Source organism: Narcine bancroftii, unplaced genomic scaffold, assembly GCF_036971445.1.
Source record: "Narcine bancroftii isolate sNarBan1 unplaced genomic scaffold, sNarBan1.hap1 Scaffold_104, whole genome shotgun sequence".
NCBI classification, from domain to species: domain Eukaryota; kingdom Metazoa; phylum Chordata; class Chondrichthyes; order Torpediniformes; family Narcinidae; genus Narcine; species Narcine bancroftii.
The window spans coordinates 566,808-627,755 of record NW_027211818.1 but is presented as its reverse complement, the minus strand read 5'-3'; the positions used below and the strand labels follow the sequence as shown (position 1 = coordinate 627,755).

The 60,948-nt window shown below is 43.8% G+C and overlaps 1 protein-coding gene across 2 annotated transcripts; it reads left to right on the top strand.

The window, feature by feature from the left end:
* The first annotated feature begins 1,364 nt into the window (after positions 1-1,364).
* On the top strand, positions 1,365-28,096 carry LOC138750186 (uncharacterized). 2 transcript variants are annotated; one of them, XR_011349139.1, is made up of 5 exons: positions 1,365-1,610; positions 6,762-6,903; positions 14,264-14,404; positions 24,673-24,734; positions 26,875-28,096. XR_011349139.1 is itself a non-coding variant. In XM_069912331.1 (2 exons), the coding sequence occupies exon 1, from the start codon at positions 23,319-23,321 to the stop codon at positions 24,264-24,266; it is 948 nt and encodes a 315-aa protein (XP_069768432.1). In that variant the 5' UTR covers positions 23,074-23,318; the 3' UTR covers positions 24,267-24,734; positions 26,875-28,096. The 2 variants fall into 2 exon arrangements, 1 of the variants encoding a protein (XP_069768432.1); XM_069912331.1 differs by lacking the exons at positions 1,365-1,610; positions 6,762-6,903; positions 14,264-14,404 and having other exon boundaries at positions 23,074-24,734.
* Positions 28,097-60,948: the final 32,852 nt, after the last annotated feature.

Sequence of the window (60,948 nt, the reverse complement as noted above, 5' to 3'; positions counted from 1 at the left end):
GTTAAAATCTTTAATCTCTTCCTCTGTCCAGACAACAGCTTCGCCCCCTAGAATCGTGAGTTTATCATAGAGAAATCTGACCAGGCTAGAATAATTTTCAATCCAGATTCTACAGTATCCCACTAAACCAAGGAATTTCCTAAGTTCTTGGGCATTCTTGGGAGGGGGGATCTGTAGAATACCACGTATCCTCTCTGGACTTATTTTCCTAGTCCCCTGACTTACCAGATGACCTAAGTATTTAACTTCTGATTGAACAAATTGTAATTTGGATTCGCTCACTCTGAGACCCTTATTCTCCAGAAAATTCAAAAGTTCAACAGTATACTGTTTAACTAATTCGTAAGTTTTTCCCATAATTAACAAATCATCAACATATTGTATCAACTGACAATTCTCTCTCCGAGGAGCCTCATCTAGTATTTGTTCTAAGACCTGACCGAATAAATTTGGTGATTCTGTAAAGCCCTGGGGAAGGACTGTCCACCGGTATTGATTCTTGCGTCCAGTAAAAGATTTTCCCATTCAAAGGCAAACATGTCTCTGCTCTCTGTTGCTAACAGGCAGGTCCAGAAAGCATCTTTGAGGTCAATCACACTAAACCATTTACTATGGGGATTGATTTTACCCATTATTGTATAGGGATTAGGTACAACTGGGTGACGGGTGAGAATAATTTTGTTCAGCTCCCTCAAGTCCTGCACTAATCGATAGGTACCATCTGGTTTTTGGACAGGTAAAATTGGGGTATTAAAAGGTGACATACAAGGTTCGAGTATACCATCTTTCACCAACTGGTCAATTACTGGCTGCAGCCCCTTTCGGCCAGTTATAGGAATTGGATACTGTTTTCGTCTAATTACTTGTTCAGAATCTTTTAAAGTAACTTGCAGGGGAGGAATATCTAACACTCCTCTATTGCCTCTTTCTGCTCATACGCCAGGATTTATTACTTCTCAATCTTCCTCGCTTAATACATACAATTGAACCCCGATACCCTATTCCTGTGGTCTGGTGCCGATAGCCAATTGGTCCTGTAAATCTCGTCCTAATAAACAAACTCCAGCTTGGGGAACTAGTAAAATATCCTCTGTTATTACCTTTTCTCCCATTTGTATTCTTACATCTCTTAATACAGGGACTGTAAAGTCCCTTCCTCCAAATCCCGAAATCATCACGGTCCCCTCTATCTTAACACCCTCGGGTGGTTATAAAATACTAGACTGGGCTGCCCCAGAATCTACTAAAAAGGTCATCGTGTCACTGTGGGGTTCTATGCTTAAATTTACCAGTGGTTCTCTGTGCAGCCCCACGGTGTGTATTGACTGAGAACCGTGACCCCCCCCCCGCCCCCCCATTCATAATCTGCTTCCATCTGTCGGACTCTGGCTTTACCCTACCCTTAATTTAGTCTATGTGTCGTCTGAGTCCAGCATGCTCGTTAAATGAAGTGATAGGAGAATCAGTTTATTACACAGCATAAGAATAAAGCTTAACCGAGCTCTGGTTCAGTCGTTAGTTCATAGTAGGGAGAGGAGAGGAGAGGAGAGAAGAGAAAAGGAGAGAAAAGGAGAGAGGAGAAGGACAGAAAAGAAAAGAGTCTGCGGCAGGTAAGAAAACTTTTTTAAAAGTCTCTTACCAGGGTCTGCGGGGAGGAGTCGGCGTCGGAGGCGGCCATTGGTTGAGCGAGCGTACAGGAGAGTGTGACGGGAAGATAAGGTCTTTTTAAAGACTCGTACTGGGGACAGAGCCTAGCAGTAGGGAGGGGAGAGGAGAGGAGAGAAGAGAAAAGGAGAGAAAAGGAGAGAGGAGAAGGACAGAAAAGAAAAGAGTCCGGGGCAGGTAAGAAAACTTTTTTAAAAGTCTCTTACCAGGGTCTGCGGGGAGGAGTCGGCGTCGGAGGCGGCCATTGGTCGAGCGAGCGTACAGGAGAGTGTGTAGGGGTTAATTGGTAAAAGGCCAATAAATAAGAGGGACAGCGAGCGGCCCAGCGAGTGAGTGGCACAGTGAAGGAGTGGGACTTCCAGGCTTTGGCTCCTCAGGCTTCGGCGAAAGCAGGCGGAGAGAAAGCTAAGATAGTCTTTATTACTACTTCATTGGGGTAAGGGATGAGTGTTAAGGCTGTGTGTTGTCGGGAGTGCCGGATGTGGGAGGTCCTGGAGTCTTCCAGACTCCCGGATGTCCATATCTGCACTAGGTGTGTCGAGCTGCAGATTCTCAGGGACCGTGTTAGGGAACTAGAGCTACAGCTCGATGACCTCAGGCTGGTTAGGGAAACAGAGGAAGTCATAGACAGGAGTTACAGCCAGGTGGTCACGCCAGGGCCACGGGAGGATGAAAGGTGGGTAACTGTTAGGAGAGGGACAAAAGAACGTAAGGTGCCAGAGAGGAGCCCTGTGAATGTAACCCTCAGCAATAAGTATGCCTCTTTGAGCACTGTTGAGGGGGACATCAAGGTTGGGGGGAGTGACAGTGGCTGTGCCTCCGGCACGAGGTCAGCCCCTGTAGCTCAGAAAGGGAGGGAAAGGAAGAGGAGGGCAATTGTGGTAGGAGACTCCATAGTTAAGAGGACGGATAGGGGATTCTGCGGACGCAGCAAGGAGAACCAGATGGTGGTTTGCCTCCCTGGTGCCAGGGTCCGAGATGTTGCTGCTCGTGTCCCAGATATCCTAAAGTGGGAGGGACAGGAGCCAGAGGTCGTGGTACATGTAGGTACCAATGACATAGGGAGAATTAGAGAAGAGGTCCTAAAAAGTGAGTACAGGCAGTTAGGTAAGGAGTTAAAAAGAAGGACCGCAAAGGGGGTAATCTCTGGATTACTCCCTGTGCCACGTGACAGTGTGAATAGAAATAGAATGAGGTGGAGGATTAACACGTGGCTGAAGGGGTGGAGTAAGGGGCAGGGTTTTAAGTTTCTGGATAACTGGGACCTTTTTTGGGGGAGATGTGACCTGTACAGTAAGGACGGGTTACACTTAAATCCCAGGGGGACCAGAATCCTGGCAGAGGTATTTGCTAGGGCTACTCAGGATCCTTTAAACTAGAATGATTGGGGGGAGGGAGCAAAATAGTACAGAGCAGTAAGGAGAAGGTTAGAATGCAAACAAAGAAAGTTTGTAGTAAGTATTTGAATATGGATGGGCAGGTGATAGAGAAGGGAAATGCTCTGGAAGAAGATGAAGGGCAATTGGCAGGAAAAGTAAATAATGTTGTTCTTAAAGATGAGGGAAAACAGGGATTAAAAATTGGGAAATCCCTGAAATTCATATATTTTAATGCCAGGAGTATTGTAAAAAAGGTGGATGAGCTGAAGGTGTGGATTGATACTTGAAAGTATGATGTGGTAGCGATTAGTGAGACATGGTTGCAGGAGGGATGTGATTGGCAACTGAATATCCCTGGGTTTCGTTTTTTTAGGTGTGATAGAGTCGGAGGGGCAAGAGGAGGTGGGGTTGCATTGCTTGTCAGGGAAAATATTACAGCGGTGCCTAGGAAGGATAGATTAGAGGGCACATCCACGGAGGCTATTTGGGTGGAACTGAGGAGTAGGAAAGGAGAGGTTACACTTGTAGGGGTGTATTATAGACCACCCGGAGGGGACCGAGACCTAGAGGAGCAAATTTGTAGGGAGATAGTAGATATTTGTGATAAGCACAGGGTTGTAATTATGGGAGATTTTAATTTTCCACATATAGATTGGGAAACACATTCTGTGAAAGGAATGGATGGGTTAGAGTTTGTGAAATGTGTGCAAGATAGTTTTTTACAACAATATGTAGAGGTGCCGACCAGAGAAGGAGCAGTGTTAGATCTACTGTTGGCAAATGGGATGGGTCAAGTGACGGAGGTTAGTGTTGGCGAGCACTTCGGGTCCAGTGATCATAATGCCATCAGCTTCAATGTCATTATGGAAAGAGAGAAATCAGGGTCAAGGATTGAGGTTTTTGATTGGGGAAAAGCTAGATTTGAGGAGATGCGAAAGGACTTGCAGGGTGTGCATTGGGACAATTTGTTTTATGGGCAGGATGTAGTAGAGAGATGGAAGTCTTTTAAAGATCAGATTTTGAGAGTGCAAAAGCTTTATGTTCCTGTTAGGTTAAAAGGAGGGGCAAAAGGTTTGAGAGAGCCGTGGTTTTCAAGGAATATTGGAAACTTGGTTCGAAGAAAAAGGGAGGCGTACATTAGATATAAGAAGCATGGAGTTAAGGAGATGTTTGAAAGATACATTGAATGTAAGAGGAATCTTAAGAGAGGAATTAGGAAAGCTAAAAGAAGGTACGAGAAAACTATGGCAAGCAGGGTGAAAACTAATCCAAAAGAGTTCTACAAATATGTTAATGGTAAGAGGAAAGCTAGAGACAAAATTGGTCCCTTAGAAAATCAGAGTGGAAAACTGTGTGTGGAGCCTAGAGAAATGGGGGAGATATTGAACAGTTTCTTTTCTTCGGTATTCACTAAGGAGAAGGATATTGGGAGATGTGGGATAAAAAAAGCAAATTGGGTAAATATGGGGAATATAGAGATTACAAAAGGTGTAGTTTTAAGGCTTTTGAAGAATATAAAGGTGGATAAGTCTCCGGGACCAGACGGGATCTTCCCCAGGACATTGAGAGAAGTGAAGGAGGAAATAGCAGAGGCTCTGGCGGTAATTTTCCAAATGTCATTAGATATGGGGATAGTGCCGGAGGATTGGCGCATTGCGCATGTGGTTCCGTTATTTAAAAAGGGTTCAAGGAGGAAGCCTGGCAACTATCGGCCTGTAAGTTTGATGTCTGTGGTAGGTAAATTAATGGAGAAAATTCTTAGAGATAGTACTTATAAACATCTGGATAGACAGGGTCTGATCAGGAGCACTCAACATGGATTTGTGGGAGGAAGGTCATGTTTGACCAATCTGATTGAATTTTTTGAAGAGGTGACTAGGAATGTGGATGAGCGTAGCGTAGTGGATGTTGTCTATATGGACTTCAGTAAGGCCTTCGATAAGGTACCACATGGAAGGTTAGTTAGGAAGGTGCAGTCTTTAGGTATAAATTTTAAGATAGTCAAATGGATTGAACATTGGCTGAAAGGGAGAGGCCAGAGAGTGGTAGTGGATAATTGTCTGTCAGGTTGGAGGCCGGTGACCAGTGGTGTGCCTCAAGGATCTGTATTGGGCCCATTGTTGTTCGTTATATACATTAATGATCTAAATGATGGGGTGGTGAATTGGATTAGTAAATATGCAGACGATACTAAGATAGGTGGAATAGTGGATAATGAAGAAGGTTTTCAAGGATTGCAGAGGGATTTGGGCTGCTTAGAAAAGTGGGCTGAAAAATGGCAGATGGAATTTAATGCTGATAAGTGTGAGGTGCTTCATTTTGGTAAGAAGAATCAGAATAGGACATATGTGGTAAATGGGAGAGCATTGAGGAATACAGAAGAGCAGAAAGATTTAGGAGTAACGGTACATCGTTCCCTGAAGGTAGAAACTCACGTGAATAGGGTGGTGAAGAAGGCTTTTAGTATGCTGGCCTTTATCAATCATTGCATTGAATATAGGAGTTGGGAGGTGATGTTGAGATTGTATAAGACGTTGGTGCGGCCTAATTTGGAGTTCACTGTGCAGTTCTGGTCGCCTAATTATAGGAAGGATATAAACAGAGTGGAGAGAGTGCAGAGAAGTTTTACCAGAATGTTGCCTGGGTTTAAGCATCTGGAGTATGGGGAGAGATTGGACAGATTGGGTCTTTATTCTTTGGAGCATAGAAGGTTGAGAGGGGATTTGATAGAAGTATTTAAGATTATGAAAGGGATAGACAGAATGGATGTGGATAGACTATTTCCGTTAAGAGGAGGAAAGATTAAAACAAGAGGACATGAGTTAAGAATTAAGGGGCAGAGGTTTAGAGGTAACATGAGGGGGAACTTCTTTACTCAGAGAGTGGTAGCTGTGTGGAATGATCTTCCGGGAGAAATAGTGGCGACGGAGTCAATTGTATTATTTAAGAAAAGGTTGGACAGGTATATGGATGAGAAGAAGATGGAGGGTTATGGGCATTGTGCAGGGAGGTGGGACTAGAAAGGGGTGTTTGGTTCGGTGCGGACTAGAAGGGCCTAATGGCCTGTTTCCGTGCTGTAATTGTTATGTTATGTTATGTTAACTGATAATTAACTAATAGTTTAATGAATAATTCTGAACATGAGGCCATTGTCATCTCAAAGCATATTTCCCTGTCAATGTTTGCAATAATACTCTAGTCAATATACTTTTCTATAAAAATATTCTGATTGCTGCATAACTCTTTAAAAAAATATGTTTGGAAGTGAATATGGAATTGATTGAAAAAGATATTGAATACAAGGAAAAATATTCATTTTAACACACTTCACATGTGTCATTTATGTCAAAGGAAGACCTTTCCTTTTAATTAAATCAGCTTTAATTTTTGTCTTTAGTAAAACATAATTCAACGTACACAAATATTGATAAGCTGCATCAACCAATACCCATAAATATTTAATTTTCTTAGTCCATCTAAGCTGTGTAATCTGTTTACCAGCAGTATAATCTTCCTCTGTAATTGATAATATGTACCTCTTATCCCAATTAACCTTATAAGCAGACATTTCTCCATATTGTACCAAACAGGTTTGCAGATGTCATAATGATTGCTGAGGATTTGTTAAATATATTAGTACGTCATCTGCAAACAAATGAATCTTACATTCCTCTTCATTTATTTTAATCCCACTAATTTTATCATTTTATCTTTTAGCCTGGGCTACCGGTTCTATCACCAATGGCGACAAAGGACAGCATTGCCTTGTGGAGCGTGTTAAATTAAACGTATCTGAAATTTGTCCATTCGTCACCATACTCGCCAAAGGATTTTTATACAAGGCTTTAGCCCAAAAAAGGTAAAAAAGGTCCAAACTTAAACCTTTCAAGTATTTTAAATAAAAAATACCTTTCAACTCGATCAAAGGCTTTTTCCGCATCTAATGCCACTATCACTGATTGATACAAACAATGTCTTGACACATTAATCAACGTCAAAAGTCAAACAATATTTTCAGAAGAAAATCTATTCTTAATGAAACCTGCTTGATCAACGTATTAAACGTGTCAAATACTTTGCAAGTCTATTAGCTACTATCTTATAATCTACATTTAAAAAAGAAATTGGTCGATATGAGACAACTTTCAATGGGGCTCTTTCTTTTTCCCGAACCAACACCAGCCTATTCCTGTTGGGCATCTCAGCTACTTCATTGCACATTTGCTCTTCTAGTTCCCTCTTCCCATTTGGCGGCCTATAATATACCCTTATAATAATAACCTCACCCTTCTTATTTTTTAGTTTTACCCACACTGCCTCCCTCGAAAAGCATTTCTGTCAAAGAAGGATGAACACGCTGTCGGGCGGCAAGAATGGTGTTTTTACCATCGCCATTGGGGAGAAAATGCCCATAAATGTGTCCTGCCATGTACCTATTACAGAAGAAAGGCAGGAAATGAAAAACCAGCTTCTATTATTGGCTTCGGCAGCTGGTACAAGAATGGGCCTATTTTATCTTCAAGATGACATTTTTCTTGTAGACACAAGTGCTGAGGTCCGTTTGCTCCCACCCAACCTATTTTGAAATATAAACCACATCAATAACAACACCTGGCTCTTCAAACAGCAAATGGGACGATAAGTCCCTGCTTTGGCACATGACGGGTCATGTTTGGGATAGGAGGTGTGACATTCCATTGGAAGTGCGTATTGGCTTCCATTGCACAACCCATTATGGGTGCAGATTTTTTAAGGTCCCATGACTTGCTAGTAGACGTGAAGTGGAGGAAATTAGTTCACGCTACCACTTTTCAAACATACCCACTGGTCTGCAGCAAAGGGAGAGTTTCCATCTCGGGGTCCAGACCCTGCACAAAGATGCCTACGCTGCCCTGCACAATGAATTTCCCGGTATTATCTCTCCGAATTTCAATACCTCCAAAACAGTACATCGAGGGCCATTGCCAACATCTCACATTCTTTAGCCGTCCTTTATGGCCATTGGAGATGAAATATCGTGCATTGTATCGAGCCACACGGCACTTCCAATTTGTTTTGGAGGGTCGGCATTTCACTGTGTTCACAGACCACCAGCCACTCATTTTTGCCTTCAGCAAAATAACGGATCCATGGTCAGCAAGACAGCGGGTGTTTTAGTTTCTGGTGACGGTTCTGTGGGGGGGATGTAGCAGTTGTCTTGTGGGCCGAGTGGGCAAGGTTCTTTGGCATGCGCGTGAAGTCATAAGACAGATAGCTTGGAACTAATTCATTTAATTCACTACCCTAACTGCCCACGCGTGGTGCTGTGTGCTGAGGAATGGCACATTGATCTGTGGATTCTCCTGCCGAAAGGCGTGGGACACTCTCAGGGCTTAATTTAAACCTGTGGTCCTGTGGATTGGCAGCAAACTCATAATGCCTTGAGCCCTATTTGAACAACACTCCCAGTAAATGTCATCTACAGAAGGAAGGGACACCCCAGTGATCCTCACAACTCTTTGCATCATTCCTGACTGATGCTTTACAGCTACTAGACCATCCAAAGGTTTAGCCAGACAGGAGACTCAACTGCGCTCCTGTAAAATCTCAGGATGAGAGGCGTTGGCCTTGACCTCCTCAGCCTCCTTGGGAAGTGTAGGCCCTTCCTGACCAATAAGGAGGAGTGATTGTTTGGTGTAGTAATACGTGTGCTGTGTGGATAAGAATTTTATGTGATTGTATTGACTATTCTTGCTCTTTAACAATCTTTAGTGGATAGAAGTAGTCATTGTACTTTAGGATGTACAATCATGTACAGATTGTCCTAAAACAGCCATTTGGCCCAGATGTCTATTCAGTCCAAGAATACTTTCGACCACAGGCAGATTTTGAACAATAACACCATTCATTCTGCAACAACTGCCACTTAATTTTGCCAGTTGTTCAATGGTAAACTATATGGGGAAAACACCACTTTCAACTCTTCTACCTTAAAGGAGTAAATATATTCAAATGGGTAGTAGATCAAGAGGTGGAAACAGTGAAATCAGACAGACGTGAGTGGCTGCTTAAAATTAGAAACATTCGTGTTCATGCTATAGAGTTTAAGGCTGCCCAGGAGGAATATAATGTGTTTTCTTTAAGATTGTTTGCCCTCACCCTGGTGAGGGATGGGGCTAACGGACATGTTGCTGGAAGGGTTCGAGAATTGATATGGTAGGTCACAGGAAGCTCAAGTTTAGATCCACAGAGCCCAGGTGTTTAGCAGAATGGCCACCCAGTCTGTATTTGGTCTTGCTGATATCGAGGTCAACTGAGTCATCCAAATGTAGGAGATTAGGATGGATGGGGTTCATGTGAAACTCTGCCTCAACTGGAAGGTCTGATTGTGGCCTTGGATGGAGGTGAGAGGAGATGTAGGGACAAGTTTGGCAATTTCTACAGTTCCAATGGGGAGTGCATGAGATGGTGGTGGTTGGAGAGGGTAGTGCCGTCGAGGGAGTCACAGAAAGATGTGCCCCTGTGAAAAGTTGATATGAGTGGAGCGGGTTAGATGTTGCAGGTTAGAGGATGGTGCTGAAGTTGGAAGTTTCCAAGGATAACGTGTCAGATGTGGCAGCTGATGGGTGGTAAGTGAGAAACCTGTGTGATTCTGTCCTTGTTGTGCCGGAGAGGAGGTGGGGTAAGGGCAGAAAGAGAATTGGAGATATAGGTGCAGGCTTTTTCAATGACAGTATGGGGGAATTTGCATTTATTGAAGAAATAAGACATTTTGTGTGTTCTGGAGTAGAAGACTTCATCTTGGGACTGTTACAGGCCCAGGGGACCCCAAAACCTAGCAGCAATAGAAAATCACCAAGACAAATGGATACTTAAGCAAACGTAATTTTTAATTTTCTTTAAACAAAAAAAACAATCAACCTTTAACTTATCACTATTAATGTAACTGCCTAACATTAACCCCTCCTAATTCTGAACGCAGGTGTATTTAAAGTGTATAAAGTTCTTTGACACTCCTACAAGTTCACCGGTATCTATTAATTCTTATACTGTGCACAGAATTCAACATTTATGACTTTTCACCAAGATCTGGTGCTTAAAAGTAAATGGTTACCCTCCAGGAAGGCTCTTGTTGGTTTCAGAAAGGGATTTCTTGCTCATTGGACACACAAAACTGATTCCCTCTGATCAGCCACTTTGGTGTCTTGCCAAAGAAACTTGCCCCATCAGGGTTTTCCAAATGATAACCTCTTCTGCAGGTCACCATTGAGTTCTTTTTGTTTCCCTTATTTCAAGTGAAACACTATTTCTAGCCAGCCATTTCCTCTTGTATGTAAAACAAGGTTTTTCAACAGGCTGAACTGAGAACTCACAACCCATCTTCAAAATGGGGTTTCAACAAGATGCCAGCTTGCCATCTCACTCTCTCTCTCTTTTAGAAAAAAAGCCTATTTGGTGTCTCCTCTCTGCTTGCAAAAGCACATGACCTTCTTAGAACAGAAAACTTCTGAGTCCATGTATTTGTTGCTTTAAAAACAATAATCCATTTACACCTACTTTTGAAATTATTTAGCAAAACACACAGTCATGCTCTCCTGCCCCCCCCCCCCACTACCCCAAACCCTGGGCCAAGTCACTGAGGGTCTGTGGATTCTCTTTCAATGCTCACAGACCAATCCAAGTCATTGGCAATGTTAGCTCCAATTTTGATATTCTGACACGATTAGGAACCCATTAGGACCCACTCTTATCCCAGGTCTGATACCTGACACCCATTTAGCCAATTTCCAACCAGTATTTAGCAATCCACAGTGTAGTGTAGGTTCTTTGTCCAGAAGCCCACAGCCTCAAGTTACCAACAGCCTGTCACCTATGTTGGTCCTTCAGTTGCAGAACCCCTCACTGGTCTGCTTCCATGGTCACTGACCCGTGTATTGAATCCTCTGCTTCTCAAATGTTGATGGGGTGTGGTCTTCATGTTTTCTTGTGCCCTGTGCTAGTCCTCTACTTCCCCAAAGTTCGCGGTGGCAAGGAAATCTAACACACCTAATTAAAAAATTTACATCTTAGAGGAGAATCTCACATGTGTGGAGGGATGGAAAGGGCATTATTACAAATTGAAGCCTAATATTTGAATATTCATGTGCCAAATTTTCAAAAGCATAGAGTATATATTTCTTAAGCTCTATGTAATTTTTTCTAAAGGAAGACAATTTTGAAATTTTGCATGTCATCTTGGCATCCCTAAAAATTTATCTGATTTCCGAGTAAGTTCAATACATTTCCACATCCCTGCTAATGCTAATTTAACAAATTTCAATTGATATATTACTAGTTTTAATTTGGGCCTTATTCCCTCAATATTACTAATAAAAATAATGTTGGATTTTGCAGATAAACAACTGTAACTTGTTCCAAAAAATTTGTAATTCTCACCAAAAAGATCTTGCATTAGGACAAAGCTAAGTTGAATGCAAGAAAGTTGCTACATCTTCACCACACTTCAAACATCGATCTGATAATTCTGATTTTATTCTATTCAATTTCTCTGGTGTAAGAAGTAACTGTAGAAGAAAAACGAGTTGTGAATTCCTTCCTCACTGCTGCAGTGTGGAACTCTGGTCAATAGTTCCAGACTGCTGAGTTGAAGTGAATTAATACAACTCCCCTGGATCAAGTGATCTCTGTTGCCAAATCAGCTTCCTGTCGAGCTTTTCAAATCCAACTGCCTGAGTCAACTGACTCCAGATGCAGCTTTCAGATAAATCCTTGCTGACATTTGCTACATTACTAATGTAAAAACAATTATGCTGAACTAATTTGTGTCAAACATTGAGAAACTTATATGGATCTGCCCATATTTGCCAATCAACTACAATATTCAGATCCATTTCCCACATTTGTCTATACTTATGAACTCCTCATTTAAAAGTTCCTACTTGTAATCAAGAGGACATCATAGAAGTAAACTTTTTAACAATTCCTCTTTATAAGGAATTTCTATTTCAATACAACATGGTTGGTCCCAACTTATCCTTCAAATATGCTCTAAGTTGGAAATAGCAAAAATGATTGCAATGAGTTATACGATATTTATTTCTCAGTTGCTCAAATAACATTAATTGACTCCTTTCATAACAATCTTCAACATTTATAATCCTCTTACGAAACCAGCTGTCCAGAAATTGATGATCCTTTGAAAAAGATACGAGGATTTTGAATCAAAGCCATTCTGGGTGATGTACATCCACTTACACCAATTTCATCATTTATTTTAATCCATATATTAATCAAATGTTTCAACAATGGTGTATCTTTTTCAATTCCCACTTGTATATAAATTCTTCTGCCTTTCTCTCTCCTATTTTATACATTTTAAAGGCAATTTTTCCCTTTCACAAAAAGAAGCAAGAAATCTCATTTGAGCTGCTCGATAACAATGTTTAAAATGAGGAAGCTGCAATCCTCTGAATGCAGAATTTGGTTTGGGTCACATGTAACATGGGATTCAATCAGAAATGGGTTCACGTGATGTAAACTCATGATGCAGACTTTTTTCTGAAAATGGAATACAAGAGGAGGGTTGTCTAGGTCTTTCACAGGATATAGATCACAAGATAAAGGGGAAAAGTAGGCATATTGAGTCTGCTCCACCATTCTTCCACTCACCCCCACTCCCCAGCTCTCTCCCCATTACCTTTGGTTCCTTGACTAATCAACTACCTGTCAATCTCTGCTTTAAATACACCCAATGACCTCAGTTCCACAGATTCACAACCAAATGACAAAATCAATTTTGCCACATCTGTTTTAAATTGACACCCTTTTATCCTGAAATTATTCTCTCCTGTCCTAGAATCTCCTACCATGGGAAACATCTTTGCCATATGTACTCTGTCCAGGCCTTCCAGCATTTGAAATGCCTCTGAGGTCCCCCTTATCCTTCTGTATTCCAACTAGTACAGTCGAAGAGTCGACAATTTTTCCTCATGCACTAACCCTTTCATTCCTGATATCGTTCCAGTAAATCATCTCTGACCTTCTCCAACACCAGCACATCTTTTCTCAAATACGGCACCCAAAACTCTAAACCTGATTGAATGGGAAGGCAATTCTCTAACGACACAAACACAACAGTGAAATGATATTATGTCTTGCTGATATTTACAAAAATTATTGAAGAGTCAATTCACAGTGATGTACAATAAATTCTGGCCTATAATTCTAGCCCATTAATGGACTATTATCATAACCTAAAGAATGAGGGTTGTTCTGAAGCTTGGTTCTGTGTTACGAGACCAGAGGATCCCAAAACCCAGCAGCAATAGATATTCACCAAGACAAATGGTTACTTAAACAAAAGCTGATTTTAATTATCTTTAAACATGAAAACAGATAACACTTTAACTTATCACTATTTTACTATTTTAACTTACTTTATCTAACTTACCCCCCTTCTAATTCTAAGTGGACGTGTGTGTAATGTGTGTGTAAGTTCAGAAAAGTTCTTTGGTTCACAGTCCAATCTCACTTCTCATTCCTCCAAGTCCACTGTTTGCAGGCCATTCTTATACTGTGCACAGAATTTAACATTTATCAAGTTCACCAGATTTTGGTGCTCAAAATGTGAATGATTACCACTGGGAAGTTTTTTGTTGGTTTTCAGAGAGAGGTGTGTTGTTCAGGGAAGCATTAGTGTTTTTGTGACTCAATGTACCAGCATCTGAAGTCCGCTATCTCTTCAGAAAAGCTCTGATAGCTTTAGCATGGAACAGAGCTGAACCAGGACTTTGCAGGTATTTAAGGGAGTGTGTGTGCAGGGTTTGTTCTAGACCAAAAATCTCACCAAATGACTCTGCTTGAAATCAAGATTCAAAGCATTTTGAGGAATACAACAGGAATTGTTCAACAAGAGCCTGGTTTTCCCTGAGGAGTTTTCTTTCAATAGTGGAAATGATTTTTTTTTTTAAAGCCCATTAATCTTCCTGATACAAATCTTTGCATTTAACTTTCAGGTTGCTATCTGTTGTTAACTTGGAGGCCTTTAATGGGGTGTCTGGGTGGATTCTTTGCTTTAACCAAGCAGTTCGCTTGCAATTTTCCAGCTGTAGGATGCGGTGCAGTTGCTTGCAAGTTTAGCAAGTGGGATTATGATGTGAAACTGCAAATCACAGCGTCATTTTTGTTTTTGAAAATGCAAATGTGAAAATGTTAACTTTGGTCTCCTTGGTTTCCTTAAGTTTACAGAGGAGACGTTGGGTCAAGCTGAGAAGACAGAGTTGGATGCCCATTTGGCGTATCGGCTGGGCAAAGCAGAAAGCACAAAACAAGGGACTGAAAAAATAATGAAGCAGACTGAAGTGCCGTTGAACCAAACCCAGGTAAAGAATTTAATTTTGTGCAGTGTACTTAAGAGACCAAACGATTTGGGCTTTTAGTGGTGACCTATTTAAATGAACAAAATCTGATTAGAATAGAAGTTTATGGAATGTTTGGGAGTTGCCACAACAAAATGGAGCATATAAATTAGATGTTGTAATTAAGATAAATGAACAATGCAATGAGCCTGGTGTCACAGTATCTGCCTCCCTCTACCGTATATCACCATTAATCCTTCTCCCCAATATGAACCTGATATCACAGTATAGACGAGAATTTATTGTACATCACTGTTAAACCTTCTCACGACAGTGAATCCGGTGTCAGAAGTATCTGTCAAAGTTAACTGTACACCACCTTCAGCATTCTTCCCACTCTGAACCCCGTTTCACAGTATCTGCCACAGTTTATCGTACATCACTTTTAAACCTTCTCAGTACTGTAAACCTGGTGTCACAGTACCTGCCACAGTTCATTGAACCTGACTGTTAAACCTTCTCATGAATCTAAATCCTGTCTCATAGATTCTGTCTCTGTCTATCGGACATCAACGTTAAACTTTCTCCCCCCTGTGAACCTGGTGTAATAGTATTTGTCTCAGTCTACCGTCCATCACCGTTTAACATTCTGCCCACTGTAAACCTGGTGTCACTGCATCTACCTCAGTCTCCCATACATCACCCTTAAATCTCCTCCCTACTGTGAACCTGGTGTAAATGTATCTGCAATAGTGTTATATGCATCACTTTTAAACCTTCTTCCCACTGTGAGCCTGGTTTCACAATATCTGCCACAGTTTATCGTATATCACTTTAAAACCTTCTCAGTACTGTAAACCGGGTGTCACAGTACCTGCCACAGTTCATTGAACCTGACTGTTAAACCTTCTCACTAATGTAAAATGGTGTCACATTATCCTTGTCACACCTCCATACATCACCGTTAAAGCTTCAACCCACTGTGAACCCGGTGTCCACAGTATCTACCACAGTTTATCGTACATCACTGACACAACTCCCTACTGTGAACACAGTGTCACAGTATATGCCTCAGTCTACCGAACATCACCATAAAACCTTCTCTCAACTGAGAAACCGGTGTCACCCGATCTGCCACAATTTATCCTCCATCAATGTTAAACATTCTCTCCACTTTGAACGCAGTGTCACAGTATCTGCCTCAGTCTCCCATACAGGACACTTAAACCTTCTCCCCACTGTGAACCTGGAGTCACAATATCCGCCTGAATATACCTTACATCACCCATAGACTTTCTCTCCACTGTGAACCTGATGTAACAGTATCTGCCTCAGTCTCCCATCTATCACCATTAAACATTCTCCCCACTGTGATCCTGTATATGCCAGAGTTTATTTATACATCACTGTTAAACCTTTTCACTGCTCTGAAACCGGTGTCACAGTTTCTGTCCCAGTCTACTGGACATCAGCATTAAACGTTCTCCACACTGTGAACTCAGTGTCACATTATATGCCACAGTTTATTGTACATCTCGTTAAACATTCTCCTCACTGTGAACCTGGTGTCACAGTATCTGACACAGTTTATCGTACATTAATGTTAAACATTTTCACTCCCGTGAACCCATTGTCTCAGTATCTATCTCAGTCCACCGTACATCACCGATAAAATTCTCCCCCCAGTGAAGCTGGTGTCAGAGTATCTGCGTACGTCTATCGTACATCACCATTAAACATTCTCCCAACAGTGAAAACAGTGTCACTTTCTCTGCCACAGTTTATCATACATAACTGTTAAACGTTCTCCCCAACGTCAACCCCGTCAGTGTCATAGCATCTGCCTCAGTTTCTCGTACATCACCAGTAAACCTTTTCCCCACTGTGAGGCTGGTTTTACTGTCCCTACCACAGTTTATCGTACATCACCATTAAACCTTCTCCGCACTGTGCACCTAGAGTCATGGTATCTACCTCAATTCACCATATATCATCATTAAATCTTCTCCCCACTGTGAACACAGTGTCACAGTATCTGTCTCAGTCTACCGTACATCACTGTTAAACCTTATTCCCCACTGTGCACCTGGTGTCACAGTATCTATCTCAATTTACCATACATCACCATTAAACCTTATCCCCAATGTGAACCATTTGTCAAAGTTTCTGCCAGTGTTTATCGTACATCACCGTTAAACCTTCTCCTCACTGTGAACACGGCGTCACAGTATCTGCCTCAGTCTACCATATATCTCCCGTATATCTCAATTAACCCTTTTCCCATTGTGAACCTGGTTTCACAGTATCTGACACAATTTATCGTACACTGTTAAACATTCTCAAAACTGTTAACCTGGCATCAAAGAATCTGCCTTACTCTATCGAACATCACTGACAAAACTTCTGCCCACTACAAACCCAGTGTCACCGTATCTGCATCAGTCTACAGTATATCACCATTAGAACTTCTTTCCACTGTTAACCTAGTGCCACAGCATCTGCTATATTGTTCATCAATGTTAAACTTTCTCACTACTGCTGGAAACCAGGTGTCACAGTATCTGCCTCAGTCTGCTGTACCTCACCGTTAAACCATCTCATTACTGTGATCTCGGTGTCTGATTACCTGCCTCAATCTACTGTACATCACTGTTAAACATTCTCCCCACTGTGAACCTGGTGTCACATTATCCACCACAGTTTATTGTACATCATTGATAAACTTTCTCATTGCTGTGAACCTGGTGTTACAGTATCTGCCACAGTTTATCGTACATCTCTGATGAACCTCCTCTCCAGTGTGAACCTAGTGTCACAGTATCTGTCTCAGTCTACCGTACATCACTGTTGATCTATCTCTCAACTGTTAATCCAGTGTCACAGTATTTACCACATTATATTGTACATCACCGTTAAACCTTTTCCCCACTGATGACCTGATGCCACAGCATCTGCTGTAGTTTATTGTACATCACTGTTAAACCTACTAATTACTGCTGTGAAACCAGTCACACAGTATCTTCCTCATTCTTCTGTATAGCACCGTTCGCACATCTGTTTTAAACCTTCTCTCTTCTGTGAACTAATTTTCATGGTATCTGCCAAAGTTTACCATACATCACTGTTAATCCTTCTCACTACTGTGAATGCGGTGTCACTTTATCTGACCCAGTTTAATGTACATCACTTTTAAACCTTCTCCACACTGTGAACCCAGTGTCACAGTATCTGCCTTAGTCTCCCGTGTATCACCATTAAACCTTCTCACCTCTGTGAACCTGTGTCACATTTTGTGCCAGAGTTCGTTGTACATCACTGTTAAACCTTCTCCCCACTGTGAACCTGGTGTCACAGTATCTACCTCAGTCAACCATACATCACCATTAAACCTCCCTTCTGTGAACCCAGTGAAATAATATCTGCCTCAGTCTCGAGAAAACACCATTAAAATTTCTCCCCACTGTTTACTCTATGTCTCTGTATCTGCAACATTGTATAGCGTGTCACCTTTACACCTCTTCCGCACTGTGAACCTGGTGTCACAGTACCAGCCACAGTTAATTGAACCTGACTGTTAAACCTTCTCACTAATGTGAACCCGGTTTCACAGCATCCGTCTCAGTCTCCCATACATCACACTTAAACCTTCTCCCCTCTGTGAATTCATTAAAACAGTATATGCCCGAGTTTATTATACATCACTGATAAACCTCCCCACTGTGATCCGGGTGTCATAAATCTGTCTCCATGCACTGTACATCAGCATTAAAGCTTCCCCCCACTGTGAACCTCATGAAACATTATCTGACACATTTTATCATACAACACTGTTAAACCTCTCATTGCTATATAACCATATAACCATATAAAGCACACAAAAGGCCAGTGTGGCCCTACTAATCCATGCCGGAACAAAATCTCCACCCTCCTAGTTCCACTGACCAGCACCTGGTCCATACCCTCCAAGTCATCATCCAGTCTTTCCTTAAATGTAAATAATGTCCCTGCTTCAACCACCTCCGCCGAAAGCTTATTCCACATCCCAACCACCCTTTGCATGAAGAAATTTCCCTCTCATATTCCCCATATAATTTTCCCCATTCAACTCAAACCATGGCCTCTGGTTTGAATATCTCCCACTCTTAATTGAAAAAGTCTATCCATGTTGACTCTGTCCCTTTTAAAATCTTGAACACCTCCATCAATCCCCCCTTCAATCTTCTATGCTCCAGAGAAAAAAGCCTCAGGCTGCTCAACCTTTCTCTGTAACTCAAACCCTGACATCCTGTCAACATTCTCGTGAACCTTCTCTGCACTCTCTCTATTTTGTTTATATCCTTCCTATAATTTGGTGACCAAAACTGCACACAGTATTCCAAACTTGGCCTCACCAATGCTTTGTACAATTTCATCATAACTTCCTAACTCTTGAATTCAATACTCCAATTTATGAAGGCCAACATTCCAAATGCCTTCTTCACCACTCTATCTACCCGAGTATCAACTTTGAGGGTACTATTTACCATAACTCCTAAATCCCTTTGTTGCTCTGCTCTCCTCAATTGTCTACCATTCAATGTATATGACCTATTTAGATTTGCCTTTCCAAAATGCAACACTTCACACTTAACTGTATTAAATTCCATCAGCCATTTCTCAGCTCATTCCTCTAGCTTTCCTACATCTCTTTTTAAGCTATGGTAATCTTCCTCACTGTCCACAATACCACTAATCTTTATATCATCTGCAAACTTACTTATCCAATTCACCACCCCTTCTTCCAGATCTTTAATATATATAACAAACAATAGTGGACCCAGGACCGATGCCTGAGGAACTCCACTAGTCACCGGCCTCCAATTTGACAAACAATTTTCTACCACTACTCTATGACACTTCCCATCCAACCATTGCTGAATCCATTTCACTACCTCCTTATTTATACCTAATGCCTCTACCTTTTCACCTAACCTCCTGTGGGGAACTTTGTCAAAAGCATTACTAAAGTCTAAGTAGACAACATCCACAGCTTTCCCTTCATCAACCTTTTTTGTAACCCCCTAGAAAAACTCTATAAGGTTTGTTAAGCATGATCTACCCCTGTCAAAACCATGCTGACTACTACCTATCAATCCCTGTTTTTCCAAATATTTGTAAATGCCATCCCTCAGAACACTTACCATTAACTTACCCACCACAGACGTCAGAACTAAGTGGGAAGGAGGATGCAGGGCATTCGATAGCAGGACATTGTGAGAGAATGGATTCCTCGAACTCTTGAGGGGAGAAGGTGCGGATCGATCCATCGGTTTAGGTGGGGCAGGGTATAGACATGGCAGCTGACTGGAATTGTCAGCGGGTTACTGAGACCTGGGAGAGGAGGGGAAGGAGGGTGCAGTAGTATTCTGACGAGAGAGTGCTGAGGGAGAGGCAACATGGGTGGAACCTCAAGGCAAGGGACCCTTGATTGTTTGCAAGGATGGGATTTGTAAATAGATATCCAGCACAGAGCCTCTTTGTCCCCCTGCCATCAGGAAGGAGATATGGAGGAAAAAAATCGGGACAGCCAGGCAGCTTCCTCCCACAGGCCATGAGATTGACAAGGCAACATGAGCTGGCTGGGAGCAAAGAATGAAAAGGGGGAGAGGAATATGGACTGATTACAACAGCTCAGCCAGCAGGAGAGAGGGGCTGAAGGGCCTGTTTCTGTGTTGTCTATCTGGACCAGCATTTTGAGTTCAAGCTTAAAAAACCCAACCATTTTTTAATTTAATAATAATGGTACAGAATGAATCAAGAGACAAGATGTCTGTCCAGCAGCAAGCATCGAAGGCACTTTCTGAAACGGAGGCTCTGAAACCACAGGGAGATTCTGGCTGGAATGAGGCCCGACTTCTGCTAGAAGGAGGAGAGGAGAAGCAGGGATAATGTAGGGGAATGGGTGGGGAAGGGAGGGGGTAGAGATACCTTCCTCCATTCACCTCCCCTTTCCTCCACCCTGTTCCCTGTCCTGGGTAAACTTGTACCTCTCACTTTGTTCGTTTGAGATTGGTCACAGTGTTTGAGCTACCATAAGAAAATAGACACCCACACTGAGAGCAGTTCAGTTTAAACAAATGTTTATTACAAATTCAAAAGCTGATTTCAAACTAAATTATGCAAGCCCTTCCCAATTATACTTATCAACGCCTGGACTGGTCCCAACTGCCAAAGCAAGGCAATGACTGCACACGTGTCATAGGTTGTCGGGGAACCGATAGCAGCTTCTCCACCTCCCTCGACCGGGACGTTAGCTGGACTCTAGAAGTTCTTCTTGCTGAAAGACGTTGCCACCTCTCGGAGAGTCTCTCTCTTCAGCAGCGGGACCATGGCTTATATTACCCAAAAACTGCTTACCCAAGCACCTATTCCCAGCACAGTAAGAAAGATAAGCGAGCAAGCTAGCATGCTAGGCTTCTAGCAAATAACATAATTTTCAGCTTATCACTTTGAATACAATGGTTATTTTGCATCAAGGCTAGGCCTCTGACAGTCTGTGACCAAAACAAGCAGGAAGATTAAATGTTCTTGGTCTACAGATGTCCTTTTGTCAGATAACTGCATCTCTGGCCCCTCGGTGGAATTTAGCTTAAGTCTGCAGATACTAAAAAAAACAAGCAGGTTCTCAGCCTTGCAGAAGCAAAGGTTGCAAAAGTAAAAAAAAAAACACGGTTTAAATCTTCCATTACATTCCCCTCCCAATTCCCCTCCCCATTTCCTTCCCCCGCTCACCTCCCGGTTCCTCTCCCTCTTCCCATTCTCCTACTCCTAACTCTAACCCCTAACAAACCCTAACCTTAACACTACCGATACCCCCTATCACTACTCCACGTCCCTTAACTCTACCCCTACCCCATCCCCTAACTCTATCTCTACCCCTACTCCGTCCCCTAACCCCAACCCTAATACTACCCACCTTCCTCTACCCCAAACACTCACCCCACCTCTACCTCCTACTCCTACCCCCTTCCCCTAAACCTAATACAAACCCACTTCCCTGAACTCTAAACCTAACCCTAAACCTAGACCTAATCCTAGCCCATGTCTCCTAACCATAACCATGATGTTGTTAGAAATAGAAGTACCTTAACAGAAATTGCTCGAGACAAAAATTGAGAACAAAGAACATTTATTATAACAACAATGCAAAGTTGTGTGCTTCCCCTTATCCTGGGAATACACACACACACTGGGGCTCACCCAACTTTTATACAGTGAATTTCAGTATAGGAATACCCTCCCCCTTACATTCTTCTGCCCCCTGGATGGGTTTGGCATAAGGCAATCCTGCCTGCCTACGTGCTGTTTCTGTGCACTTGGAGTATCCTGTCAGTGTCTCATCATGTTATTGTCCTTATTCACACCTTCCTGATTCTCGGAGCTACAGTCCCTTCATATGCAGAGTTCGCTAATCCTGTCTAGGGTTGACTAATTTAATATGTATAACTTTGTAAATCTATGTAAGGTTAACTAATTATATATGTAGAACTTGGTACTTCTGTCTAGGGCTAGGAGACCCTTATCTCATCCAGACGACCTCTACTTCCTACATTCTATTATTCCTTACCTCTCCTTATCTTATTCATACGGTGGGCTCACTGATCCTGTCGAAAAGACTAGAAGATTCTTACCTGACAGAGGCTGACTCTGCTTCCTGCATTCTAATTTCCATGCTTAGCCTGTTCATACTGGTTTAATCCATCACTCCACATGTCTGCACTAGTTTCCCCATCTTTCATATTTTATGTCAAGTTTCCTCATCTCTCACAATGTTACCTCTATCCCGGTCCTTGCCCTTACTCTCATCCAACTCAAGCCTAAACCCTACCCCTATCCCCTACACCTAACTCCTTCCTCAAAACATACCCCTTACCCCTATCCCATACCCACACCCCCAAGCCTACCCCTTACTCACCCCACTTCCATTACCCCCTTTCTCCTACCCCCATTCCCCTACCACTCCTTCCCCTAGGTTAGGGTAGTGTGAGAGATGGGAAAATTGATCTAAAATTATGAACATGGAAGAAACTAAAATTCATCAGTTAATGGCTGTAACCAGTACAAACAGGATAAGCTTGGGGGTTAGGATGCAGGAAAGCAGAGTCAGCACGATTAACATAAGAATCTTCTAGTCTTTGTGACAAGAGCCACCATAAGACTAAGAAAAGGAGTGGTAAGGAACAATAGAATGTAGGAAGTTGAGGTAGTCTGGATCAGATAAAGGTCTCCTAGCCCTGGACAGAAGTACCAAGTCCTACATATCTAATTAGCTAACCATACACAGATTTATACATATGAAATTAGCCAACCCTAGATAGAATGAGTCAACTCCGCATACCAAGAGATTGTAGCCCCGAGAATCAGGAAGGTGTGAATAAGGACAATGACATGATGGGGCACCCACAGGATACCCCCTGGTCCTCCAAGTGTACTGAAACTGCACGTAGGCAGGAAGGATTACCTATGCCAAACCCATCCAGGGGGCAGAAGAATTTAAGGGGGAGGGCACTCTGATACTGAAATTGACTGTATAAAAGTTGGGTGAGCCCCAGTATGTGTGCGTATTCCCAGGGTAAGGGGAAGCACCCAACTTTGCATTGTTGTTGTAATAAATGTTCTTTGTTCTCAATTTTTTTCTCGAGCAATTTCTTTAAAGGTACTTTAATTTCTAACAAATGGGGGCTCGTCCGGGATCACACTCCCTCCACTGACAGAGTACCCCGACGACGAGAGTAGGTGCACCCCGGCTGATTCAGCTGGACTCACAAGCGACGGGTGGCTGGTCAGTGGAAGAAGCGAGTGATATCCGAGAAGAGGCATTGAGAACAAACGACGGAAGGAAGCGCGCTAGAGCATTGCTACTGGAACACGGTAAGAGTAATTTTACTTGTTTATAAGTATGGGAATAATGAGTAGCAAGGAAGAGAGTCCTGGTTCAGGATGTGAACACCAGATAGCTACGTACAGCCCGCTTGGGTTGATGTTATCTGAGTGGGGCACGGGAAAGACCCGTGGGAAAGACAAACTGACAATGGTCGGGTATTGTTGTATTGAATGGGTTAAATACCCGGTTAAAGGGAGCTCCGTGTACTGGCCAAAGTTCGGATCCGAGGATGAATGGATGTGTCAAGCTTTGAACATCTGGCTCTATCAAAACCAGAAAGACAATGTTGAGAGCAGGGAATATGCAGCCTGCTGGCTCAAGGGACCCATTGAACAACTGGTTTTGAATGAGAAAGAATTCAGTGATAAGAGAGAGGAGGAACCTTTTGTCCCTGAATCACAGGGTTGGGATGTGTTACATTCCCTCCCTCCACCTTATGTTCCTCCTATGCCGGCTCCTATCTTTCCTTCCCCTCCTATGACCTACCCTTCTGCACCTCCCCCTCCTCCCCCACCACTAGAGAAGAAAGAGGAGAACCGGAGTGGTATGGTGACTCGCTCACAAAGCGCTCGATTACCACCTCCGTTGACAGTAGAGGTAGAACATTGTAATTCAGAACAGCGTGAGATCCCTCAGGAAGAAGTGGCAGAACCCTGCGATTCACTTCTCAGGGAACAGGAACACAAATCTAAGAAACCAGAAATTAGCTGGATGCGACCCCTGCGGGAGGTTCCCGTGGGAGAAGGTCTGGGGTTCGTAAATGTGCCCCTGACCAGCACTGAAGTACGTAATTTCAAGAAAGAATTAATCTCCCTGATAGAAGATCCCCAGGGATGTGCCGAACAGTTAGACCAATTTTTGGGACCAAATATATATATTATATGGGGGTCTCGACATAGAATCCCCAGCAGGGGAACAATTGGTACTAACAGGTTTTGTTACCAACTCAGCCCCAGACATTAGGAGAAAATTACAAAAGACAGAAAATTGGCATGAGCAGGGAATAACCCAGCTTCTACAGATCACACAAAAAGCATTTGTCCAGACATCTGAGGATAAGCAGAAAGCAAAGGCTAACATTTTGATGCAAGCAGTTAAAGGAATAGTAGATGAGTAACATGAAAAAGGCAGGGACTGTGTGCCAGCTCCTCAATGTTGGGAGAAGCGTCGGGAGTGGGAGAGTAGAGACCAGAGATAATTTCATAAATCACGACTTCCCACTTCAGTCACTGACCAATATTGATTAAAATTCATGCTAAAAATTAAATGTCATAAATGATCGTTTTTCAATACTGTAGAATTAGCGAATTTAACTACCAGTTAATTCCAATTCATGAAATAAATTGTATTCAAATGTGATTTTGCACAGGGAGTACCTGAGAGCTGAGTGATGTTATAACATTTGCAGGGAGAAATGTTTGCGCAAATAGGGTGAGTTCTATACATCTTAACTTTAAGTGTATGTGAGATAAAGAAAGGATCTGATGTGTAAAGTGGCTGGATCAGCCAGTTGAAGGGGGAGTGTGCATGTCCCTTTAAGTGCACTGTGGCACTTGAAATTGAGGCTCCAGGCACCTCTCTTGCAGTTAGAGGAATGGAGCCCTATCAATAGATTTAGTACATTTGTTCTACACATTCAGCAGTCAAGGTCCGTGAGTTTAAAGATCACCCACCTCTGGAGAATAAAGATACCTCTGGGGATTCCTATGGGGATTCCTATAAGTTTAATCATTCATTTCTCTGGTGCATTTTCCTCCGGAGTGAAATTAATGCCTCGGCACAATTTCTCTGTATTGCCGCTGTTATTTAATTCATGATAACTTTCCCCATTCATCAGGTTTATATTTAAATCCGGTAGTGTGGAAGTTACATTGTAAATAATCACGGAGGTAAACCCTGCGCGACTGGATTCAGCTTAATGGAGAAATAAACCTGCGAACTGGTCTATGGTGGTGTGTGAGTACTGCAATAGGTGGAATATGATTTAAATTGGTGGCATTGTTCAGAACAATTGGGCGCATAGGAATAATAGCATTAATTACTCACAGATCTTGTACCTGATACTATTCACTACATCCCGGCTTCAGGACTGGGAAATTGGCATGGTACAGAGAAATTGCCATGGCACCAATATTTCTTGATTCACTAATGACTCCACAAGCTCCAGGATTCATGCAGCTAAACTTTAAGTGCAATATTATAGAAACTAGCCGGTACTTAAATGATTGTGTGTGCAATCAACATTGGAAAAATATGAAAGGTAATACAGGTGCTCCCCTACTTATGATTTTACGATGACACAATAGCATGACTGTCATTTACTTTCATATAATGTGTTAAAGGTCATCACAAGCATCATTGATTTTTCCAATAAACTTTGATAATTTCTCTAAGGTGAATTTTTTGTAGCCTCGTTGGTTAATCACATTTTCGGAAAGCTTACAGGGACTGTTGGGAGAGAGCAGGGTAGTGAGATCAGTATGAGGACTGATACAGTGCTGTTAATGTTAGACAAGGTACCTCTCCAATTAAGATTTTTTTTCAACTTAAGCTGGGTCTGCTGGAACGCAACCCTATCGTAAATTGAGGAGCACCTGTGATGTTCTTCTATCTACAGCCAGCTTTAGATAAACTCTTATCATTCTGACAAATCCAGGTCTAAGTCTAATTTTCCTCCAGCCTTTGAGCAAGCGCTTCCACTGCTGCATCTTACTGATCACCTCCTCACCAATGAATCAGGAGACCATGGTGTATGGCACTCACTGCACAAGCAGTCTGAAAATGTGTACAAGCCTGTTCAACTTCATTTTACAAAATCAACAATCGGTTCCAGGCTCCCCAATGCTCTCTGTGGAGAGAAAATTGCCAGATTTTTACCCTTTTAATGCCCTTGGTTATGTTTGCCTCTTCTCAAAGATTACATGGCTGCACAGAGGAGCAAGGCTGAAAATGCCTTGAAGTAATCTGTTGGCTGCACTTGTGACCTTTAGTCAGAAAATGCATGGGCTCTTGTCTCACTTTGGGTAGTGCAGCGGTTAGTTCAACTATATTACAGTGGCAGTGATGAGTAGATGGATGTGAGGGGGTTGGAGGGTTATGGTCAGGGAGTAGGTAGGTGGAACTAGTTGGAGTTTCATGTAAATCGGTGCGGACTAGAAGGGCCAATATGGCCTGTTTCAGTACTGTTATTGCTATATGGTTATTATATGGAATATGGTTGTGAGCTGTGGCACAAGGCATTTTACTTAAGGCAGAACTAAAGGTTGAATATGTTTCAAGTTCTCTTGCAGAGGCTCTTGTGCTACAATGTCTGTTATGTACTCTAACAAATTGGAGGGTTGTGCCCCATACAGACAAGCAGCTCCAACTGCATTTTAATAAGGTCTAACATATTCAAAACCCATGCAAATATGGTTTGTGTTTCATTTTACAATTTTTACACTAACACAAAGGAAAGTCAGATTGTTATTCATTTTATTAAAATCTAGTGATTGGTTATATGTAAAAGCATGGCAAGAGGATCAACTAAAACCTGCCTGGGATGGTCCCTGCTGTGTACTTTTAATTACAGACACCGCAGTAAGAACAAGAGAGAAAGGCTGGACCCACATTCAAAGAATTAAACCAGCTTCTGAACCACAACATCACGACACACAGATTCAACCCTCAACCTGGCGTGCAGTTCCTCATCCTTCAGACCTGAAACTTACACTGCGCCGTGACAACGTGCCGTAATGTTACATTTATTGTTGTATTTTTTAACTGTTTATACATTTATTGTTGTATTTTTAACTGTTTATTTTTTTAACTGTTTATTCATTTATTGGGGTATTGTTTGTTAACTGTTTATGTCACTTCATTACTCGCTATGTTTTAAGTCCTCCTGGAATAGGGGCAGCAGAGGTTACAATTGTGCTCCTTTAGAATGTAGACAGGGCATAGATTTAATGTATAGTCATAGTGGGATATGGGTTAACAAGGGATTCCAATACGGACCAGGGGAACTGAACAGCTTTAGTGGAGTACATCTAATTTGTTTCTTAGCCTACACAGGTATTAAAGACAGAAGTTTTGAGGCGATAGCACAAAGGACATGGTGGGACAAAGACAGACAGAATGGTAGTCAGGATTGTACATGTAGCAGAGAGAGAGAGTTAATACATATGCTAATGTACACAGACAGGCTGCAACTCACAAGTTCAATGATACCCATGCTAATGTTAGCAGACAAGCTGCAACACACAGTTAAATCACAAGAAACAATCCCCCCCCAGCTTGGTCTCTTTTCATCACCCTGTGAAGGGGAGCACCAGTTACCAACAACGTGAGCTGCTTGACACTTTAATATCAGGCTCCAGACAGCCTTCGGAGATCGGTGGCCCTAGGGTTCGGGGCTGAAGAGGACATCAGATACTAGCCACAATTCAACGGAACCGCCTGACTACTGCTACTCGTTCGCTGCTGAAGGCAGCGTCTCTCACAGACTTCGTCAGGACAACGCTTACAAAAGTCGGGTGGTTCAAAGACACTGCTTCAATGTTTCAACGTGAATCTGCCCATGCCCATGTCCAGACGTGGCAACTTCGGACTGATGTGGGATGGACTAGACTCTTTACTGAGAACTGGAGCCTGATACTCACAACCCTAATAAGCAGCTGGACTCGCTACTCTGACTTTCATGGTGCTCCCCTACCTAAAGACTTTACACAGGTGTTACATTTCGGTTATTGACCAGCTGGGTAAAACTACACCTTACACTTGAAAGATCAGTATTACTGATCTAAAAGAAAAGTGAGGAAGGGGTGGGGGGGGGGATCAGTCACACTGACACTAGTAACCAAAGATCAGTAACACTGATCATGGTGAAAGATCAGTATTACTGATCTAAAAGAAAAGTGAGGAAGGGGGGGGGGGGGATCAGTCACACTGACACTAGTAACCAAAGATCAGTAACACTGATCATGGTGAAAGATCAGTATTACTGATCTAAAAGAAAAGTGAGGATTGTGAGAGATGGGAAAATTGATCTAAAATTATGAACATGGAAGAAACTAAAGTTCATCAGTAAATGGCTGTAACCAGTACAAACAGGATGAACTTGGGGATTAGGATGCAGGAAAGCAGAGTCAGCACGATTAACATAAGAATCTTCTAGTCTTTGTGACAAGACCATAAGACTAAGATAAGGAGTGGTAAGGAACAATAGAATGTAGGAAGTTGAGGTAGTCTGGATCAGATAAGGGTCTCCTAGCCCTGGACAGAAGTACCAAGTCATACATTTCTAATTAGCTAACCATACACAGATTTATACATATGAAATTAGCCAACCCTAGATAGAATGAGTCAACTCTGCATACCAAGAGATTGTAGCCCCGAGAATCAGGAAGGTGTGAATAAGGACAATAACATGAAGGGACACCGACAGGATACCCCTGGTCCTCCAAGTGTACTGAAACTGCACGTAGGCAGGAAGGATTACCTATGCCCAACCCATCCAGGGGGCAGAAGAATGTAAGGGGGGAGGGCACTCTGATACTGAAATTGACTATATAAAAGTTGGGTGAGCCCCAGTGTGTGTGTGTATTCCCAGGGTAAGGGGAAGCACCCAACTTTGCATTGTTGTAGTAATAAATGTTCTTTGTTCTCAATTTTTGTCTCGAGCAATTTCTTTAAAGGTACTTTAATTTCTAACACCATCATCTTATACAACCTCACCATAACTTCCCAACTCCTATTTTCTTTTTGTTAATTAATGAAGGCCAAGATGACAAAAGCTGGCTTTAGATCCCTGTCGTCCTGTGACACCACTTTCATGGAATTATGCAACTGTGTTTTATCTCTTGCTGCCGATTTCTATAACTTGGCTGTTCAATTTCATAATGTTGGCTTCTGGACTATTTTATTGTGCCCCTTGATCTAGAGAGTTCTGGCAGAACAAAGCAATTTTGTTTTCTTTTGTCAGGTCAAATTTTGTCACATTGATCCAAAAACAAGTATTTTCACCATTCCTTCATTTCAGATTCTCTGCAGCTGTCGTATTGAACCTCACAGTGACGGCATCATGTTTGTCTTGTTTATCCTTTACTCCTCCATCCAGACAGATGTGCTGATCAACGAGTCGACTCCACTCATCCAGCACCACTGCCATTTCTGCTGCTCGGGCTTTTCATCCCACGTATTCAGTTTGTTATTTCTCCTCTTCTTTTTCTCAGCAAAGAGAATCAGGTTTGTTTGAATATCTTTCAGAATCCCAGTGAAAGGTTATCGACCTGAATGTTTTAACTCCGATTATTTTTCCAGTAGATGACCTGCTGAGTATTTCCAGCGTTGAGTTTTTATTTTACTTTCTTGGTGTATTACTGAGTGCTTTGAATGGGAGAAGAAATGTGGGTTGGGTTAAGTTGAGATGTCTCGATCATGGAGTGAATTTAGAAAAATAGACGTAAAAGTGGAGGGTGCATGGAAATTGTTCATTAATCTTTTCAAATTGATTTTGGAGCTATGATTGTTTTCTGATGTATGCACAGTGTTCAGAATTAAATTTTTTTGTGATGAACATGTCTCAAAATTTGTCATATTGTGGCAACAAAACAGGTGCAAATATTGTTCTAAATTACATTTTAAAAAAAGAAATTCATTTGTGCAAAATGAAGAGTAAGTGAGAGTGACTGTGTTTCCTTGTCCATTCGGAAATCTGATGGCAGTGGGGGAGAAGCTATGTTTGTACCTTTGGGTGTTCATCTTCAGGCTCCTGGACCTGTTTTCCTGGTGATCACAGTGTGAAGAAGGCCTGGTCTGGGTGGTGAGGGTCCCTGAGGATAGAGGTTGTTTTCTTGAGACTCCGCCTCTCGGAGAAGTCCTTGATACATGGGCCAGAAAGCGCGGGATACTCACATGGCTTAATTTAAACCTGCTGGCAGCAAACTCTTAATGATGTCCCACCTTGTCCCGTGGAGCCCGGCACACTATACCCATATGACAGTTTACAGCACGGTAGCAGGCCATATCGGCCCTTCGAGTCCGTGCCAGTTCACATGAACAACTCCACTAGTTTCCCCCTCCCACACTCTGCCCATATCCCTCCAACCCCTTCATATACATGTACACATCCAACCTTCTCTTAAGTCACAGAATGGACACTGCTGCAATTATCTCTTCTGGAAGATCATTCCATTCTGCCACCACTCTCTGAGTGAAGAAGCATCCTCCAACATTTCTCCTAAAGCTTTACTCCTTACCCTTAACTCATGCCCTCTTGTTCCAACCTCCCCTGCCCTCAGGGGAAAGACTCTACTCATATCTAGTCTATCTATTCCCTTCAAAATTTTAAATACCTCTATCATAACCCCCTTCAACCATCTACATTCTAATGAATAAAGTCGCAATCTCCTTAATCCTTCTCTGTGCTCTTGATGTTGTTAGTCAGGCAACATTTTTGTAAATCTTCTCTGCACCCTTTCCACCTTATCTATATCCTTCCAATAAATGGAGATCAGAACTGAACACAATTCTCCAAACTTGGCCTCACCAATGCCTTAAACAGCTATACTCTAGACTATGCTAGGATTTATGAAGGCCAGCATGCCCTGTCTACATGGGAATCCAACCTCAGTGAACCATGTACCATAACTCCAAGATCCCCCTGTTCCTCTTCATTCCCCTTAACTGTATTTGTCAACATTAAAATCCATCTGGCATTTTTCAGTCTACTATTCCAAACAAACCAAGAAAACCTTCCTCACTATTTTCGTATCTTCGGCATATTTTCTCACCCAATTAACCACCCCCGCATCCAAATCATGAATATAAATGATAAACAACAGGGGACTCAGCACCGATCCCTGAGGCACACTGCTCGTCACAGGCTTCCATCCTGACAGACAGTTGTCCACCATGACTTTCTGCTGTCTGTTTCACAGCCACCTCTGAACCCATCTCACTATCTATTAATCCCTAGTGACTGAACCTTCCTAACTAACTTTACATGCGGAACATTATCAAAAGCCTTACTAAAATTCAAATAGATCTCATCACCTGATCTACTTTTCTCATCAAAAAATTCAACAAGATTCATCGAACATGATTTTCCCTTCACAAACCCATGCTGGGTGCCCCTGATCCCTCCCTGCCTATCCAGATATTTGTACATACTATCTCGAAGAATACCCTCCATAACTTTTGCCACCACCAAACTCAAACTTATTGGCCGATAATTATTTGGCCTACACCTTGAGCTCTTTTTAAAACAGCGGAACTACATTTGCAACCCTCCAATCCCGCAACACCACACCCACTTCCAGTGATCTTTGTAAAATCACCATCAGAGCCCCGGCTATTTGCTCCCTGACCTCCTTTAACGTCCTGAGAAAAGTACCATTAGGACCAGGAGACTTATCCACCTCCATTGACCCTGGAAGATCCAAAACCCTCTCTTTAATAATCCTTATCCTTTCCATAACTAAAGCATTCATCTCATTTATCTCACATAGTCCAGTGTCCCTTTCCCTCGTGAATAGAGAAGAGAAAAAAAAATGTTCAATATCTTCCCCATCTCATACAGCTCTTGACATACACATCGCCCACCGTTACCATTTTCCAGTGGACCTACTCTATCCTTCAACCTCCTTTTACTGTTCATGTATCTTTAAAAACCCTCATGATTCACGTTCACCTTATTAGCTATTGACACCTTATACCATCTTTTTGCCTTTCTAATTTCCCTTTTGAGGTTCTTTCTGCAATCTAAGTAAGGATCAATCTTTTGTTTCTTATATTTAGCATGGGCCTCCCTCTTATCCTGAACCGTTCCTAATTTTTCTAGAAAACCACGGCTTCCTTGGAGTCTTGCCTTTCGGCCGATCTGGAACATGAAGATCCCTTACTCTCAAAATCTCACTTTTAAATACCCTCCAATTTTCTTCTAGATCATTTTCGACTAAAAGATCAGCCCACACAACTCTCTGCAAATCTCTTCTCATTTCTTCAAATCTGGCCTACCCCCACTCGACGATCTTCAACTTTGAACCCAACCTATCCCCTTCCATAATTAAGCTAAATCTAAAGGACCCATGATCACTGGATCTGAAGTTCTCCCTAACGCTCACCTCCGCCACCTGCCCCATTTCATTCTCTTCCCACAGATCGAACACTGACCCCATCTCGTGGACATCTCCACATGCTGCTGCAAAATGCAGTCCTGAACACGTTATCTAAACTCTAAGCCATCCTGACCTCTCACTGACTCTGTTTCCCAATCGATGTTAGGACTTCACTTGCCTCCTTTCTGGACCCATCAACCTTGCGTATAACTTAATCAGGCTGAAACCTAGTTTTGTGTTGTGGCATAATGGCAGAGGACATGACATTCTGGTACATAGTAGGTGCATTGGACGCTGCTACAGGATCTCAAGTAAGAGAATTTGTTGCCAATCCCCTGGTGGAAAACCAGTACACCAGGTTTAGCCAATTTCTCCTGGACACACTGGAATTGATTAGACATGAGCGCAGCTTGCGGCTTTTAAATATGGAGGGCTCGGGTGAGAGGAATCTATCTGATCTAATGGATGAGATGGTTGCATTAGCAGATGGTCATTCTCATTGTATACTTTTTGAGATTCAATTCCTGTCCAAACTCCCAGGTCGTGTTGCAATACCAATCAGTAACATGGATTTCCATGTAGCGCGGGAGGCTGATAGGCTCCATCATACTCCCATGCAAGAGTCTGCTCACGTCCAGACTGTTTTTGCAGCAGATCTATATCCCATTTCCTATGAGCCTCCTGTATCTACAGTTCAGTCAAAGAAGGATGAACACATTGATGGGCAGCGAGAATGCAGTTTTTACCATCGCCAATGGGGATAAAAGCCCATAAATGTGTCCTGCATGTACCTATTACAGAAAAATGGTAGGAAATGAAAAACCCGGCTACCATTAATGGCCTCGGCATCTGGCACAAGTACGGGCCCATTGTGTCTTCAAGACGACACTGGTAAGCACAAGTTTCTTGTAGACACGAGTGCTGAGGTCCGTTTGCTCCCACCCAACCGATTTTGAAATAAAAACCACGTAAATAACAACACCTGGCTCTTCAAACAGCAAATGGGATGAAAATTCCCTGCTTTGGCACACGACGAGTCACGATTTGGATAGATGTGACATTCCATTGGAATTGTGTATTGGCTTCCATTACACAGCCCATTATGGGTGCAGATTTTTTAAGGTCCCGTGACTTTCTAGTAGACGTGAGGTGGAGGAAATTGGCTCATGTTACCACTTTTCAAACATACCCACTGGTCTGCAGCAAAGGGAGTGTTTCCCATCTCGGGGTCCAGACCCTGCACAAAGATGCACATGCTGCTCTCCTCAATGAATTTCCCTGTACTCTCTCCCCAAATTCCAATCCCTCCTAAATGGCCCAGGGTGTGTCCCATTACAGAGACACTTCAGGCCTGCCGAGTTACACCAGGTCTCGTCCTCTTCCACCTGATAAACTGCGCAGGCTTTTTGAATTTCATAGGATGCCACTTGGGTTGAAGAATGCCGTTCAAACCTGCCAGCAGCTGATAGGCACTTTGGGCAGAGATTTAGAGTTCCCTGACATCTACTTGGATAATGTCCTCATAGCCAGTCAGGATATCACCAACTGCATTTACTCTGCCTGTTCCAAGGGCTGGGGGAATTTGGTCTTCCCATCAACCCTAGCAAATGTCAATTTGGCAAATCCACCATCAGCTTCCTGGGACACAAGATCACAGCCAACGGTGTCTTTCCCTTATCCAGCAAGGTAAAGGCAGTCCCTGCTTTTCCAACACCTACCACGGATCAGGGCCTGCAGAAATTCTTGGGCAGGAGAAACTTCCATCACCGGTTCATTCCAGCAGCTGCTGACATTCTTTGTCCACAGTTTCCGATCCTCACCACAAAGCACAGGGACGTTCCCTGGACAACAGAGGTTGAATTTGTGATGCTCAAGACGCTTTAGCCAATGCAGCAACGCTCCCCCATCCTAACCCCGACACTTCCTTGACATTTAGTTCTGATGCCTCGAGTACGGCCCTGGGTGTGGTTGTTGAGCAGTACGTCGATGGCCATTGCCAACCCCTCGCTTTCTTTAGCCGACATCTATAGCCATTGGAGATGAAATACAGTGCATTGTATCAAGCGACACGGCACTTCCGATTTGTTTTGGAGGGTCAGTATTTCACTGTGTTCACAGACCACCAGCCACTCGTTTTTGCCTTCATCAAAATAACGGATCCATGGTCGGCAAGACAGCAGGGTCACTGTCATACAATTCAGAATTTACCATGGATGTGCACTATATTTCTGGTAAAAACAATGGCGTCACGAATATGCTGATCAGACTGACTGTATATCATATTCAGGGTGACATTGATATTCCGGAATTAGCCAGTGACAAGGCAATGGACCCCGATGTTCAGGCATACAGTACGGCCATGACTAACCTGGACATACAGCAGGTGGCAGCACAACTGGGCTGCCAACCTTACTTTGTGACATGTCTTTGGGCTACACTAGACCAGTGATTCCACCATCTTGGAGGCAATGCCTTTTTGACCAGATACACAGCTTGTCTCATCCGTCCATCAGAACATCTGTCAAGCTCATGTCAAATAAATATTTATGGCATGGTCTGAAAAAAGGCATTGCGCAATGTGTCTGCACATGTACCTCCTGCCAGACTGTCAAAATTCAGTGCCACACTAAGGCACCTCTTCAACCTTTCCTGGCGGTACACAGGTTGTTGTAACACGTGCAAGTGAACCTGCTCGGACCATTGCCAGTATCTCAAAACATGAGATAGATTCTAACAGTCATAGAACGTTTCACGTGCTGGCCAGAGGCCATCCCATTGCCATCCAGTGACACTGAGACAAGGGCCAAAAAATTCATCATCTTCACACCCAAAACTGATCTAATTTTTTTTTTATGATATATTTTTATTCTGTAATATTATTGTTTAATATCTCTGTATTAATTCATTACTTACTATGTATTTTTTATATCTCTTTGAACTGTATGTGTTTATAAATTATAATAATAATAAAAAGATTGAAAAAGAAAAGAAAGAACATTCATCATCAATTGGATGGCTAGATTTGGTTTCCCGACCCACAATTACTTCAGTCCGCAGAACACAATTCACCCACAGTCCAACGGCCTTGTGGAACGTTTCCACCGGCAACTGAAGGCCCGATTCACCGGTCTAAATTAGGTCGATGAGTTGCCATGGGTTCTATTGGAGTGCGCCCGGCTCCAAAGGAAGACATGTCTGCATTGTCCGAAGAGTTGGTTTATGGTACGGTCCTTACAGTTTCTTGGGACATTTATTTCACAACGAACTCTGATCTGAACGTTCTTCAGCAGCTTCGACGTGGTGTTGCGATCACCTTTTCCTACCCACTGGCATGGAACCTCTAAACAGAATGTACCCCCATCACTCCTGGACACTGATTTTGTTTTTGTGTTCAGACTGGTCCCACGAATGCCGTTACGACCATATGAGGGCCATTGTCGTGTGGTGAAGAAGGATGGGGTTGTGTATACTATGGACATTGGGGGACATTGTAGCTGTTTCATGTGGACAGACTCAAGCCTGCCCATGTAGATCCCACTTCACCCATTCAGTGCCCCCTGCACAGACGGCGAGGGCGTCCACCTAAGGTGCATGCAGCAGGTGCTTTAGTTTCTGGTAATGGTTCTTGGGGGGCGGGTAGCAGCTGTGTAATGGGCTGAGTGGGCACGGTTCTTTGGCGGGCGTGTGAAATCATAAGACAAACAGGCATCCATTTAATTGACCATCCTCGCGTGGTGCTGCATGCCGAGGAACGACACGTTGATCTGTGGATTCTCCTGACAGAAGGTGCGGGACACTCACAGGGCTTAATATAAACCTGCGGTCCCGTGGATCGGCAGCAAATACATAATGATGTCCCATGGAGCCCGGGACACGCTGTAAATAAAATAAGCCTGTAAAGTCTGAATAAAGCAATCTTGTGTTGACTAACCTGGTGTGTGTGTGTGTGTGTGCGTGTGTGTGTGTATTGCTTTAGTAGCTCTATCGAAGTAGCTGCTACGTATATAAATATTTTGGATGATTATTGTACTTACAGGATACTTTTCATCCATCTCACAGCCTGTGGGAAGAAACTATTACCCAGCCTGGCGGTCCTGATTTTGATGAAGGACCTGGTTAAATATGCTGTGCATTGGATGGAAATGGTCTTTTTACAATTCCTTGAGCCCTATTTGAACAAGACTCCCAGTAAATGTCACCTACAGGAGAAAGGGAGACCCCAGTGATACTCACAACTCTTTGCATCATTCCTGTCTGATGCTTGCCAGCTACTAGACCATCGAATGATGCAGCCAGACAGGAGACTCAACTGCACTCCTGTAAAATCTCAGGAATAGAGCTGTTGGCCTTGACCTCCTCGGTCTCCTTTGGAAGTGTAGGCACTTCCTGACCAATAAGGAGGTGTGATTGTTTTGTGTATTAATACGTGTGCTGTATGGATGGGAATTTTATGTGATTGCATTGTCTATTCTTGCTCTTTAACAATCTTTAGTGGATAGAAGTAGTCATTGTACTTTAGGATGTACAATCATGTACAGATTGTCCTTAAATAGCCATTTGGCCCAGATGTCTATTCAGTCCAAGAAATACTTTCCATCACAGGCAGATTTTGAACAATAACCCCATTCATTCTGCAACAACTGCCACTTAATTTTGCCAGTTGTTCAAAGGTAAACTATATGGAGAAAACACCACTGTCAACTCTTCTACCTTAAAGGAGTAAATATATTGAAATGGGCAGTAGATCAAGAGATGGAAACAGTGAAATCAGACAGAGGTAAATGGCTGCTTAAAATTAGAAACATTCGTGTTCATGCTATAGAGTTTAAGGCTGCTCAGGAGGAATATAATGTGTTTTCTATAAGTTTGTTTGCCCTCACCCTGGCGAAGGATGGGGCCAACAGACATGTTGCTGGAAGGGTTCGAGAATTGATATGTTAGGCCACAGGAAGCTCAAGTTTCGATCCACAGAGCACAGGTGTTTAGCAAAATGGCCACCCAGTCTGTATTTGGTCTTGTTGATATCGAGGTCAACTGAGTCTACCAAATATAGTAGATTAGGTAGGATGGGATGATTGTGAAACATTGCCTCACCTCGAAGGTCTGATTGTGGCCTTGGATGGAGGTGAGAGGAGATGTAGGGACAAGTTTGGCAATTTCTGCAGTTCCAATGGGTTCTACATGAGGTGGTGATGGGTGGAGAGGGAAGTGCCATCAAGGGAGTCACAGAAAGACGTGCCCCTGTGAAAAGAGGATATGAGTGGAGCAGGTTAGATGTAACAGGTTAGAGGATGGTGCTGAAGTTGGAAGTATTCAAGGATAACGTGTCAGATGTGGCAGCTGATGGGTGGTAAGTGAGAAACCTGAGGGATTCTGTCCTTGTTCTGCCAGAGAACAGGTGGGGGAAGGGCAGAAAAAGAATTGGAGATAAGGGTGTAGGCTTTATCAAAGACAGTATGGGGGAATCTGCATTTATTGAAGAAATAAGACATTTTGGGTGTCCTGGAGTAGAAGACCTCATCCTGGGACTGTTACCGGCCCAGAGGACCACAAAACATAGCAGCAATAGTAAATCATCAAGACAAATGGTTATTTAAACAAACATTTTTAAATTTCTTTAAACAAAAAAACAGATTCAAACTTTAACTTATCACTATTAACTTAACAGCCTTACATTGCTCTCTTCCAATTCTAAGTGCAGGTGTATTTAATATGTATAAAGTTCTTTGACACAACTCCAAGTTCACCGGTGTCTATCAATTCTTATACTGTGCACAGATTCAACATTTATGTATTTTCACCAAGCTCTGGTGCTTAAAAGTAAACGTTTACGCTCCAGGAAGGCACCTATTGGTTTCAGAGAGGGATTTCTTGCTCATTGGACACACAAAATCTGATTCCCTGTGATCATTCACTTTGGGGTCTTGCCAAAGAAACTAGCCCCATCAGAGTTTTCCAAATGATAATCTCTTCTGCAGGTCACCATTGAGTTCCTTTTTCTCCCTTATTTCAGGTGAAACACCATTTCTAGCCAGCCATTTCCTCTTGTATGGACAACAAAGTTTTTCAACAGGCTGAACTGAGAACTCACAACCCGTCTTCAAAATGGGGTTTCAACAAGATGTCAGCTTGACATCTCACTCTCTCTTTTAGAAAAAAAGCCTATTTGGCCTCTCCTCTCTGCTTGCAAAACCACATGACATTAGAACAGCAAACTGGAACCAGCCAGATGACTGCACCTGACCCAAACTTCTGAGTCCATTCATCTGTTGCTTTAAAAACAATAATCCATTTATACCTAATTTTGAAATTATAGCAAAGCAGTCTCCTTGTTTTGCCTTTGCAAAGGCTCTCGGCGCCTGCATGACTCACTCTCAGCAAAGCTCTTGCAATTTATATAAGCTGTTTTGTGAAGTGTTTGTGTTTGTTTGTAACCTCCACGACTCCTACAATCCATCTCTTTCAAAAACATATCTATATGCAATGTAAAATATATAATCTGTCACAGGAGAGATGCAGCAGAAGAGTTGTGATAAAATCAATGGTGTCCTTGCAAAAAAAAAATGGGAAGAGGTATTATCCAGGTAGCTCTGGTGAGTGGAGTTTGTAATAGTTTGAAACTTGAACCTCTATCTCTATTTCAGGAGACAATTTACTGTCATGTAATTTAAAAGTGTCATATCACACAAAATTGTTTTTTTCCTGCTTTAAGGCAGACATTCACCATTGGTAGAAATTGCCTGACATGCCTTTTGCAGTGAGAGAAAGAAGCAAAAGATAGTCGTGCTCTCTCTCTCCCCACCCCCCCACCCCACTATCCCAAGCCCTGGGCCAAGTCACTGAGGGTCTGTGGATTCTCTTTCAATGGTCACAGACCATCCAAGTCATTGGCAATGCGAGCTCCAGTTTTGAACCTCTGACACAATTAGGAACCATTTAGCACCAACTCGTATCCCAAGTCTGATACCTGATACCCTTTTAGCCAGTTTTGAACCCGTCTCTAGCAATCCACAGCCTAGTGTGAGTTCCTTGACTGCTTTCTCCAGAAGCCCATAGCCTGCGTGGGTTTCTCTCCTCAAATTACCAACAGCCTGACAGATATGTTGGTCCTACAGATGCAGGACCCCTCACTGTTCTGCTTCCATGGTCACTGACCCGTGGAATGAATCCTCTGCTTCTCAGATGTTGATGGTGTGTGGTCTTCCTGTTTTCTGGTCCCCTGTGTTGGTCCTCCGCTTCTCCAGAGTTCGTGGTGGCGAGGAAATCTAACACATCTAAATAAAAATTTTACAACTTAGAGGAGAATCTCGCATGTCTAGAGGGATTGAAAGGGCATTTTTACAAATTGAAGGCTAATATTTGAATATTCAGTGCCAAATTTGCAAAAGCATAGAGTATATATTTCTCAAGCTTTAAGTAATTTTTTCTAAAGGAATACAACTTTGAATTTTTGCATGTCATCTTGGCATCCCTAAAATTATATCTGATATCCAATAAATGCAATACATTTCCTCATCACCGCTAACATTAATTAAACAAATTTCAATTGATACTTTAATAGTATTAATTTGGGCCTTGTTCCTTCAATATTTCCTAATAAAAATAAGGTTGGATTTTGTCGAAAAACAGCTCCTATAACTTGTTCCAAAAAATTTGTAATTCTCCCCAAAAAGATCTTGCATTAAGACAAAGCTAAGTTGTATGCAAGAAAGTTGCTACATCTTCACCACACCTCAAACATTGATCTGATAATTCTGATTTCATTCTATTCAATTTCTCTGGTGTAAGAAGTAACTGCAGAAGAAAAACTAGTTGTGAATTCCTTCCTCACTGCTGCTGCAGTGTGGAACTCTGGTCAATCGATCCAAAATGCTGAGTTGAAGTGAATTAATACAACTCCCCTGGATCACGTGATCTCTATTCCCAAATCAGCTTCCTGTTGAGCTTTTTAAATCCAACTGCCTGAGTCACCTGACTCCAGGTGCAGCTTTCAGATAAAATCCTTTCTGACATATGCTATGTTACGGGTGTAAAAAGAATTATACTGAACTAATTTATATCTTACATTGAGATCCTTATATGGACCTGCCCTTATTTGCCAATCAATTAAAATATTCAGATCCACTTCCCACCTTTGTCTCGACTTATGAACTCCTCGTTTAAAAGTTCCTACTTGTAATAAAGAGGATATCATCGAAGTAAATTCCTTTATAAGGAATTTCTATCTCAGTACCACATGGTTGATCCTATCTTATCCTTCAAATATGCTCTTAGTTGGAAATAGCAAAAAAGATTGCGATGAGTTATACGATATTTATTTCTCAGTTGTTCAAATGACATTAATTGACCCCTTTCATAACAATCTTCAAGATTTATAATTCCCTTTCGAAACCAGCTGTCCAGAAATTGATGATACTTGGAAAAAGATAGGAGGATTTTGAATCAAAGCCATTCTGGGTGATGTACATCCACTTACACCAATTTCATCATTTATTTTATTCCATATATTAATCATATGTTTCAACAATAGTGTATTTTTATCACAAACCTTTAATTTTGAATCCCACGTATAGAAATTCATCTGCTTTCTCTCTCCTATTTTATTTGATGGCAATTTTTCCCTTTCAAAAAAAGAAGCAAGAAATCTCATTTGAGCTACTTGAAAACAATTTTTAAAATGAGGAAGCTGTAGTCCTCTCAATGCAGAGTTTGCATTGGGTCACTTGTATCATGGGATTCAATAATAAATGGGTTCACATGACATAAGCTCATGATGCAGACTGTTTTCTGATAATGGAATACAAGAGGAGGGTTGTCTTGGTCTTCCGCAGGATATAGATCACAAGATACAGGGGCAGGTAGGCCCATTGAGTCTGTTCAACCATTCTTCCACTCAGCCCCCACTGCCCAGCTCTCTCCCCTTAACCCTTGATTCCTTGACTAATCAAATACCTGTCAATCTCTGCCTGAAATACACCCAATGACCTCAGTTCCACAGATTCACGACCCACTGACAAAATAAATGTTTCCACACCTGTTTTAAATTGACACCCTTTTATCCTGAAATTATGTCCCTTGTTCTAGAATCTCCTACCATGGGAAATATCTTTGCCATATGTACCGTGTCGAGGCCTTCCAGCATTTGAAATGCCGCTGAGGTCCCCCTTATCCTTCTGTACTCCAACTAGTACAATCGAAGAGTCGACAATTGTTCCTCATACACTAACCCTTTCATTCCTGATATCATTCCAGTAAATCATCGCTGACCTTCTCCAACACCAGCACATCTTTTCTCAAATACGGCACCCAAAACTCTAATTTTGATTGAATGGAAAGGGAATTCTCCAACAACACAAACACAACAGTGAAATGATATTATGTCTTGTTAATATTTAAAATAATTATTGAAAAGTCAATTAATAATTTTCAAAAGATGACCAAAGGATCCCAAAACACAGCAGCAATAGATATTCACCAAGAATGGTGACTTAAACAAAAGCTGATTTTAATTAAACATGAACACGATTTACACTTTAACTTATCACTATTTTAATACTTTAACTTAATTTACTTAACTTACACCCCTTCTAATTCTCAGTGCACGTGTGTGTAATGTGTGTGTAAGTTCAGAAAAGTTCTTTGGTTCACAGTCCAATCTCACTTCTCATTCCTCCAAGTTCACTGGTTGCAGGCCATTCTTATACTGTGTACAGAATTTAACACATATATATATATATATATATATATATATTATATATATATAAAATATATGTATAAAGTTCACCAGGTTTTGGTGCTTGAAAGGTAAATGAGCACTGCTCAGGAAGGTTCTTGTTGTTTTTCAGAGAGAGGTGTGTTGTTCAGGGAAACATTAGGGTGTTTTTGACTCAATGTACCAGGATCTGAAGTCCGTTATCTCTTCAGAAAAGCTCGGATAGCTTTAGCATGGAGCAGAGCTGAACCAGGACTTTGCAGATATTTAAGGGATTGTGTGGGCAGGGTTTGTTTTGGACCAACAATCTCACCAAATGACTCTGCTTGAAATCAAGATTCAAACCATTTTGAGGAATACCACAGGAATTGTTCAACAAGAGCCTGGTGTTCCCTGAGGAGTTTTCTTTCCATAGTGGAAATGATTTTTTTAAACCCTGTTAATATTCCTGATACAGATCTTTGTATTTAACTTTCAGGTTGCTATCTGTTGTTCACTTGGAGGACTTTAATGGGGTGACTAGGTGGAATCTTTGCTTTAACCAAGCAATTCTCTTGCAATTTTCCAGCTGTAAGATGTGGTGTAGTTGCTTGCAAGTTTAGCAAGTGGGATGATGATGTGAAACTGCAAGTCACAGCGTCATTTTTGTTTTTGAAAATGCAGATGTGAAAATTTTAACTTTGGTCTTCTTGGTTTGCTTAAGTTTACAGAGGAGATGTTGGGTCAAGCTGAGAAGACAGAGTTGGATGCTCATTTGGCGAATCGGCTGGGCAAAGCAGAAAGCACAAAACGAGGGACTGAAAAAATAATGAAACAGACTGAATTGCCGTTGAACCAAACCCAGGTAAAGAATTTAATTTTGTGCAGTGTACTTAAGAGACCAAACGATTTGGGCTTTTCGTGGTGACCTATTTAAATGAACAAAATCTGATTAGAATAGAAGTTTATGGAATGTTTGGAAGTTGCCACAAAAAAAAATGGAGATATAAATTAAATGTTATAATTAAGATAAATGAACAAAACAATGAGCCTTGTGTCACAGTATCTGCCTCCCTCTACCATATATCATCGTTAAACCTTCTCCCCAATATGAACCTGATGTCAAATTATCTGACACAGTTAATCGTACATTCACGAATGTGAATCCTGTCTCATGGTTTCTGCCTCAGTCTATAGTACATCAGCGTTAAACCTTCTCCCCACTGTGAACCTGGTGTAATAGTATTTGCTTCAGTCTACCGTCCAGCACCGTTTAACATTCTCCCCACTGTAAACCTAGTGTCACAGTATCTACCTCAGTCTCCCATACATCACCCTTAAATCTCCTCCCTACTCTGAACCCGGGGTAAATGTATCTGCAATAGTGTAATGTGGATCACTTTTAAACATTCTTCCCCCTGTGAACCTGGTTTCACAATATCTGCCACATTTTATTGTACATCACTTTTAAACATTCCCTGTACTGTAAACCCAGGGTCACAGTATCTGCCTGAGTCTACTGTACATCAGCATTAAACTTTCTATGCACTGTGAACCTGGTGTAACAGTACCTGCCACAGTTTATTGTACATCACTGTTAAACCTTCTCACTAATGTGAACTCGGTATCACAGTATCTTCCACAGTTTAGCGTACACCACTGATAAACTTTCTCCCCCTTGTGAATCAAGTGTCACAGTATCTGCCTCAGTCTTCGTACATCACTGTTAAATATTCTCCCCACAGTGATCCTGGTGTTACAGTACCTGCCACAGTTTATTGTAACTGACAAGTCCGAAGCGGGACAGGCAGACACGATTGCAGCGGTTGCAATGAAAAATTGGTTGGTTGGGGTTGGGTGTTGGGTTTTTCCTCCTTTTTCTTTTGACAGTGAGGTGGGCTCTGCGGTCTTCTTCAATGGAGATTGCTGCCCACCAAACTGTGAGGCACCAAGATGCACAGTTTGAGGCGATATCAGCCCACTGGCAGTGGTCAATGTGGCAGGCACCAAGAGATTTCTTTAGGCAGTCCTTGTACCTCTTCTTTGGTGCACCTCTGTCTCGGTGGCCAGTGGAGAGCTCACCATATAGCACGATCTTGGGAAGGCGATGGTCCTCCATTCTGGAGACGTGACCCACCCAGCACAGCTGGATCTTCAGCATCGTGGATTCGATGCTTTCGGACTCTGCTAGCTCGAGTACTTCGACGTTGGTGATGAAGTCACTCCAATGAATGTTGAGGATGGTGCGGAGATAACGCTGGTGGAAACGTTCTAGGAGCCGTAGGTGATGCCGGTAGAAGACCCATGATTCGGAGCCGAACAGGAGTGTGGGTATGACAACGGCTCTGTATACGCTAATCTTTGTGAGGTTTTTCAGGTGGTTGTTTTTCCAGACTCTTTTGTGTAGTCTTCTAAAGGCGCTATTTGCCTTGGCGAGTCTGTTGTCTATCTCGTTGTCAATCCTTGCATCAGATGAAATGGTGCAGCCGAGATAGGTAAACTGGTTGATCGTTTTGAGTTCTGTGTACCCGATGGAGATGTGGGGTGGGGTGCTGGTAGTCATGGTGGGGAGCTGGGTGATGGAGGACCTCAGTTTTCTTCAGGCTGACTTCCAGGCCAAACATTTTGGCAGTTTCCGCAAAACAGGATGTCATGCGCTGGAGAGCTGGCTCTGAATGGGCAACTAAAGCAGCATCGTCTGCAAACAGTAGTTCACGGAGAAGTTGCTCTTGTATCTTGGTGTGAGCTTGCAGGCGCCTCAGATTGAAGGGACTGCCATCTGTGCGGTACCGGATGTAATCACCGTCTTCGTTGTTGAGTTCTTTCATGGCTTGTTTCAGCATCATGTTGAAGAAGATAGTAAAGAGGGTTGGTGCAAGGACGCAGCCTTGCTTCAAGCCGATGTCAATGGAGAAGGGTTCGGAGAGCTCATTGCTGTATCTGACCCGACCTTGTTGGTTTTCGTGTAGTTGGATAACCATGTTGATGAACTTAGGGGGGCATCCGAGGCGCTCTAGTATTTGCCAAAGACCTTTCCTACTCATGGTGTCGAATGCTTTGGTGAGGTCAATGAAGGTGATGTAGATTCCTTTGTTTTGTTCTCTGCACTTTTCTTGGAGCTGTCTGAGGGCAAAGACCATGTCAGTGGTTCCTCTGTTTGCGCGAAAGCCGCACTGTGATTCTGGGAGAATATTCTCGGCGACACTAGGTATTATTCTATTTAGTAGAATCCTAGCGAAGATTTTGCCTGCAATGGAGAGCAACGTGATTCCCCTGTAGTTTGAGCAGTCTGATTTCTCGCCTTTGTTTTTGTACAGGGTGATGATGATGGCATCACAAAGGTCCTGGGGAAGCTTTCCTTGATCCCAGCAGAGCTTGAAAAACTCATGCAGTTTGGTATGCAGGGTTTTGCCGCCAGCCTTCAAGACCTCTGGGGGGATTCCATCCATACCTGCTCCTTTGCCATTTTTCAGTTGTTCAATTGTCTTACATGTCTCTTCCTGGGTAGGGAATTCATCTAGCTCCAGCCTTAAGGGCAGTTGAGGGAGCTGGAGCAGGGCAGATTCTTGGACTGAGCGGTTGGCACTGAAAAGTGATTGGAAATGTTCTGACCATCGGTTGAGGATGGAGATCTTGTCGCTGAGGAGGACTTTGCTGTCTGAACTGCACAGTGGGCTTTGGACTTGGGGCGAGGGGCCGTACACAGCCTTTAGAGCCTCATAAAAACCCCTGATGTCACCAATGTCAGCGCAAAGCTGGGTTTGTTTGGCGAGGCTAGTCCACCACTCAATTTGGATCTCCCGGACTTTGAGCTGAAGATGGCTGCATGTGAGACAGAAGGCTCATTCTTTTCCTGGCCAGGATGGCTTTGCAAGGTGAGCCTGGTGGGCAGCTCGCTTCTTTGCCAGCAGCTCCAGGATTTCCTGCTTGTTTTCATCAAACCAGTCCTTGTTTTTTTTTCCTGGAGGAGAAGCCCAGTACCTCTTCAGTGGATTGCAGTATGGCCGTTTTCAGCTGATCCCAGAGGGTTTCAGGGGACGTGTCCATTAGCCAGTTTGCACCCTCGAGCTTTGCTTGGAGGTTTGCCTGGAAGTTTCCTCTCACCTCGTCTGACTGCAGGTTTCCAACATTGAACCTCTTTCTGGGAGCTCTACTCTTCCTGAACTTTGGCTTGAAGCGAAGGTTGAACTTGCAGCGGACAAGCCGGTGGTCAGTGTGGCATTCCGTGCTGGGCATGACCCTGGTGTGGAGCACATCTTGTTTGTCTCTTTCTCGCACCAAGACGTAGTCCAGGAGGTGCCAGTGTTTGGATCCGGGATCTATCCAGGTAGACTTGAGGCTGTCCCTCTGCTGGAAAAGGGTGTTCGTAATGACAAGCCACTGTTCTGCGCAGAGTTCCAACAGGAGGTGCTCATTGTCATGGCACTTGCCGACACCATGCTTGCCCAGGATTCCTGGCCAGGTTTCTGACTCTTTGCCGATGCGAGCGTTGAAGTCGCCAAGGATGACAACCTTGTCGGCTGTAGGGGTGTGTTGGATGAGGTTGCGCAGATCAGTGTCGAACTTGTCCTTTTCTGCTGGCTCCGCCTGGAGGGTTGGGGCATAGACCCCGATGAGGGTGATGCGTCGCTTGTTTTGAAGGGGGAGTCGCATGGACCTGATCCAGTCAGAGTGGCCTGTTAGGAGGTTTTTGAGTTTGGTGGCAATGGAGTTCTTGACCATGAAGCCTACACCAGATAGGCGTCGTTCAGCCATAGGCTTGCCTGACCAGTAGAGTGTGTAGCCTGCGCCGCATTCTTGGAGACTGCTTGCATCTGCAAGGCGGACTTCGCTGAGAGTGGCTATGTCAATGCCAAGTCTGAGGAGTTCTTGAGCGATGAGGGCAGACCGACATTCAGGTCGGTGGCTGTCAGCCTTGTCTAGCATGGTTCTGATGTTCCAGCATGCTAGCTTGAGCTTGTGTGCATCTATTGAGGGGGAGGACGTGGACATGTCCTCAGGCCTGCGCAAAGGAGCTTTTAGGTGGAGTGCAGTGTGTGCAGTACTGGCCCCACCCTTTACACCCATGGTTCGATGGCGGCGCCCGTGCAGCCGTCCGTGCAGGTAAAGCAGTTTGTTTGGCCTTAAAACCTTCCCTGTGCCGGGAAGGAGGTAACGGCCCCGGTTCGGGCACAGGGAAGGCGGCGGCCCCAGTCTGGGAAGAGGGGAGGAGGAGGCGGCGGCCCTGGCCTTGGCAGAGGGAAAGCTGGCAGAGGCCCCAGTTCAGGCAGAGGTAAAGAGGCGGCAGCCTCGGTCAGGGCAGAGGAAAGGCGGCGGCCCCAGTCCGGGCTGAGGGAAGGCGGCGGCCCCAGTCCGGGAAGAGGGGAGGAGGAGGCGACAGCCCCGGTCTCGGCAGAGAGGAAACAGGCGGAGGCCCCGGTCCGGGTGTAATGAAAGGCGGCGGCCCCGGTCCGGGCAGAGGGAAGGTGGCGGCCCCTGTCCAGGCAGAGGGGAGGTGAAGGTGGTGGCCCCGGCCTCGGCAGAGAGAAGCAGGCAGAGGCCCCGGTCCGGGCAGAGAGAAGAAGGTGGCCCCGGTCCGGGTAGAGGGGAGGAGGAGGCAACGGCCCTGGCCTCGGCAGAGAGGAAACAGGCAGAGGCCCTGGTCCGGGTGCAGTGCAAAGCGGCGGCCCTGGTCCGGGCACAGGGAAAGGCGGCGGCCCCGGTCTGGGCAGAGGGAAGGTGGCGGCCCCGGTCCAGGCAGAATGGAGGTGGAGGCGGTGGCCCCGGCCTTGGCAGAGAGAAGCAGGCGGAGGCCCCGGTCCGGGCAGAGAGAAGGAGGCAGCGGCCCCGGCCCTGCCATCTTGCTCATTTAATGCCTGGAACACGAAGCAGAGCCAATATAGATTGGAAGCATAGAGCAATCAGGCTGAGCCCAGGGTGCTCCACCCCATGACTGAGGACAGCGGCCGTGGATCTCCAGGTATCGTTCGGCCTAAGAGGGGAGGCAGGCCTCTCCAGCCCGGTTAAGCAACCTGCATAGGAGAAGGATACTCTGATATAAAACCTACGACCCAAGGATTGTACATTACTGTTAAACCTTCTCAGTGCTGTGTACCCAGTGTCACAGTATCTTCCACAGTTTATTGTACATTACTGTTAAAACTTCTCACTGTTGTGAAGCCATAATCTTAGTATCTGCCTCAGTCTACCATACATCATTGTTAAACCTTCTCCCCCTTTAAACCACTAAACCTGGTGTCACAGTATCAAACAGTTTATCGTATATGACTGTTCAAATGTCACAATATCTGACACAGTTTATCGTTCATCACAGTTAAACCTGATCCCCACTGTGAAATTGGGGTCACAGTATCTGCCTCATTCTTCCATACATCACTTTTAAACCTCTCCCCACTGTGAACCTGGTGTCACTTTATCGACCACAGTTCATTTCACATCATCGTTAACCTTCTTCCTATGGTGGTGAACATGGTGTCACAGTATCTGTCACAGCTTATCGTAAATCACTGTTAAACCTTCTCACTAGTGTTAATTCAATGTCACATTATCTGCCAAAGTCTAACATACATTACTGTTAAACATTCTCCCCACTGTGACATTATCTGCCTCAGTCAACTGTACATCACCGTTAATCCTTCTCCTCACTGTGAACCTGGTGTCACAGTATCTGACACAGTTCATCACTGTTAAACCTTCTCCCCTCTGTGAACCTGGTGTCACAGTATCTGACACAGTTCATCACTGTTAAACCTTCTCCCCACTGTGAACCTGGTGTCACAGTATCTGACACAGTTCATCACTGTTAAACCTTCTCCTCACTGTGAACCTGGTGTCACAGTATCTGTTGCAGTTTTTCTTACACAACTATTAAACCTTCTCCACTCCATGAAATTGGTGTCACAGTATATGACACAGTTTATTGTATATCACTGTTAAACCTTCGCACTACTGTGAATCCTGTCTCACAGTATCTGCCTCAGTCGACTGTGCAGCACCATTAAACCTTCTCCCCACCGTAAACCTGGTATCACAGTATCTACCTCAGTCAATCATACATCACTGATAAACCTTCTCCCTACTGTGAACCCAGTGAAATAATATCTGCCTCAGTCTCCAGAAAATCACCATTAAAATTTCTCTCCACTGTGAACTCTGTGTCACTGTACCTGCAACAACGTATTGCGTGACACCATTAAACCGCCTCCGCACTGTGAACCTGGTGTCACAGTATCTGCCACAGTTTATTGTACATCACTCTTAAACCTTCTCACTACTGTGAACTCGGTGTCACAGTACCTGCCTCTGTCTACTGTATATTACTGTTAAACTTTCTCCCCACTGTGTAACTGGTGTCACAGTATCTGGCTCAGTCTACCGTACATCACCGTTGATCTATCTCTCAACTGTTAATCCAGTGACACTGTATTTGCCACATTATATCGTACATCACCATTAAACCTTTTCCCCATTGTTGACCTGATGCCACAGCATCTGCTGTCGTTTATTTTACATCACTGTTAACCTTTCTCATGGCTGTGAACCCAGTGTTACAGTATCTGCCACAGTATATCGTACATCACTGATGAACCACCTCTCCACTGTGAACACTGCATCACAGTATCTGCCTCAGTCTACCGTATATCATCGTTGATCTATCTCTCAACTGTGAATCCACATTTGCCACATTATATCGTACATCACTGTTAAACCTTTTCCCCACTGTTGACCTGATGCCACAGCATCTGTTGTAGTTTATTGTCTTCTTCTTTGGCTTGGCTTCGCGGATGAAGATTTATGAAGGGGTAATGTCCACGTCAGCTGCAGGCTTGTTTGTGGCTGACAAGTCCGATGCGGGACAGGCAAACGCGGTTGCAAGGGAAAATTGGTTGGTTGGGGTTGGGTGTTGGGTTTTTCCTCCTTTGTCTTTTGTCAGTGAGGTGGGCTCTGCGGTCTTCTTCAAAGAAGGTTGCTGCCCGCCGAACTGTGGGGCACCAAGATGCATGGTTTGAGGCGATATCAGCCCACTGGCGGTGGTCAATGTGGCAGGCACCAAGAGATTTCTTTAGGAAGTCCTTGTACCTCTTGTTTGGTGCACCTCTGTCTTGGTGGCCAGTGGAGAGCTCGCCATATAACAAGATCTTGGGAAGGCGATGGTCCTCCATTCTGGAGACGTGACCTACCCAGCGCAGTTTGATCTTCAGCAGTGTGGATTCGATGATGTCGGCCTCTGCCATCTCGAGTACTTCGATGTTGGAGATGAAGTTGCTCCAATAAATGTTGAGGATGGAGCGGAGACAACGCTGGTGGAAGCGTTCTAGGAGCCATAGGTGATGCCGGTAGAAGACCCATGATTCAGAGCCAAACAGGAGTGTGGGTATGACCACGACTCTGTATACACTAATCTTTGTGAGGTTTTTCAGTTGGTTGTTTTTCCAGACTCTTTTGTGTAGTCTTCCAAAGGCACTATTTGCCTTCGTGAGTCTGTTGTCTATCTCGTTGTCGATCCTTGCATCCGATGAAATGGTGCAGCCTTGTGAACCTGGTGTATCAGTATCTTCCTCAGTCTGCCGTACATCACCGTTAAACCTTCTCACTACTGTAAGCCTGGAGTCTGAGTACCTGCCTAAGTCAATAATACATCACCATTAAACATTCTCACCTCTGTTAACCTGGTGTCTCAGGATCTGCCACACTTTATCTCACATCACCGTTAAACCTTATCTCCACCGGAAACTTGTTTTCAGAGTTTCTGCCACAGTTTATCATTCATCACTGGTAAACCTTCACCCCACTGAGATCCCAATGTAACTGTTTCTGCGTCAGTCTGCCATACATCACCATTAAACCTTCTCCCAACTCTGAAACTGCTGTCACAGTATCAGCCACAGTTAATCATACATCACTATTAAACCTTCTCACTTCTGTGAACCCATTTTCATGGTATCTGCCAACATTTACCGTACATCACTGTTAAACCTTCTCACTAGTGTGAATCCTGTGTCATAGTATCAGTCTCAAACTACCGAAAATCACCTTTAAACCGTCTCCCTACTGTGAACCCTGTGTATCAGTATCTGTCTCACTCTCCTGTGTATCACTGTTAAACCCTTCCCACTGTGAACCTGTTGTCACAGTATCTGCCACTGTTTATCTTACATTACTGATAAACCTTCTCCCGAACAAGGTGTCACAATATCTACCTCAGTCTACTGTATATCACCGCTAAATCCTCTCCCCACTGTTTACCCAGTTTCACAGTATCTGCCTCTTTCTACCGCACATCACCGTTAAACCTTCACCCGACTGTGAACCTGGTGTCACAGTATCTACCTCAGTCAACCATACACCACGTTAAAACTTCTCCCTACTGTGAACCCGGTGAAATAATATCTGCCTCAATCTCCCGAAAATCACCATTAAAATATCTCCCCACTGTTAAGTCTGTGTCTCTGTATCTGCAACAATGTATCACGTGTCACCTTGAAACCTCCTCCGCACTGTGAACCCGGTGTCACAGTACCTGCCACAGTTCATTGAACCTCACTGTTAAACCGTCTCACAAATGTGAACCCGGTTTCACAGTATCCGTCACAGTCCACCGTACATCACTGTTAAAGCTTCTACTCACTGTGACCCATATATAAGTATATATGCCAGAGTTTATTTTGTATCACTGATAAACCTTCTCTCCATTTTAAACTGGTTTCACAGTATCTGCCACAGTTTATCGTACATCACTGTTAAACCTTTTCTTTGCACTGAACCCGGTGTCACAGTATTTGTCTCAGCACACAACGTTAAACCCTCTCCCCACTGTGAACCCGATGTAAACTCTTTCAGCCTCAGTCTCCTGTGTATCACCATTAAACTTAGTCCCCACTTTGATCCTGGTGTCACAGTATATGCCAAAGTTTTATGTTCATCACTGTTTAACCTTTGTATTGCTCTGAACCCGGTGTCACAGTTTCTGTCTCACTCCACTGCACATCACTGATAAACCTTCTCCCCACTGTGAACACAGTGTAACAGTATCTGCCTCAGTCTGCCATACATCACCATTTAACCATCTCCCCACCATGAACCTGGGTGTATGGTATCTGACACTGTTTTTCGTCAATTACTATTAAACCTTTCATTACTGTGAACCCAGGGTCACATTACCTGTCTCAATTTACCGTATATCACCATTAAACCTTCTCTCCACTGTGTACCTGTTTTCACAATATCTGATATAGTGTCTCAAACTGCAATGTTATACCTTCTCATGACTGTGAACCCGATGTCACACTATTTGCCTCAATCGACTGTCACATCAAAAATAAAACTTCTACCCTCTACGAACCTGGTGTTACAGTATATGTCACAGTTTATTGTCTTTGGCTTGGCTTCGCGGACGAAGATTTATGGAGGGGGTAAATGTCCACGTCAGCTGCAGGCTCGTTTGTGGCTGACAAGTCCGATGCGGGACAGGCAGACATGGTTGCAGCGGTTGCAGGGGAAAATTGGTTGGTTGGGGTTGGGTGTTCGGTTTACAGTTTATTGTATATCACTGTTAAACCTTCACACTACTGTGAATCCTGTCTCACAGTATCTGCCTCAGTCTCCTGTGTATCACCGTTAAAACTCTTTCCCACTGTGAACCTGTTGTCACAGTATCTGCCCCTGTTTATCTTACATCACTGATAAACCTTCTCCCGAACACGGTGTCACAATATCTACTTCAGTCTACCGTATATCACTGCTAAATCCTCCCCCCACTGTTTACCCGGTTTCACAGTGTCTGCCTCATTCTACCATACATCACCGTTGACCCTTCTCCCCACTCTGAACCTCGTGTCACAGTATCAGACTCAGTCTGAAGTCCATCTTCCCATTTTGTACCTCGTGTCACAGTCACTGCTGCACAGAGACTGTAGCCTCTGACAAATTGTGTGGACTCATCTGATTGATCCGCAGGGAATCCATTGTGCTCTCCTCAGTCTCCTCGAGATCTCCGTCATGGTGGCGTTCCTCCTCTGGATCCAAGGTTCAAGGTAGCTGCTCCCTCTGGGTGCACATGACATTCCTTCCTGGCTGACCTGGGGAAGAACCAGAGCTATCCTGCTGCCTATTTACATGACATTGTGTCTTGGTGGTCGCCCATGGGCTCCTGCAGACCCGAGCATAATGCCTTTGTTTTCTACATTTCGAGCAGTCCGCGTCTATTGCTGGGCAGCGTCCTAGGGGTGGGGGTTTTGGCCACAGAACTGGAGCCGTTGTCATCTCCATATTCTTGGCCCGATCTTGGCGGGGTGTCAGCGAATCTAGCAGAGTTGGAATGATGTGCTTGGCGCTGTGGTTGGGAAGGTATTCCCCAAGGTTGTTTCTAGCCGTCTCCCATTGCCTTTGCCACCCTAACAGTCTCTTCCAGGGACACCGTGCTTTGTTCTAATAGCCGCTGGCGGATTTTGTTTGACCGGACTCCTGCCACCAGAGTGTCCCTCATCAGGTCCTGTGCTATTTGCTGTGGTATTCTAGCACAGAAGTTGTATGCCCGTGCTGGGGCTCTTACTGAGAGCATGAAATCCCGGAAGGACTCCCCTGGTTGCTGTCTTCTGGTCAGGAGACAGTGTCTCGTGTGAACTTCACCTCCCCCTTGGAGATAGTGGGACTGGAGCATGTCCATAGCCTCCCTGTATGAGGCACAGTTCTGGACTAATGTGTACAGGAGGTCTCCCAGCTGGGCCACCAGCTGCATGAAAAGGTCTTCTGGGTGGGCAGTGGGCATCAGCACGTGACTGTGATTCAGGAAACAATGTCTGCAGGGACTGAAATGCGTGCGTATGCAGGGGTCTCAGGGGTCTAGTTCCAGGCTTTCCGGCCGTAGCATCCAGTGCTGCCGTTGATTCATTTCTAAGTGCCCCGATCGTGCTGGGGCTGGGGACTGTCGCTTCCACTGATGGATGTGGGACTCCCTGGTGACTGGCGTTACCTGGTAGATGTCCACTGAGGGTCTGGCATCCTCACTCTCATCCCCGTGTCTGAGCCAAAGTCCACCAGGTTTGGGGGAGGGGGGCTCGCACACATCTGAACCATGAAAGGCTTGACCTCCTCCTCGATCTCCTCGTCGTGCTTGGGTGTGATCACTCAAATTTTATGTGAGTGGAAAAAATTGTGGCAGGATGCACCAAAGGAAAACACAGGCACAATAGTGTTTGGGGCCACACAGCTTGATGTCACTCACATAAAGATCTAGTTGGCTGCTTGCTGTGTTTACAGTGGTCCCGGGGGTCGTGAGAGAGAGAGAGAGAGAGAGAGAGATGTATGTCATTAGGCCGGGTGCCGAGTCTCTACGCCACCTAGTGGCCGAGTTAGGTACTGCAGCGTATCATCAGACAGGTCACCACACTGTTCCTTTTATGTTTACCTTATTTCAAGTGAAACATTATACAGCCAGACATCGCCTCTTGTGTGGACCACAAGGGCTTTGACCAGGCTGAAGTCAGGACTCCCAACCCATCTTCCAATCACTCTCTCTCTCTCTCTCTCTCTCTCTCTCTCTCTCTCTCTCTCTCTCTCTCTCTCTCTCTCTCTCCCCTTACTCTCTCACAGAGAAAAAACCACATCTGAGAACAGCCAACTGCACTCAGACTGCGGCACCAGAGCTAATCCTCTGAGTTTGTTCATCTGCTGCTTTCCAAAACAATAATCCATCACTCCACAGCAGTTCGAATTAACCCGTACTTGTGAAATCCTTATAGTCATTCTTCAAAGTTTTGCAAAGGCACCCGGAGCCTGGACTGTCTGCCTTGAGGAGAGCTCTGGCATTTTAAATGAGATCTGTTTTGAAGTGTTTGTATGTGACCTCCACTAAAAAACCTGCCACAATTTATCTCATTTTAAAACATATCTATAACCAATATAAAATATAGCATAATCTCTCACAGTATAAACTTTTTGCAGATAGCACGTGATTTGAACCCTGGGCCCAATCGCTGGCGATGAAAAGAGTTGTGATAACTGCTAAGCCAACCATGGCACCCAAAGAATATCTAGATCCATCGCCCTCTGGGTTGTGGGCCCAGCACGCTTCCGCTGCACTGTTCTACTTACATGGACACAGAATTCTGAGCGATGTAGATGGAACAAATGCAAGCAGGCTTTTTATCCACTGAATTAAGGTGAGATAAGAACCAGAGGGCATGGATCAAGTATGAAAGGTGAAATGTTGAAAGGGAACATTTGGGGGGAACTTCTTCACACAGAGAGTGGTGGGAGAATGGAACCAACTGCCAGCTGAAGTGGTGAATGCCGGCTTGATTTTAATAGTTAATAAAACTTAGGGCTTGTACCTTGATGAGAAGGCTATGTTCTAGGTGCAGGTCAGTTTGATCTGTATAAAATAATAGTTCAGCACAGACTAAAAGGGCCAAAAGGCCTGTTGTTCTGCTGGAGTTTTCTATGGAAGAGATTGTGCAGTCACTGATATCAGAGACTCATGGAATTGTAATCCACAGAGACCGACCCTTCAGACCAGCTCGACCCTGAAACCCAAGTTGTCCTCTTCAACTGGTCCCATTCACCTGCATTTGGCCCATATCCCTGTGAATCTGTACCTGGGTAAATGTCCTTAAAACATTACAATAGTCCCCGGCTTTACCACTTCCTCTGACAGCTCGTTCCACTTGCCCCGCCGCCCTCTGGGTGAAAATGATGCCCCTCAGGTCCTTTTTAAATCTTTCCCCTCTCAATTTAAATCTATGTCCTCTGATTTTACCTGTTGGGGAAAAAAGGCGAATTAACATAAGATTTCAAGATCTTTGAGGTCCCCCTCAGCCTCCTACACTCGAAGGAGAACAGTCCCAGTCTATCCAACCTCTCCTTTAATTCAAAGCCCCAGTCTCCGGAACATTCAGATTTCAGAATTATTGTCCGAGTACATACATGACATCACATACAACCCTCAGATCATTTTTGTTGTGGGTCAGGCAGAATTACCACTTATTGGTCCTGCAAACACAACTGGACTCAATGTTCTCATATAAAGAACTAAAGGTTGTAAAGAAAGCTTTGGCATCTTGGCCTTCATAAATCAAAGTATTGATCGAGGAGTTGGGAAGTTATGATGAGGTTGTATCAGATGTTGGAGAGGTCAAATTTGGAGTATTGTGTGCAGTTCTGGGTCGTCTAACTACAGGAAGGATATCAGTAAGATTGATAGAGGGCAGAGAAGATTTTCTAGGACGTTGCCAGGTCTTCAGGAGTTGAGTTATAGGGAAAGATTAAACAGGTTAGGACTTTATTCCTTGTAGCGTCGAAGAATGAGGAGAGATTTGATCGAGGTTTACAAAATTCTGGGGAATAGACAGTAAATGAGAGTCGGCTCTTTCCACAGATTACGAGAGGACATGGCTTTAGGGTGAAAGGAGAAAGGAATTTGGGGAACATTAGGGGGAACTCAGAAAGTGGTGGGAGTGTGGAACGAACTGCCAACTGATAAGGTGAATGCCTGCTCACTCTTGAATAAATTGAATAGATTCACAGATGGGAGAGGTCTGGAGGGTTATGGACTCAGTGCAGGTCAATGGGACCAGCAGAATAATATTTTGGAACAGACTAGAAGGGCTGAACAGCCTGTTTTCTGTGCTGCAGTGTTCTATGGTTCTAACTGTAAGCAAATAATAAATGTAAACAAACTGCAATACAGAGAGAATAAAAGAAAAACTCAATAAAGTGCACAATTGAGAGACCTTAAATGAATCCCTGATTGAGTTTGTGGTTGAAGAGTCTGATGGTGGAGGGGGAGCAGCTGTTCCTGAACCTGGTGGTGCAGGGCTTGTGGCACCAATACCTCTTTCCTGATGGTAGCAGCGAGAAAAGAGTGTGTGCTGGGTGGTGCGAATTAGGACAGATTAAAGCAAATCTCGTGCCATATTACAACAAAGGAATCTTGAATCTGAAATGGGACAGGAGAACTGTTTAATGAGCAGAGGGATTGAGTGAGAGCAGCCACAAGTGTAAATGAAAGGACAGAGTGAAGAGTGACGTGGGCAGAGTTTGTGTTGTGTTCCCTGGTTGGGGTGTGAAGGGTTTGTACTTTCTCCCCATGACCTGCGTGAGTTTTTGCCAGGTGCTCCGGTTTCCTCCCACCCTCCGAAACATACAGCGTTGGCAGGTTAATTGGGTGTGATTGGAGTCAAGTGTGTCATGGGACACCAGACTGTAACGTTCATATTAATACATTACATTTCTCTATGCTTGGCACATGTCCTTTCTATTTTCCAAGCCTCTCTCAAATCACCCCCCAGCCTCTGTCATTCCAGGGCGAACAGTTCCTCTCGACCCAGCCTCTCTGTTGGCACAGCCCCAGTCCAGTCTAGAAATGATTTCCATTGACTGAAATGCAGCAGAAACTTCACAGCCTAAAGGGTCACAAAATCTCTCTGAAAATCAAAACAGAACTCCAGAAGCTGGTAACTGCATGCATTAAATCTTATGGTCTAACCCTATCAAAGATATTCCCCAACTTCTACCCATCTCACTCCCAGATAAAGCATCCATGAAAGAGATGACATGCCAGAAGCGCAGCCAGTTTCAGCTGCGGAAGAAAGGGACACTAAGCATAAGTGCGTAGGGCCAGATCTTACCCTTCCAGTGCTTCATGTGAACAACGGCCATCGCCAACTTGGATTGTGTCACCTTTGGCCCCATTTCTCGTCGTGGAAAATACCATAGTGGGGGCCCGAGCACGATGGATATGGTTAACGTCAACTCTGACGGCGACTGCGTGCAAACCATGGGGATAGCCATTTTGGAAGTTGACGACACACACATACAATAGCAACTGAGACAGACAACAAACTTACACTGGCATCCATCATTCGAGATCAGAGTAGTGTACAACAATAAGCAAAGTCCACCAGACACAAATGGAGCATGTATCTCTACTCTATTAATTAGACCTTGTTTTGGAACAATGCAGAATCCAGATCCGAATTTATTCTCATGAACATTTCACGCAATTTATTGTTCCACAGCAGTTTCATAGGCGCAAATATTGCTATAAATTACATTTTCAAAAGAAGAGAATATGAGATCGTGTCTATGGTTCGTTGAACATTCGGAAATCTGATCACAAGGGACAGAAGCAGGTCACTAGGCCCATCCAGTCTGTTCCATGACTCTACACTCAGCTGAACACCTGATTTCCAGCCTTTTTCCCAGGTCCCTGATACCCTTACTAATGAGATACTTATCTATTTCCTATTTAAATTCTCCTCGTGATCTGGCCTCCACTGCCTTGTGCGGCTGTGAGTTCCACAGATCCACGACCCTCTGACGAAAGAAGTTCCTCCTCTATGAATAATTTCTAATTTTAAGACGATGACCCTTGTCCTCAATTCACCTATCAAGGAAAACATCTAATCTGCATTCTCTCTGTTAAAATCTTTCAATATTCAAAAGATCTCTATGAGATTCACCTATACTGCAACATATACAACCCTTGTGGTGCCAAATGTTCCTCATACGCCAGCCCCTGCATTCCAGGAATCATCGTAGTAAATCTCTGCACCATCTCCAACAACATCACATCCTTTCTGAGAAAGAGTCTCATTAACACCTCTCTGTCTTCTGGTATTTGCTCCTCTCACCCCAGGAAAATGTTGCCGCCTGTCCACCCTACCAATGCCCTCATAATCTTGTAGGACTCTATTGTCACCACTTATCCTTCTTCACTCCAAAGGGAAAAGCCCTAGCTCTGTTAAGCTTGCCTCATTTTTCAGTTCAGGCAACCTCCTATAAATCTTCTCTGCACCCTAATAACCTGAATACGCCTGAGATTGCCTGATCTTGGAAGCGAAGCAGGCTCAGGACTGGTCAGGACTTGGAGGGGAGACTGCCTAGGGACACCCGGTGCTGTAGGATTCTGAGGGGCGCTGGAGAAATGGGCAACACTCTGTCCGCCTTCCGGTAGAAAAAAGTTAAAGAATTTCATGTATTTTACATTCTAAATGTAGTGTTACATGATGATAGTGAAACATTTACATTTACCCTCTCCAAAGCTTCCAGTAATAAGGAAACCAGAACTGAACACAATATTCTAATTGTGGTCTAACCAGTTTTCTCGAGCTGTAACGTGACCTCTCAACTCTTGATCTCAATCTCCAACTAATGAAGGCCAGAATACCATAAGCCTTCTGAACGATCCTATCAACCTGCAAGGGCAACCTTGAGAGATCTGGAATTGAGGGAACCACTCAGAAGTGGATGAAGTTGCATCCTGTAAAAATATGTATCAGGAGTCGGCAAGGCAACCAGAAGGAACCAGAGGCTTTGAAATGATGCTGGCTCACAATACTGTTGCCCTCTTCATAGATGTTATCAGTTTATTGCCTTGTTACACAGAATAAAACACTTTGAATATGCCAGCCACTGAGGTGACAACTGACAGACCACTTCAACAGTCAACTCTCCCTCATGCAGCATCTCTGTTTTGAGTAGAAGGCTATTCTCACAAAAATAGACATCACAGTCGGCACTTTGTTGCCCTTAGAATGCCTGACACTGCTCCCAGCATGCACGGTGCTGCTCCCAGCATGCTCCAACCACGGGCAACCCCACGCCTGACAGCACTGGCAGAGCGAGGGTCACAAGGCCATGCCTCAAGGTTGCAGGTGGTCGTAGTTCACAAACCTTCTGCCTGACACCCCCTCCCCCCAACCCAAGCTTCAAGAACAGTGTTCATGAAACAGCTATCGGGCTATTGTGGACAGAGGAGAAGAAGCTGTCCTTGTGCTGTTGGCTGTTCATCAGGCTTCTGTACCTCCATCCCAATGGTAGCAGTGAGAAGTTGACACAGGCTGGGGTGGGGTCCTTGAGGATAGAGTCTGGTTTCTGCAGACACCACCTCTTGTAGATGTCCTCGATGCAGTGGGGACTAATGCCCATGGTGGCACTGGCTGAGTTCACAACATTCTGTTGCCTTTTCTTGTCTTGTGTATTGGCAGCTCAGGTGATGCAACCGGTAGAAATTGACAAGTCTTTGGTGACATCTCAAATCTCCTCAGACTCCTCACTCTGTTGCTCAGGGAGAGTTAACTCTTGGGGAGGGGGTCACCTGTTTTTCTTTAATTTATATAATTAGACAAACAGAATTGTAACAGGCCACCAATTCGGTCCTACAAGTCCTTACACCCCATTGACCTACATCCCAGTATGTTTTTGAAGGGTACGTGTTCTTCAGAAGTCATGTGTTGTTCAGGGGTCACCCGTTGTTCCGTGGTCACCTGTTGGTCAGGGAGAGGTGATCTGTTCATCAGGGGTAACCTGTTATTCAGAGAGTGGTTGTCAGTTGGTCAGGTTGTCACCTGCTGGACAATGGTCACGAATTGGTTAGGGAGAGGTCATCTGTTGGTCAAGTGGTCATCTAGGTCAGGACAGGGCATGTGTTGGTCAAGGAGTAGTTAGTTACCTGTTGGTCAAGGGTTACCTGCTGGTCAGGAAGAGGTGACCTGCAGGTCAGGTGTCACCTTTTGGCCAGGGAGAGTTCTGTTTGGTGAAAAGTCACGTGTTAGTCAGGAAGGATTCATCTATTGATCAGGAAGGAATCACCTGTGGGTCAGGGGCCACCTGTGGGTTAGCAAGGTGTCTTCTGTGGATCAGGAGTCACCTGTTGGTTATGGGCCACCTGTCGGTCAGGGCAGGCTCAAAGGTGGATCCGGGGTCACCTGTTGGCAGGTCATAGTCACCTGTTGGTCAGGGGCCCCCTTTGGGTGAGGGAAAGGTTTTCGCTTGGATATGCAGTGGGTCACTTGGTCAAGGGTTATCTGTTGGTCAAGGGTCACATATTGGTCAGAGAGAAGTCACCTGTTGGTCA

Coding starts and splice junctions, on each gene's coding strand:
- LOC138750186 (XM_069912331.1), top strand. CDS start 23,319: ATGGGAATAATGAGTAGCAAGGAAGAGAGTCCTGGTTCAGGATGTGAA.